Source organism: Ascaphus truei, chromosome 23, assembly GCF_040206685.1.
Source record: "Ascaphus truei isolate aAscTru1 chromosome 23, aAscTru1.hap1, whole genome shotgun sequence".
NCBI lineage: Eukaryota > Metazoa > Chordata > Amphibia > Anura > Ascaphidae > Ascaphus > Ascaphus truei.
In genome coordinates, this window is record NC_134505.1 from 5,493,049 (window position 1) to 5,565,137 (window position 72,089).

At 49.6% G+C, this 72,089-nt stretch overlaps 2 protein-coding genes and 1 non-coding gene across 3 annotated transcripts in view; 1 reads left to right on the forward strand and 2 right to left on the reverse strand.

The window, feature by feature from the left end:
• Window positions 1–4,809: 4,809 nt before the first annotated feature.
• B4GALNT2 (beta-1,4-N-acetyl-galactosaminyltransferase 2 (SID blood group)) lies at window positions 4,810–39,106 on the reverse strand. The gene is made up of 10 exons (XM_075580333.1): window positions 38,838–39,106; window positions 23,002–23,139; window positions 21,294–21,394; window positions 18,025–18,059; window positions 15,020–15,206; window positions 12,665–12,751; window positions 10,673–10,860; window positions 8,788–8,928; window positions 7,866–8,088; window positions 4,810–5,454 (listed from the first exon to the last, which is right to left on the reverse strand). The coding sequence occupies exons 2-10, from the start codon at window positions 23,136–23,138 to the stop codon at window positions 5,243–5,245; spliced, it is 1,311 nt and encodes a 436-aa protein (XP_075436448.1). The 5' UTR covers window position 23,139; window positions 38,838–39,106; the 3' UTR covers window positions 4,810–5,242.
• Window positions 39,107–64,518: 25,412 nt separating this feature from the next.
• On the forward strand, window positions 64,519–64,590 carry TRNAQ-UUG (transfer RNA glutamine (anticodon UUG)). Its single transcript has one exon. It is a non-coding gene; the product is annotated as a tRNA-Gln (tRNA).
• A 4,391-nt stretch (window positions 64,591–68,981) lies between these two features.
• GNGT2 (G protein subunit gamma transducin 2) overlaps window positions 68,982–72,089 on the reverse strand; it is a 4,819-nt gene continuing 1,711 nt past the window's right edge. The window contains exon 2 of the mRNA XM_075580334.1: window positions 68,982–72,089. This exon is cut by the window's right edge and continues 475 nt beyond it. The gene's annotated coding sequence lies outside the window, so the exon portion shown is untranslated.

Consider the following 72,089-nt stretch of genomic DNA (forward strand, 5'->3'; position numbering starts at 1 on the left):
CTTCACAAAGACCAGCATCGCACTGATTGGCTGGTTGGGAAACTTCCCACGCCCGGATTGGCTGCGGGATTTTTGTGAATGAAACTCAGAAGTATTATAAACCTCTGAGCCCAATGAGATTTGTAGATTCTAAGTAAGATTCTGGGCACCCAGGAAACTCTAGTTTCACCCCCAGACCCCAGTAAGTGTGTCTTTATGTAATTTGTGTAACATTGTGTGTCTGCCTCAAGCTTGTGACTACTACTACAGAGGGAGACGTGGAGGACGAGATTCGCAGAAATCAGCGATTAAGGCATCCTCCCAATCGGAGAAGCCTATGATTCATTAGGGGCACCCCACTACGGATCTCAGCAGTGGTCTCGGAGTAAGATACGGTCTGTGATTGTTATGTTCACCGAGTTGTGTAATCTGGTTTAAAGTCAATTACCCATGTTAAGTTGTATATGTAACACTGTATTTTTCACGATATAACTTGTTTGTGGGTTAATTGTCATTCCCAAGTGGGGACGTTGGTTCTTTCACCAGGGGGAGAGTATAGCTTTGCCCCCCCGGGTCCCCTTGGCTTCCCCCTTACCTCACGGTGGTTGCCACAGGCAAGGCGTGCAGACGACGGTGTTGCAGGGAGCTGCGGGGAGGGGGTAGCAGGGGCGGGTAGGTCGCCGGAGGTCATTACGTGGCCATTACGTGGAACCCCGCAGGGGAACTACAATCCCCACCAGCCCCAGGGGCTGTTAGGTCACATGGCGCGAAACAGCCAATAGGGCTGCAGCCTTCTCCCTGCACTAACGTTGATACATTTGGCGCGCTAGAAGCCACGCCAGTCGGAGGCTGGGACAGAGAAGGGTGAGGGTGTGCTCAGGGTGTCAGTGGCCCCTGAGCTAGGCCAGAGGCCCCAGCAAGGCCCCGACTCCCCCATAAGTTTGTGGGTGCAACAGGGACAGGCCCATCAGATAGGGGACACTGGCCCTGTAGTTGTATAGTGTCAGGGACAGAACAAGACGCCGCGCAGTAATTGCGGCCTGTGCACCACCGCAAGAGAAAGAGACTATCTTCACTCCAGCGGGAGAACCCCCCCCCCGTAGAGGTGGACGCCATCGCTGACGTCGACGGCGAGTGGGACCGGACTGACCCGTTTCATCAGTTGGTGGTACCGGGGTGCTGGAGCACCTGGCAGGTATCCCATCACAACAAGTGCACCAAGGATAACACACCTACGGTGGGAAGTGCTGTCACACACACTTGGGGGTGGGAGTGGACAATTGCGGGCTGTAGACTGGGGACACCGGTGCCCCCTTCACCCCAGTACTGTGGAGATACTCCGTGGGCTTATGTACATATGTGTATGGTGTGGTTGTGTTACATTCTCTGTGTTACAAGTACGTGCTCAGTAAATATTGTTGTACCATACCCTGGTGTGTATTACTGGGTATATTGTCTTGGGGCGACCCCACTTTGTGAGGATCCTTTCCAGGTGGAGGCACTGTTAGCATACACATTGCATACAGTACTCCCTACAGCGGAGGATCAGGCCTCCTGTGTGCCATCAGGGTAAAGCGCCACACGTAGTCACCCTAGACACGGGGGGGGGGGAAGGGGTTCTACACATAGGGTGGCCAGGTGGCTTCTCCAAAAATACTGGGACCCAACGGTGAAAGGTGCGTCAGGTCACTGTGTCCAGGGAGGAAAATACCGGACACATACATGTCCAGTGTTACAGCACCTCTCATCTTTTACTGGACAGAGTGTCCAAATACAGGACAGTCCATTTCAACACCGGACACCTGGCCACCCTAGCTACACATGCAACTGCCGCCTATGGCTTCCTGTTCTTGTTCTGTCCCTCCACATTAAACCATTAGGGCCTCGATCATACCTACAACCCAGACTGCCTGCGGTTTGCATTTTGCCTCATATTGTTTATCCGGCTCCGTTTTGGGTTTTCTCTTGTTTGCTACAATATTCCAAGTTGTTTGGTTGCTCATTTGCGCCTTTATTTACTCTTTGTGTGGGGGGGGGGTTGTTTTAGTCTTTTGTTGGGACCTGACGCTGTTGTTGTGGGTCTGGGGGGGGACAGGGAAGTACCCCTCTATTCCATTGGAGAGAGGGGAGAACGGGCCTGGCGAAGGGGTGTTCCCCGAAACGTCTGCCCCCCCTGCTACTTCCCCATTATTGTACCCACCTGTGTGTTATCTTGTCCCTTACGGTATACCTGTGCACCTACCCCATTATCCACGCCCCTCCCTATTTGATTTTTTTCTATTTTGCCTATTTTTATTGATTGCTTATTGCTGTATACCAATTTTTGATGTAGGGTGTGTAGTTCTAGTATTGGTAGTTTGTGTTACACATTAAATCACACTTTTTTGGCTTTATCCCGTTGATTTGTTCTATTTGCTACAGACGGCGAGCGCCGGGGCTATTTTTGTGATTATACCTACAACCCTGCGAAACTGTCATGCGCAACTCCAGGGAGACATCGCCAGATGTGATTGGCTAAGGCTGCGGGTCCCAGTGCGTTCTACAGCGCACAACCCCCCCCCCCCCCCCCCCAATCAGACCGGGCCCAGTACCTGCGTCGGCGCTCCTTTTAGACGGTTCAGCCAATGAGGGCTTACCAGCCCGCGTGAGGTCATGGCCACGTCCCCCACAAAACCCCCGCCACGCCCCTCCCGTCGCAATCCCTCCCTCTCTCCCAAGACTGCGGTGAGAGCGCTGTGCACACGCCGCCCCCCCCCCTCCCCCCCGCCTGGCGCGCGTGCTACAGTGCTGACTGGGGCCGCAGCCTAAGAATTTGGGGCCTGTGATTGGTTTGATAGGGGATGCACTGTGATTGGCCGTTCAAATCACATGACACGGCCGTCGCTGGGGAAAAACGTTTTCTCGCGTCTCCTGAGGAGTCTGCAGCTGTGCGAGTGCGTCGTCGTGTGCGGCAGAATTGGTATGTGTGTTTACATTCGGTGTTTGATGCGTTTGTTTTTTTCCGGTCTCGCAGCGTCGCGCTGCCTCGCAGCGTCACGTTACGCTGTAGCAGCAGGCGATTTGGGGTATAATCACAGCCTTAAAAAGTATTTGACATTCTCACCAAAACCTGTTCCAAGAACTATGGTCTGTTGGGCACCATCTAGTGGTTACATCGCACATTGCAGTGTGAAGATGTCTAATCTATCTATATATTTCTCAAACCATTGTATGTATATCTCCCTGTCTGTACTGTGTTCCCTGTCCCTAGGGGGCAATCACATTGGACCTTTGGCCCGTCACTCTGCCTCAGGCCCAATGAGATGGCTCCCTTGGCCCGCCCGCCCTAACCTCTCATTGGCCTGAGGCGGAGAGTGACGGGGTCAAAGGACCAACACACGGTCCAACACACACACACAACCCCCCTCCCCTCCCCCCTCCCGCTCCCGTAGGTAAGTCACACCACTGCGCGTCCCACCTCAACTTATGGCACCAGTAACTCATATATATATATATACACATACACACACACACACACAAACAGATCAAGTGAGCATCCACTACAATCGAGATGAGCATGCCCCTGAGGAAGCGGAGTGATCCGTGAAACGCGTAGGGCGGAGCTTACACATCCCAAGACCAGTGCGCACGAACGTGCAGATACATGCACTTTATCCCCCGAGAGATCCCTGCCAGCAGACCCAGACCAAGCCTCTGAGTTACATCTCTCGCGGTAACGCGAGTACGAGCTGCTTCCGGGTCAGCAGGGCGCTGTGACGTCAGTAGGAGGAGGAGGAGAGCCGAGCGGACATTTCGGCAATCGGAGGATCACACGCGCGCAAACGTCAGCCCGGTCTGAGTGGGATCGCAGATGAGACTCGGAACACAGCCTGCCGGATAACTGCCCATTGCCATCCCCAGTGAAGAGACACCATCACGGGATTATATTCCTACCTAACCCTCGGAAGTAGGATTCCGAGTCTTCGCCCGGCCAGAGGAGGGGTTTGTTGTGAAAATGCAGGGAGCTCAGGGCCCATGGAATATGCAAAAAAAATGAAACACAAATACATAGTGCAATACTGTGTGATAAAATGATGGGATAAATGAATGAAAACACTAATGAGTTGACAATGGTTAGTAGGCAGTGTACCCTTCCGGGGTAATCTCGGAGTGCTGGCAGAAGACTTGACGATGATGTCCTCAGTCCTAATCATGTGTCCAGCTCCCAGGTAACATGCATATGTATACACAAGAAGAGGCAGGCGAAGTGTAGGGAGTATAACAGTTTAGTGGGTGCATTCAAACATTAAAATGGCCACTCGCATTTTACCCCCATACGCAGTTCGTTGTACGAAGCCCGCCCTTGTGGATACCGGTGGTCTGAAGCTTCTCGAGTGGACGCTGCGCACTTCAGCAGCTGGTGCGCACGCAGCTGCCAGTGGGAGCTCTCTGCTCACGCGCCCTTCGTTTGGTGGTGTCGGCGCTTCGAGAGAGACGTCACAGGATGTGACGTCACTGACCGGGCCCGTCTGGGCTGGGGGGGTGTACTGCAACTCCTACGCGTTTCGCAAAAGGGTTTTGCTTCCTCAGGAGTGGAGTGTTTTACCATCATGCCACATGTTTTTCATTTTATTAAATGTACTTTTTTTCCCCACCTACCTTTTCCGATTGTTGTCCTACCTTTGCTAGTCACCAATTCGTTCCAAACAGGTTGTTTATTGAATTATCCAACAGTATTACACTATGTTGTTGAATTCTTTTTTTTTCTCTTTCCACATATGCTGAGCTTCTTCTGGACCAAGCTTCCCTCACATTGGACATGGATTACAAGGACATTTTTGCACGGTCAATTTTTCCTTGATATTTTTATTATTTGTGTTAGAATAAGTACAATTATTGTTAGTCGCCGCACAGTTCTGTTTTGTCACATGTTCATATCCAACCCGGGGGTGGTTGGATTCACTGATTGGCTGCCACTGAAGAGCACTATAATATTTTATTTAAGTGTTAGCACACATTGAAGTCACCTACATACTGTGAATAGCGCATCACAATTTTCCGTTCGTTGTTAGAGTTCATTGTATCAGCATCGTGACCTTCCACGTGCTCCATTATGTCCTTGATACAAAGACTCCATGTACCTGAATGTCACAGCCCCCCCCCCCCAAAAAAAACCCAATATATTGAAAACTCATTGTTGTGGGGGGACTTCTCTGGCCATCCTTTGTTGGCGAGGGTCTCCAAGGAGGCACTCGCAGGTCACCCCATCTTGTGACGGGTGAATTCAGCGCTTCGTAAAACAGCTCAACCGATTCTTGAAGTAGTGAAGCCCCAGCTTATACTTCACTTGCTCCTGAGTATTGGCTCGAAATGAATCATACTTTCTGTTCACTTGAGCCATTGCTTCGTCCGTCGGTGGCTTCTTGTCTTGATGGCCAATGGACACATGGCTACAAGACCCAACTCGCAGGCGTCCCAACCCGTCAACAAAAAACTCTGCGAGGAAAGAAGGTCGGAAGTTAGACTGGTCATAGAAACATGGACAGCAGGTAAGTAGACGTGACCTATTCCTCTAGCCGTTGTGAAACCTTGGATCGTTTTTTGATCTGTGACTTTCTTTCATATGTAGGATTTAGCCTTATCCCAAACATGTACGAATTCCCTTATTGCAGCTCAGCCCCGTTATAGCGCGATCCGTTACAACGCGGATCCGCTTATATCGCGATGTACGCGTGGCTCCCAATTTATCGTAATTATGAATACTTTACAACACGGTTATTGGCGTCTTAAATACTTTATTGTACAATGCACACAATGGTACATTATTTCTAACGCGATCCGCTTATAACGTGATGTTTTTCATTGGACCCCAAGCACAGCGTTATAAGGGGGTTGAGCTGTATATTAGCCCATACCCCCTCTGTTGGGAGATTATTCCATGAATAAACCTTTTTCTGTGAAGGACTTCCTAACCTCTCTCATGATCCTCCCCACCTCTCCAGCACATGTTATTTTAACACTACTGTCTCCGAAATATCCTTCCATCCTACACCTTGTTGTCCATTAAAATGTGTCATTAAGAAGGGGTATTTTTAGGTTTGACTTGAAGGCGGCAGGGAGAGCAGGTGCTCGGAGCATACCGATAACAAGAGGTAGGGGGCAGTGAAGGAGAGGTAATAAGTGTGAGAGAGAGCAGTAGTAGAGGTGGAAGGGATGGATAGGAGACAGTCCTGAGCAGAGCGCAGCAGGACCATAGCGAGACATTAAAAGCGCAGACGTGTGGAGGAGAAGAGGAGGGTCGGGCCTTGGAAGTGGGAGGAGAACGTTGAAGGCGATTGTAAGAATTCCAGTTGAGTTACATTATATTGGAATTAGGTTTGAATCCGGAGTTTAAAAATAGGATGTAATGCACGATATACCGATTTATAACAATTATTTTCTAATACATATTGTAGTGGTGAATTGGTATTCTCTGTAGATTTAGGAGAAGGATTAGAAGTTATAATAGGATTGCAGCTGTGTTTGGGTTATGTGACCAAGGGGGGCCCCTGCAGGTGACATTTGAGTTACAATTGACAAGACAGTTACTATTGATTACTGATATGCTGAAGTAATCAAAACTGATCATACACACGTGTTCCCTTGTATGGAGGGAGGGCAGCTCCTTATCAGACAGGATATCCGTTTTAAGCTGAAGGACACATATAGATACCTTATCTGGTAATAGAATTAGTAGTAGCAAGGGCTGACTTAGGCTCGGTCCCCACTGGCAGCTACAGCGCCCGCCACGGAGACTTGAGCCGCCCCTCATTGGGGCCGGGCCCAGCATACGGGGCGGCCGCCGCACGGCGAGTTTTTCTTGCAGGCCCGAAAATCGTGATTAGCACTGGCGTTGGAGAGCTAGGCCACGCCCCCCCCCGGCCGTTCAGCCAATGAGGGCGAAACCTGCTGGGTGATGTCATGGCCACGCCCCATCACGTCCCCTCCCTGTATTCCCCCCCCCCCCCTGCAGACCGGGGGAATTCAGCTGCCCGCGCCCGCCAGCTTGGCAGACGCGCGGGCAGCGGGGCGGTAGCCTAAGAGGGTTTTCTCTGGGTAAATACCGATACATGGAGATAGAAGGATTACACCGAGGAGGAGGGAAGGGTTAACACCAGGAGAGAAAAAGGAGGAACCAGGTTTAACATCACAACACCAAAGATCAAACAGCAGGATCCCACTCAGGAACAGAACAATTATACAACCGTCTCTGAAGATATTATTATTATCATTTATTTGACGTCACCGCCATTTTTGTGAGTATTTACCTTCAGAATAAAACATTTCTTTGTATGTGCTAAAACCAGGAGGCCGCGTTCCGTTATTTCGGCGTGAGAATAAGAGACGCACAGGACGTTTTACATCGATAGGGAACGTTTTTTTCTAAAAATGTAGCGCAGGAAGTCTCAATGTCGCGTACGGGACAGGATGTCACAGCGTTGTTGACGTACGGTACAGCGAGTTCTAGGTGTCGGACATCGATGTCGACGCAGGACACTGAACATGGCGGCACACAGAGGGAAACCCGTGACCTCCATCACGAGGATTTAGTGGGTTTATCTTATTGGACATTAGACCTTTTTTTTGACATAAAATCAAACCTAAAACATTTATTACCCAATATAAAAAACGTTCAGATTTTTTAAAAAAACGTCTTCGTTATGGTGTAGCCTGACCTTAACGAGGACATGAGCAGACACTGTGAAATGTTTCTAATCCGTTATCTCTGATAATATACACACACACACACAACCACACACACACAACCACACACACACACACACACACAACCACACACAACCACACACAACCACACACAACCACACACAACCACACACAACCACAAAATACAATATGTAGGCGTTTACCAGTATGGGCCACTCTCTGAAGCTTCGGGTCAAACCCGACACTCAGGACTCGGTCAGTGCGAGCTAGAAAGAAGTTGACCACTCCTCCAGTCAACACACAGTCGGGGAAGCCTTTGATCTTCTGGTAGCTCCCTGCTCTCCAGTGCAAACAGTCCCCTTCCTCCCCGCCTTCCTCCAAGAGAAGCTTGAAGCAGAAATGGTTGCCCGCCACGCTGCCTCCAACCTGAGACAAGGAAAGTCCTATTATTCCTGCGGTCATTTATTCGGAAGCGGTCGACATATTCCTGCAGCACTATACAAGGGGCAACGCGACAACAACACCACATAAAAGGTTTAACACTAACACTGTCTGTGCAACAGTAACACGAGATCTTACTACCCAAGGGCGATGTGGCAAAACGTACAGAGACAGTAGGGAAACGAGTAAGTGCAGTGGCTGGCCTTGATGGTGGGTAGGACGAGAAGTGGTCAGGATCCCGGGCTATTGAAATGCTCAAATTTAGAAGATGTGTTTTTAGGTTCGACTTGAAGGTTGGGGCAGGGAAGCGGCATAGTGGATACCGAGGCTAAGCGGGAGAGAACAGCGAGCGGGAAACGTGCATTCAGATTGGTCTGGATGAGGGAGTGAGGAAGAGTGAGGAAGAGTGAGGAAGACCAGGTAAGAGAAGATTACAGTAGTTGAGTCAGAATATACAGTACACACACAAACACACATATACTGAGGGATCCCACAATTGTAGTGTACGGGAGAGGTTAACATCCAGGCAGTAGGACAACTTGGTGGTCCTGGAATACCTCCAGGTTTGGAACCCAGCGATGGTCAACACACCAAGGTGGAAGAAGCAGAAAGCGGTACGCTGGCCATGACGGGTTTCCGCTTGAGGGCCCCAGGACCCAAGTCGAAGACCATTATCCCCTTTACCAGATCTAAATCCGTTTCCTCCAACACGTCCAGCAGCTTTTCGATCTTGGTGTCACCCGTGAATACAAAATCGTCATCCACCCACAGGAAGTATTTCGTCGTCACCTGGGAAACGGCGAGATTTCTGCCAGCGAACCAACCCTGAAATGCAGGACAGCTGTTAACCCAGCGGATCCTAATCTTTTTTAACTGGGGCCCCCCCCTGGGAAACTATGTTTCCCCCATTCTGTGTTGCGTGCACCAAGGGACATGCTCAAGATTTGCAAGTAGGGAACTAGTTAAACAAGTTTCTCCATCAGTGTGTGTGTCCCCACACACACCAAAACACTATATATGGCCGACCGCACATACACGCGTGTGGCATGGTGGAATTAACGCAGCGGGAGTCCCATTCAGAAGCAAGGACCCCCCACTTTGTTAATCCCGATGTGAAGCTCTCCCCCCTGGTCTGCACTTGGCTGGAATCGGGCCGCACTTGGGTCAAGGTTCACTCGCGCCAAGTTCAGGACGGAGATTAATCTGGCCTCATCTGTATATGGCAGATCCTAAACACGCACAGCCCTATATATGGCAGACCCTACACATACATCCCTATAAAAGGCAGATCCTAAAACATGCATCCCTATATACGCAGGTCCTACACGCACAGCGCTATATATGGCAGATCCTAAACGCACAGCTCTATACATGGCAGACCCCACACACACAGTCCTATATATGGCAGACCCCACACACAGCCCTATATATGACAGACCCCCCACACACAGCCCTATATATGGCAGATCCTTAACACACAGCCCTATATATGGCAGACCCCACACGCACAGCCCTATATATGGCATACCCCCCACACACAGCCCTATATATGGCAGACCCCCCACACACACAGCCCTATATATGGCAGACCCCCCACGCACAGCCCTATATATGGCAGATCCCACACACACAGCCCTATATATGGCATACCCCCCACACACAGCCCTATATATGGCATACCCCCCACACACAGCCCTATATATGGCAGACCCCCCACACACACAGCCCTATATATGGCATACCCCCCACACACAGCCCTATATATGGAAGACCCCCACATACAGCCCTATATATGGCAGACCCCCCACACACAGCCCTATATATGGCAGACCCCACACACAGCCCTATATATGGCAGATCCTAAACGCACAGCTCTATACATAGCAGACCCCCCACGCACAGCCCTATATATGGCAGACCCCCCACACACAGCCCTATATATGGCAGACCCCCCACACACAGCCCTATATATGGCAGCCCCCCCACACACAGCCCTATATATGGCAGATCCTTAACACACAGCTCTATACATAGCAGACCCCCCACGTACAGCCCTATATATGGCAGACCCAACACACACAGCCCTATATATGGCAGACTCCCCACACACAGCCCTATATATGGCAGACCCCCCACACACAGCCCTATATATGGCAGACCCCCCACACGCACAGCCCTATATATGGCAGACCCCACACATGCACAGCCCTATATATGGCAGACCCCACACACACAGCCCTATATATGGCAGACCCCCAACACACACAGCCCTATATATGGCAGACCCCACACACACAGCCCTATATATGGCAGACCCCCCACACGCACAGCCCTATATATGGCAGACCCCACACATGCACAGCCCTATATATGGCAGACCCCCCACACACACAGCCCTATATATGGCAGACCCCACACGCACAGCCCTATATAAGGCAGACCCCCCACACACAGCCCTATATATGGCAGACCCCCCCACACGCACAGCCCTATATATGGCAGACCCCCCACACACAGCGCCCTATATAAGGCAGAACCCACACGCCCGGCCCTATGTGACGGAACGGACCTTGGCAAACGGCATGATGTACTGTTCCACGTTGTCACCCTGAATCTTCTGCGTGACTTCGTTATCATCGGCCACAATTACCCGGATATCGGGGTAGTACTGCCGTATACTCCTCAGCAATTCCCGCAACTTGTCATAGCGTAAAAAGGTCTTGGTGGTGATTGTGACCAAGGAACCGATCTTCCGACCTATAAAAAAAAAAGGAAGAAAAATAAAAAAAGGTTTAAATGACCAGGATTGTTGGATTATTCATGGATCTTGCGCATGCGTGCGTCTACTTCAAGTCCCCAAACTTCATCCATTCACCCCGCTATCACCTGTCGTGTTAGGTTGTAGAAAGGGATTCTGGGTAGTGTTCAGTGTAGCCCGTATTGATATTTAAATACATAATTAGATATATACATACATACAGCTCAACCCCGTTATAGCGCGATCCGTTACAACGCGAATCCGCTTATAACGCGGTGCAAGCGTGGCTCCCAATTTATCGTATGTATGAATACTTTACAACACGGTTATTGGCGTCTTAAATACTTTGTTGTACAATGCATACATTATTTCTAACGCGACCCGCTTATAGCGCGATGTGATTCTTTGGACCCCAAGCCCAGCGTTATAAGGGGGTTGAGCTGTATATACATACATACATACTAGCTGTACCCGCATATCTAAAGGGTATTCATTAAATATTACTTTGTTTTCACCCCTCCCTGTAATGCTTCGCTGTCTCTTGTCCCTTCTTCCCCACCTTACTCTCTCCTCCATCATGCCCTGCTCTCTTTGCACTCTATCCTCCCCTCTGTTTGCACTCCCTGCATTACTGTCTGGTTCTCTCTGTGCACACTCCCGCCTCCTCATCTGTCTCCTTCTGTCCTTGCTGTCTCTCTGTTTCCTCCTCCTACTCACCCTGCTGTCTCTCCTTCCCCCCCAGCCCAATGTGCACACTGCTCTCCATTCCCTCCTCGTCACCCTCTCCATCTCCTCACCTCCGTGCCTCTGTCTCTCTTCCTTGCTGTCTCTCCTCACCTGCTTGCAGTCTCTCCTCCCCGGTGGATAGAACGGATATAGGACAAAGTATTTGTCGTCTAAATTTAGCATAGGTTGGACTTGATGGCCGTACGTCTTTTTTAAACCTCATCTACTATGTAACCCCTCTTTATTTTAGCTCAGATTACATGGCCTATCACTGAGGTGGGAGCCTGAGTCCTATGGGTTACTGTTTAATTCTTATAGTGCGTGGTACATGTTGTGTGAGGCTGTAGTGACTAGGCACAACACAGTGGTAATCAATTATAGCAAGCTGTATATACTCATGTAGCTATAATTGGTGGTGTTACATATCTCATATGAATCAGTACGGTGACTCTTAATCTTAGAATCACTCCATGCACATATATACTTAAACAAACTATACCAGCAGTGCGAACGCTGCACAAACCAATAATAACTCTTATCTCTGTCCCGCCTCCCAATCATGGGGTAGTGGCCTGTAGATCCTGGTGTGCTAGCGCAATCCTTGGAGCTCATACACTGTGTGTGTGTGTTGCAGGCCTGGTGCTTCACAAAGACCAAACTGTGATGGTGATATAACTGCAGGTTATATACTTTGTGGGTTAGCTCACCCACTCCAACCTGGTGTAATTCCTGCACAGCTGGGCTCCCTAATCTCTCCCTGTAGTAGCCTCTGCATGCCTGCTTCCCTCTGCACTGTCGGGTCCTGGTCTCTGCTGCATGCACTGGTCCAGTGAGGCAACTCTCTCTCTCTCTCTGCCGTTCCCTCTCTCTTCATGGTCCTACATGGACTCCCTGTGCAGGATGGGCCTGCACACCCTCAGCTCCCTTTCCAACTGTCACTCCACTGGCTAAGCGCAGTCACATGGTCCAGTGGAATGTAATTCTTAAAGGGGCCATGTCCTGTGTTGATAGCAGACACAGGGGGGGGGGGGGGTTATATACAGTAACTATTACGTAAATATGTAACTATATACACACCTGCTCCGGGGTCATATAGCCGGACCATTGCTGGCTGTCGGATTGAAATCGGAACCTGTGCCACGTGCTGGCCCATCGTAAATATAACTACAATAAAAGCCAAGATGAGTCAGTTATAAGCTGCACGGGAGAGAGAGAGAGCAGGCCCGGGGTAAGTAACACACACACTTATAGGGTTGCCAGGGGGGCTTCTCCAAAAATACTGGACACAACGATGGAAGGTGTGATGTGCTCGAGACACGCACACACACCTCTCTCTGCTCCATGCCGATTCCTCTTCTCCTTGGCCCCACCCCCCAGGCTCCTGATTTACTGCAATTACCCAGCAGCCACCACTCAGGGTGGAGGAAGCTGCCCAGCCCCATTAGCAGCGGCCCTGCTCAGGGAAATCCCCGCGGCCCCCTGAAGCCGGTCAGGACACGTTGTCCACAGAAGTAATCGCGGACACATACTTTCGCGGCCGAGTTTATTCGAGCATTTGCCCGGTCTCGGCCGCGACAGTAACCGGGCGCGCGCCGGGATGTCCCGGGCGCGCGCCGAAGCCTCGGAGGAGCGGTCCTCCGATCGGGGCTTCCCCTTCCCCTCTCCGGGTCCGCCGGGTCCCCCGGAACCCCCCACCGCCGTCCCCCACATTGCGGGACACCAGGGCTCCCTCGGGGAGCCCTGTGCACGCGTGCAGGGGGCGCAGGCACCCGATGACGCGTGACCGCGCATCGCTGATGCGCGGCACGCCGAGGGGCTGCGGCTCGCAAGCCGGGACATATTCCGGCTTGCGGAACGAGCCGCAGTCAAATAAAGTGTGCCGCCTCTGTACATGTCTAGTAAGTTCTTTTTACTGGACAGTGTGTTAATATACAGGACAGTCCAGTTCAATACTGGACACCTGGCAACCCTACGGACACACACAGGAGAGAGCAGGCCTGGGCTCAGTAACACACACACACACAGGAGAGAGTAGGCCCAGGGGGGAGAGAAGTCACACTATACTCTACTGCTACGTTTATAGGAAGGAGTTATAGGGGGTAGATATATGGGGCAATAGGTGGATGTTACACCCCTCCCCCCCTAAAAGTGTTAGTAGTATGGTTAGCGTGTACCAGGCCCCACCCTGTGTTGCCATGGGATCATGATATCACAGAGATTATATAAGGTTAGTGAAAAGTTCAAGAAGGTTAGGTTCCAGGAGGACAAGAGTAGAGGAGCCTCGGGGAGAGTGAATAAGTAATAGCTCAGACCAGGTCCCCCTCTTTGTTATGTTGTAGATAAGGAAAGTACCCTTGGTCAGGATCCCTGAAGAAGATTAATGGAGTCCGATATAAGCATTGAGGTATGCAAGCACAGAGGGCCTCAGTAACGAGGACTACCGGGTGCCGGGGGAAACGGCTATAACCGTGGATCTGCATTAACCGTCCTCTCCTACGGTAGGGAAGTGGCAGCTCCCGCACCGACACAAGGTATTAGGGTCACTTGTACAGGACCCGATGGGTCTAGCATTACTGGGATAATACAGAGGGGTATCATGAACAGGAGATAAAGGGGGGGGGGGCTGGGTCTCAGAACAGCCACAAAGAGATATACCTCCCTCTGGGGGTGAATAGTGGGCACTCACGGAAGCGCATAAAGCTTCGATAACAAGAAAGAGAGACGGTTGTATAAAGTGCGGTCTCCGTGCCAGGGGCCCTGAATAAATTACTGTGGTAGGACAAAAAGTTCCCATTATTCCACAACATTGTTACCTCATCGCCCACCCGTCTGAACCCAGCCCCTGAGTCAAGGTAACCCATGCAGAACAGCCATATACAGCACCCCAATGTAATCTAGGTAGAAGACTGGCAGGGGAGGGTTACAGGGAGTTGTAGGGGGCAGTTATATGGGGTAATAGGGAGAAGTTATATGGGGGAATAGGAGAAGTTATAAGGAACAGTTATAGAAGACTGGCAGGGGAGGGTTACAGGGAGTTGTAGGGGGCAGTTATATGGGGTAATAGGGAGAAGTTATAGGGAGAGGAAATTTGGGGTAATAGGAGGAGTTATAGGGAGAGGTTATATGGGGTAACAGGAGGAGTTATAGGGAGGGGGTATATGGGGTAATAAGAGGAGTTATAGGGAGCGGTTATATGGGGTAATAGGAGGAGTTATATGGGGCAATAGGAGGAGCTATAGGGAGCGGTTATATGGGGCAATAGGAGCAGTTATAGGGAGCGGCTATATGGGGCAATAGGAGGAGTTATAGGGAGCGGTTATATGGGGTAATAGGAGGAGTTATAGGGAGGGGTTATATGGAGTAATAGGAGGTGTTATAGGGAGGGATGAAAGAATGAAGCATGATAAGGAATTACAATAATTAAATACTCACTAATATCTAGAGCATCGATGCTGTACTCAATACTAGTGTACGTAGCGCGTTGCAGGATTTGGTTTAACAAATCCCGATGTGCAGATATAGTGAGCAGCTTCTCTCCTCTCCCGGAAACCCGACATCCCTCAATTCCAGAGACATCGGTCAGGGTGTCAAGTGTGCCGAGAGATGCTTGCAGTGTCACCTACAAGGAAAGGGCAATGTCACAAAATTACGTGTTTAATGGGTTAAAGGGTCAGTCCCACGTAGGGGCAAAGTGACCTAATGACAGGGGCATGTTTAATGGGTTAAAGGGTCAGTCCCACGTAGGGGCAAAGTGACCTAATGACAGGGACGTGTTTAATGGGTTAAAGGGTCAGTCCCACGTAGGGGCAAAGTGACCTAATGACAGGGACGTGTTTAATGGGTTAAAGGGACAGTCCCACGTAGGGGCAAAGTGACCTAATGACAGGGACATGTTTAATGGGTTAAAGGGTCAGTCCCACGTAGGGGCAAAGTGACCTAATGTCAGGGACGTGTTTAATGGGTTAAAGGGACAGTCCCACGTAGGGGCAAAGTGACCTAATGACAGGGACGTGTTTAATGGGTTAAAGGGTCAGTCCCACGTAGGGGCAAAGTGACCTAGTGACAGGGACGTGTTTAATGGGTTAAAGGGTCAGTCCCACGTAGGGGCAAAGTGACCTAATGACAGGGACGTGTTTAATGGGTTAAAGGGTCAGTCGCACGTAGGGCCAAAGTGACCTAATGACTGGGACGTGGTTAATGGGTCAGTCCCACGAAGGGGCAAAGTGACCTAATGACAGGGATGTGTTTAATGGGTTAAAGGGTCAGTCGCACGTAGGGGCAAAGTGACCTAATGACAGGGACGTGTTTTATGGATAAAAGGGTCAATCCCACATAGGGGCAAAGTGACCTAATAACAGGGACGTGTTTAATGGGTTCAAGGGTCAGTCCCACGTAGGGGCAAAGTGACCTAATGACAGGGATGTGTTTAATGGGTTAAAGGGTCAGTCCCACGTAGGGGCAAAGTGACCTAATGACAGGGACGTGTTTAATGGGTTAAAGGGTCAGTCCCACGTAGGGGCAAAGTGACCTAATGACAGGGACGTGTTTAATGGGTTAAAGGGTCAGTCGCACGTAGGGCCAAAGTGACCTAATGACTGGGACGTGGTTAATGGGTCAGTCCCACGAAGGGGCAAAGTGACCTAATGACAGAGATGTGTTTAATGGGTTAAAGGGTCAGTCGCACGTAGGGCCAAAGTGACCTAATGACTGGGACATGTTTTATGGATTAAAGGGTCAATCCCACATAGGGGCAAAGTGACCTAATAACAGGGACGTGTTTAATGGGTTCAAGGGTCAGTCCCACGTAGGGGCAAAGTGACCTAATGACAGGGACGTGTTTTATGGATTAAAGGGTCAATCCCACATAGGGGCAAAGTGACCTAATAACAGGGACGTGTTTAATGGGTTCAAGGGTCAGTCCCACGTAGGGGCAAAGTGACCTAATGACAGGGACGTGTTTAATGGGTTAAAGGGTCAGTCCCACGTAGGGGCAAAGTGACCTAATGACTGGGACATGTTTTATGGATTAAAGGGTCAATCCCACATAGGGGCAAAGTGACCTAATAACAGGGACGTGTTTAATGGGTTCAAGGGTCAGTCCCACGTAGGGGCAAAGTGACCTAATGACAGGGACGTGTTTAATGGGTTAAAGGGTCAGTCTCACGTAGGAGCAAAGTGACCTAATGACAGGGACGTGTTTAATGGGTTAAAGGGTCAGTCCCACGTAGGGGCAAAGTGACCTAATGACAGGGACGTGTTTAATGGGTTAAAGGGTCAGTCTCACGTAGGAGCAAAGTGACCTAATGACAGGGACGTGTTTAATGGGTTAAAGGGTCAGTCTCAAGTAGGAGCAAAGTGACCTGACCATGCTAATTATGATAAAATCCTTAAAGATGTCTAAATTAGTAGGTGGTATGATACCTTTTATTTTTGCCAGTAGTTTAACTTTTTAGAAAGGAAAGGCGTACAGGGATATACCAAATAAGTAAACATGGGAAGGAGGTTGATCCTTCTTGGAGTCAAGAGGGAATTAATTTTTCCCCATTATGAGATATCATTAGATGATATATCACTGGGGTTTTCTGTTTGCCTTCCTCTGGATCAATATACTGCAAGTACAAATATAGGAGAAAGTACAGCTCAACCCCCTTATAACGCTGCGCTTGGGGTGCAAAGAATCACACCGCGTTATAAGCGGATCGCGTTAGAAATAATGTACCGTTGTGTGCGTTGTACAATAAAGTATTTGAGACGCCAATAACCGTGTTGTAAAGTATTCGTAAATACGATAAATTGGGAGCCACGTGCACATCGCGCTATAAGCGGATCCGCGCTGTAACGGATCGCGCTACAACGGGGTTGAGCTGTATCTGTTGTCTAAATTTAGCATAGGTTGAACTTGATGGACGTACGTCTTTTTTCAACCTCATCTGCTATGTAACTGGGTAACATGTTGAACCAATAAAAGGTGTCGCACCTCCTACTCCCTCTAATCTCCTGTGTCACTCATGGAAGAAAGGACCATCACGGTGAGCCACCCTTCTTTGCTGATTCTTCTTAGAAAGGGTCCATCACCCAGGTTTAACCCTTTCAACACATCCCTGCCACTGGGTACGTTTGATCCTCCGATGGATCGACCCTTTAACATTATACAGCTCAACCCCGTTATAGCGCGGTCCGCTACAACGCGAATCCGCTTATAGCGCGGTGCTCCCAATTTATCGTAATTATGAATACTTTACAGCACGGTTGTTGGTGTCTTAAATACTTTGTTGTACAATGCATACAATTGTACATTATTTCTAACGCCATCCGCTTATAACGCGATGTGATTCTTTGGACCCCAAGCACAGCGTTATAACAGGGTTGAGCTGTATAACAATATGCATATTTAATATGTCCCTTGTAATGTCGGCCCCTGGATTTTTATACTGTACCAGATATTTGCCAGGATCCAAATGTACTTCCAACCCTAGAAAAAATTAAATAAAAAGAATAGTTATTTTTAAATTCTTATTTCAAGGGATTGTATGTACATTAAAATTAGTAACCGTAGAACCAAAAAAAAAAAAAACCCAGCAGTGTTCCTGTGCCGGGACACGGAAAATCTTTTGATTGGAATGTCACGGTGAGTCCGGACTTGAGAATCCTTAAATTTTGGCAATAAATTTAGATCTGGATTTAAATCTAAACTCAACCCCCTACTGCTGTTGTCAAAGTTGGTGGCAACTCATCCAATCCTATTCCAAATCAGCAACAGTACCTGGCAAGGTTGTCCCTTATCTCCTCTAATATTTATCCCCCCATTATAGAGTCTTTAGCCAATTATATGAGGCTAAGCCAAAATACTTCAAGTGTAATGGTGGGTAAGGCAGAATATAAAATAGCACTCTTTGCTGATGATGTTGTATTGAGCTCGACTAAAAAAAAAAAGTTTGGGACGGTAGAGGTGTCATGTATTTAAAATTTGTGGCAAATGATCAAATCTAAAATTCCAAATCTGTAACTAGGTACTTAAAGTTTCATTTTCACACCTTGAAATTCTTAAAGATCGACGTTGAATGGTTCGCAGGAGTCTTCTGGTTCCTTGCAAATCATCTTACAATACTTTATAATAATATAACTATCCAGACCTATTTTTTTTTTTTAATTCCTAAAGAGCTTTGAGGTGTTTTAGAGAAGATATGAGAACTATATACAAATACAGTATATTCGGGGTCAATACAGGGGAATCTTTCAAATATACTATTCCCCCTAAGGGCAGTGCAAATGACACATGGTCATTTAACAAAGGAAAGGGTTCTTTACAGTGAGGGCAGTTTCAGTGTGAGATTCATTACACATGGAGACTGTGATGGCAGATACAATAGATATTGTTAAAAAAAATATTGGACCTCTTTTTAGAAAGGAAAGGTATACAGGGATATACCAAATAAGTAAACATGGGAAGGATGTTGATCCAGGGAGTAATCTGATTGCCAATATTTGGAGTCAGGAAGGAATTTATTTTTCCCCTTATGAGATATCATTGGGTGATATGTCACTGTGGTTTTTTGTTTTCCTTCCTCTGGATCAACATACTGTAAGTACAAATATACTGTAGGATAAGGTATCTGTCATCTAAATGTTATCATAGGTTGAGATCGATGGACCAGCGAAGGAGTGCGGCAGGGAGACACCGTGTCACCAGGATCAGCGAGGGAGCGCGCCAGGGAGACACCGTATCACCAGGATCAGCGAGGGAGTGCGGCAGGGAGACACGTGTCACCAGGATCAGCGAGGGAGCGTGGCAGGGAGATACCGTGTCACCAGGATCAGCGAGGGAGTGCGGCAGGGAGACACCGTGTCACCAGGATCAGCGCGGGAGCGCGGCAGAGAGAAACCGTGTCACCAGGATCAGCGAGGGAGCGTGGCAGGGAGATACCGTGTCACCAGGATCAGCGAGGGAGTGCAGCAGGGAGACACCATGTCACCAGGATCAGCGAGAAAGTGTGGCAGGGAGACACCGTGTCACCAGGATCAGTATGGGAGTGTGGCTGGGAGACACCATGTCACCAGGATCAGAGAGGGAGTGCGGCAGGGAGACACTGTGTCACCAGGATCAGCGAGGGAGTGCGGCATCAGCAAGGGAGTGCGGCAGGGAGACACCGTGCCACCAAAACTTTTCATTGCAAGACGAATAATTCTTCAGGATGTTGAATTGGGAAGAAAAAGCAACAAGTCAGAGAACTTGCAAGTAGAAAGGTGGGTATTCACCTGAAGATCAGCAAGACCTGTTCAACAAAGATTGAAAGAAATGGGATAGAAATAGCAGTGGAAGACCATGTCTACCTCGTCCGGCGAGTAACAATAGGTGGGAGCCTTTGTAATGAAATGAATAGGAGAATGGAGATGGGGTGGAGGCGTTGGGAAGAAACAAGACGGGGAGCCTTCCACTGTCTCAAGAGGGATGTTTCCGACCCGTGTGTCCTGGTTGATGCTCACGTATGGACAGGACATGTTAGCGTGAACAGAAAGTGCCAAGATGACGCAAATAAAAGTATGGAGAGATGCATGCTGGGTATTACCCAAAGACGTAGGGAGAGATGCATGCAGGGTATTAGCCAAAGACGTGTGGAGAGATGCATGCTGGGTATTAGCCAAAGACGTATGGAGAGATGCATGCTGGGTATTACCCAAAGACGTATGGAGAGATGCACGCTGGGTATTACCCAAAGACGTATGGAGAGATGCACGCTGGGTATTACCCAAAGACGTATGAAGAGATGCATGCTGGGTATTACCCAAAAACGTAGGGAGAGATGCACGCTGGGTATTACCCAAAGACGTATGGAGAGATGCACGCTGGGTATTACCCAAAGACGTATGGAGAGATGCACGCTGGGTATTACCCAAAGACGTGTGGAGAGATGCACGCTGGGTATTACCCAAAAACGTATGGAGAGATGCATGCTGGGTATTACCCAAAGACGTATGGAGAGATGCACGCTGGGTAGTACCCAAAGACGTATGGAGAGATGCACGCTGGGTAGTACCCAAAGACGTATGAAGAGATGCATGCTGGGTATTACCCAAAAACGTATGGAGAGATGCATGCTGGGTATTACCCAAAGACGTATGGAGAGATGCATGCTGGGTATTACCCAAAGACGTATGAAGAGATGCATGCTGGGTATTACCCAAAGACGTATGAAGAGATGCATGCTGGATATTACCCGAAGAGGCAGGAAAAAGAATGAATGTTTTCGAATCCAAACACAAGTCTGTGACATAACACGGGGAAAGAAATATAAAATGGCGGCGGGACAGACATATCAATTGTAAAACGATTTTTAAAAAGTCTCAAAGCAAAGGGTTAGCCTGTCAACTCCTGCTCTGTAGTCTCGCCTGGCCCACCGCACCAGGAAGCACAGAGCTGTTTCGCATGTAAACTACAAAGGGTCTCATCAGCGAAGCTGTCTCATCTTAATGGGGTTGTTTGAAGTCTATGTCACCGAGAGGGCCAAACAGGACCTGTGTGTTGCACAGTACGAGGATTGCCTACAGAGGGGGACACAGACCCGGTGGATAGTACAGTAACAGGCGGGGGGAACTGCCCCAATTACCCCCAAAAAAATGACAATAAAACATTAAAGAACATATTGTTTTTAAATCAGAGGGTGTATACACCCCTGTACATCTTCTATGCTGGGGTTTAGGCACTCACCTGGGAGTATGAGGGTGTGCAGGGGCCACACCTGCAACCCGTGGATAGGGTAACGTAACGGCGAGTGCGGAGGGGCGAGGATTACACTCTGCTTCAGCTGCCTGCAGACAGACGAGATACTCAGCACCATGTATCTGTGCGCCGGGGAGAGTGTCAAGGGGCGAGGGGAGAGAACAGGGAGCGGGAGGGGGGGGGCGAGGGGACAGAACAGGGAGCGGGGGGGGGCGAGGGGGGAGAACAGGGAGCGGGGGGGTGGGGCGAGGGGAGAGAACAGGAAGCGGGGGGGTGGGGCGTGGGGAGAGAACAGAGAGCGGGGGGGCGAAGGGAGAGAACAGAGAGTGGGGGAGTGAGGCGAGGGGAGAGAACAGAGAGCGGGGGGGTGGAGCGAGGGGAGAGAACAGAGAGCGGGGGGGTGGGGCGAGGGGAGAGAACAGAGAGCGGGGGGGTGGGGCGAGGGGAGAGAACAGAGAGCGGGGGGGGTGGGGCGAGGGGAGAGAACAGAGAGCGGGGGGGGGCGAGGGGGGAGAACAGGGAGCGGGGGGGTGGGGCGAGGGGAGAGAACAGGAAGCGGGGGGGTGGGGCGTGGGGAGAGAACAGAGAGCGGGGGGGCGAAGGGAGAGAACAGAGAGTGGGGGAGTGAGGCGAGGGGAGAGAACAGAGAGCGGGGGGGTGGAGCGAGGGGAGAGAACAGAGAGCGGGGGGGTGGGGCGAGGGGAGAGAACAGAGAGCGGGGGGGTGGGGCGAGGGGAGAGAACAGAGAGCGGGGGGGGTGGGGCGAGGGGAGAGAACAGAGAGCGGGGGGTGGGGCGAGGGGAGAGAGAGGGGGGGGGTGGGGCGAGGGGAGAGAACAGAGAGCGGGGGGGTGGGGCGAGGGGAGAGAACAGAGAGCGGGGGGGTGGGGCGAGGGGAGAGAACAGAGAGCGGGGGGGTGGGGCGAGGGGAGGGAACAGAGAGCCGGGGGGGTGGGGCGAGGGGGGAGAACAGAGAGCGGGGGGGTGGGGCGAGGGGAGAGAACAGAGAGCGGGGAGGGGTGGGGCGAGGGGAGAGAACAGAGCGGGAGAATGGGAGAGGGGGGAGAGGGGGCGGGGGTAGAGAACAGATAGCGGGGGGAGAGAGAACAGGGGGGGAGAGAGAACGGGGGGAGAGAGAGAACAGGGGGGAGAGAGAGAACAGGGGGGGGAGAGAGAGAACAGGGGGGGAGAGAGAACGGGGGGGAGAGAGAACGGGGGGAAAGAAAACGGGGGGGAAAGAAAACGGGGGGAAGAAAACGGGGGGGAAAGAGAACGGGTGGGGAAAGAGAACGGGGGGGAAAGAGAACGGGGGGGAAGAGAACGGGGGGGGAGAAGAGAACGGGGGGGAAAGGGAACGGGGGGAAAGAGAACGGGGGGGAAAGAGAACGGGGGGAAAGAGAACGGGGGGGAAAGAGAACGGGGGGGAAAGAGAACGGGGGGGGAAAGAGAATGGGGGGAAAGAGAACGGGGGGGAGAGAGAAAAGGAGGGGAGAGAGAGAAGGAGGGGAGAGAGAGAAGGAGGGGAGAGAGAGAAGGAGGGGAGATAGAACGGGGGGAGAGAGGGAACGTGGGGGAGAGAGGGAACGGGGGCGTGAACGGGCGGGGGGGAGAGAACATGTACTCAGCAGTATGTCCCGTGGACATTGGGGGGCCGCAGACCAGCTCCGGGACACCCCGCTCACACGGTTTTGTTTCACCTCTTCTGGAAACGCTGGTACTCCCGTCTCCTTCTTTCTGCCGCGGCGGGGGCGTCGGCCGGGGCCAAATAATCCTTTAACCGATACACCTGCAGCCCCTCCCGCGCGTCACAGCGGCAGCCATTCCCCTGTGACATGCTGCGGGGGGGATAAAAGCGCGGTTATTAAACGCACAGCGCCGAGTGCACGAGGGGAGGGGTATTGAATATTGCAGCAGTACAGCGCCTGCTGTGCGTGAGTCTCTGTGTGCGCGCCTGAGTGTGCGTGTGTGCCTGAGTGCACGTGTCTCTGTGTGAGTGTGCGTGCGCCTGTGAAAGTGTGTATATACTGTATCTCAAGTGAAAATATTACTGTATGCTCACCCGCATGTCTTAGGGCCGTTCTATAGCGCCGGGCGCACGGAATTTTAGTTGGCTGACGTTAGTGCGCCTTTCTATAATGGCGCAGCGCGCGCGCATGGCGGGGAGCCGACAGACAGCGGGGAAGACGGGCAAAAAAATCTTTTCGCGCCGCTAACGGCGCTGAAATGTATGTATGTGTGTGTTTGTATGTATATGTGTATGTGTGTGTGTATGTGTGTTTGTATGTATATGTGTGTGTGTATGTATGTGTGTGTATGAATCTGTGTATGTATGTATGTGTGTGTGTGTGTGTGTATGCATGTATGTGTATGTATATGTGTATGTATCTGTGTATGTATGTGTGTGTTTGTATGTATATATGTGTGTGTTTGTATGTATATATGTGTGTGTTTGTATGTATATATGTGTATGTGTGTCTGCACGAAGTTAATAAATATTTTATTTTTACGAAAGTGTTTTTTTTATTTAATAAATTACACATTACACACACACACATTACACACACACACACATCACACACACACACACACACACACACACACACACACACACACACACACACACACACACACACACACACACACACACACACACACACACACACATTACGCACACACACACATACACACACACGCACGCACACACACACACACACACGCACGCACACACACATACATTACACACACACACAGCATACACACGAAAAGCATGCGGCACGTGCACTCGCGTTTGCACATGCACGGCCGCAACCTGTATAGAACAGCCCTTAGACAGGTCTGCACCCCCGCCTTTCACTATTATCACCCAGCACACAGCGCTTCCACTGCAGCAAGGGATTCTGGGAAATGACATGCAGCCTTTCACCATTATCACCCAGCACACAGCGCTTCCACTGCAGCAAGGGATTCTGGGAAATGACATGCAGCCTTTCACCATTATCACCCAGCACACAGTGCTTCCACTGCAGCAAGGGATTCTGGGAAATGACATGCAGCCTTTCACCAGTATCACCCAGCACACAGTGCTTCAACTGCAGCAAGGGATTCTGGGAAATGACATGCAGCCTTTCACCAGTATCACCCAGCACACAGTGCTTCCACTGCAGCAAGGGATTCTGGGAAATGACATGCAGCCTTTCACCATTATCACCCAGCATACAGTGCTTCCACTGCAGCAAGGGATTCTGGGAAATGACATGCAGCCTTTCACTATTATCACCCAGCACACAGCGCTTCCACTGCAGCAAGGGATTCTGGGAAATGACATGCAGCCTTTCACCATTATCACCCAGCACACAGCGCTTCCACTGCAGCAAGGGATTCTGGGAAATGACATGCAGCCTTTCACCATTATCACCCAGCACACAGTGCTTCCACTGCAGCAAGGGATTCTGGGAAATGACATGCAGCCTTTCACCAGTATCACCCAGCACACAGTGCTTCAACTGCAGCAAGGGATTCTGGGAAATGACATGCAGCCTTTCACCAGTATCACCCAGCACACAGTGCTTCCACTGCAGCAAGGGATTCTGGGAAATGACATGCAGCCTTTCACCATTATCACCCAGCATTCAGTGCTGCTTCCACTGCAGCAAGGGATTCTGGGAAATGACATGCAGCCTTTCACCATTATCACCCAGCACACAGTGCTTCCACTGCAGCAAGGGATTCTGGGAAATGACATGCAGCCTTTCACCAGTATCACCCAGCACACAGTGCTTCAACTGCAGCAAGGGATTCTGGGAAATGACATGCAGCCTTTCACCATTATCACCCAGCACACAGTGCTTCCACTGCAGCAAGGGATTCTGGGAAATGACATGCAGCCTTTCACCATTATCACCCAGCATACAGTGCTGCTTCCACTGCAGCAAGGGATTCTGGGAAGTGACATGCAGCCTTTCACCATTATCCCCCAGCACACAGTGCTGCTTCCACTGCAGCAAGGGATTATACTGATGAGACCCATTAAGGTCGAAACAGCTGTCTGTGGGTGGGTTTGCAGGCTGTGCATCTTAACCCTGGCTGTGCTCAAAGCTGTGACCATGCAGCAAGCTTAAGCCTATAGAGAACCATGTTAAAAATTGTTTTTGTAGCAAAAAGTGGCACTGTGTGCTCATTTGCATGTCTTTTCCCAGAATCTCTTGCTGCAGTGGAAGTGCTGTGTGATAATGGTGAAAGGCAGGGTTGCAGACCTGCCTAAGACATGCAGATGAGCATACAGTTGTTTTTACATTTGTATATATATATATATATATATATATATATATATACTGCTCTGAAAGAGAGGACATCCTTGTCCCCTGTAAGCAGCTGTCCTGGGTGTGTAGGACTGCAGGAACCCTTATAGCCAATACCCCAGCTTACACAGAACACGCAGCAAAGGTTCTAATGTCGTAAGGATCGGGGCAAGCAATGCGGAGTCTTTTTAGGAAATTCCCCAAGGTGGCCATCTTTATTAATCCCAGTGACAACATTTATACATCGATATCTCCCAAAGTAGCAGAAAAGAATGGAAGGATTTCACAGAGGGCTGGGGGGAAAAATGTGTGACCCTACAGTGTTGGTCTATGCTATGGGGTAGCTTGTGTGTGTAAGCGTGTGATCCTATTACAGTCTACGGGGACAGCTGAAGTGTGTAGGTGGGTAATCCTGTTAGTCTATAGGGTAACTATGCTTGTGTGTAAGAGAGTGATTTTAAAGTGTGTAGGGTAACTGATGTGTACAAGGAGCGTGATCCCATTAATGTGTATAGGATAATTGAGGTGTATTAGGGGTAATCCCTTTGCTAGCAGTAGGGCCAGCAGCGCTTTGCAGAGAATGACCCTGTTACAGTTTATTATAGGGGCAGCGTCATTATATACAACAGAGCAACTGTGATTGGCTGCAAATATCCCTGTCTTATTTTTTGGGGGGGAGAATTAAAATTTTGGTTCCTGTTTCAGGGATGAATGAGAAACCCCAATATAGGGATTATAAAAAGGTATGGGGTGTATATGGGGAGGGATAAATAAATAAAGGTATACATACATACTGGGAGAGAGATACCCATGTGTCTACCATTTATTATTTTATTGTAGTTCAGATTTAATTCATTTCTCTTTGCTTCGGGTTCCTTGCGACGTTCCCCCGTCGTAATCCCCCCTACAAACCCTCCCCAACACTCACTGGACTCTGTCGTGTCTCCGCAGGGCTTGGGGTGTCTCTCCCGATAACACCGCTGGCGCCGGACGATGGGGGGATGTTACCGGAGAGAACATCTTCACTAATCCCACAAATATACCGCACATCCCCATCATCAACCACAACAATAGCCCTTTCCTCCCCAGCGCATAACGGGGAGAGGGCATTAACGGGGTGTCTCTTAGGGTGAGGAAAAACCCCCTCAATGTTAGAGGCTTCATGAGATCGGACCCTACAGACAGGTGGTTTAGGGGCAGGGTCTTACAGACAGGTGGGTTGGGAAAAGACCCTACATACAGGTGATTTAGGGGCAGGGTCTTACAGACAGGTGGGTTGGGAAAAGACCCTGCAGACAGGTGATTTAGGGGCAGGGTCTTACAGACAGGTGGGTTGGGAAAAGACCCTGCAGACAGGTGATTTAGGGGCAGGGTCTTACAGACAGGTGGGTTGGGAAAAGACCCTGCAGACAGGTGATTTAGGGGCAGGGTCTTACAGTCAGGTGGGTTGGGAAAAGACCCTGCAGACAGGTGATTTAGGGGCAGGGTCTTACAGACAGGTGGGTTGGGAAAAGACCCTGCAGACAGGTGATTTAGGGGCAGGGTCTTACAGACAGGTGGGTTGGGAAAAGACCCTGCAGACAGGTGATTTAGGGGCAGGGTCTTACAGACAGGTGGGTTGGGAAAAGACCCTGCAGACAGGTGATTTAGGGGCAGGGTCTTACAGACAGGTGGGTTGGGAAAAGACCCTGCAGACAGGTGATTTAGGGGCAGGGTCTTACAGACAGGTGGGTTGGGAAAAGACCCTGCAGACAGGTGATTTAGGGGCAGGGTCTTACAGTCAGGTGGGTTGGGAAAAGACCCTGCAGACAGGTGATTTAGGGGCAGGGTCTTACAGACAGGCGGGTTGGGAAAAGACCCTGCAGACAGGTGATTTAGGGGCAGGGTCTTACAGACAGGTGGGTTGGGAAAAGACCCTGCAGACAGGTGATTTAGGGGCAGGGTCTTACAGACAGGTGGGTTGGGAAAAGACCCTGCAGACAGGTGATTTAGGGGCAGGGTCTTACAGACAGGTGGGTTGGGAAAAGACCCTGCAGACAGGTGATTTAGGGGCAGGGTCTTACAGACAGGTGGGTTGGGAAAAGACCCTGCAGACAGGTGATTTAGGGGCAGGGTCTTACAGACAGGTGGGTTGGGAAAAGACCCTGCAGACAGGTGATTTAGGGGCAGGGTCTTACAGACAGGTGGGTTGGGAAAAGACCCTGCAGACAGGTGATTTAGGGGCAGGGTCTTACAGACAGGTGGGTTGGGAAAAGACCCTGCAGACAGGTGGGTTAATGATTTAATTAGAGATCTTTCTGTTCACTTGAGACACTTCTTATTAAAGGTGACCCCACCCAAAATCCCCATTATAGCTTCAGTCCCCCCATTGAACATGAAAAAAAAATACCCTATTACAGTATATGAATCCTTATCTGTTAAAGGCCAGCCGTGTACACAGCACTGTACAGCAGGAGGAGGGATATTTTAGTAGGAATATTTTCATTATTAGCCCTAATAGAAAAATTAACGAGTTTATTATCAGATTCTGCATCTCTGTGAGTGTGCGCATCTTTGTGAGTTTGTGAGCCTGTCTCTCTGTGTATGTGGTATGTCTGTGTGTGAGTGAGTGTCTGTCTCTGTGAGTAAGCATCTTTGTGAGTTTGTGAGCCTATCTCTCTGTGTATGTGGTGTCTGTGTGTGAGTGTCTGTCTCTGTGGGTGAGCATGTTTGTGAGCCTGTCTCTCTGTGTATGTGGTGTGTCTCTGTGAGTGAGTGTCTGTCTCTGTGAGTGTCTGTCTCTGTGAGTAAGCATCTTTGTGAGTTTGTGAGCCTGTCTCTCTATGTATGTGGTGTGTCTGTCTCTGTGAGTGAGTGTCTCTGTGTGTGTGCGCATATTTGTGAGTTTGTGAGCCTGTCTCTCTGTGTATGTAGTGTGTCTCAGTGAGTGAGTGTCTGTCTCTGTGAGTATCTCTCTGAGTAAGCATCTTTGTGAGTTTGTGAGCCTGTCTCTCTGTGTATGTGGTGTGTGCGTGTGTCTCTGTGAGTATTTGTCTGTGTGTGTGCACGTGTCTCTGTGAGTGAGTGTCTGTCTCTGTGTGTGAGTCTCTGTGAGTGTGTTTGGTTCTGTGTATGTGGTGTGAGTGTCTGTGTGCGCGCAAGTGTCTGTGAATGAGTGTGTGTTTGTCTGTCTCTCTATGTATGTGGTGTGTGTCTCTATGAGTGAGTGTCTGTGTGTGTGAGTCTGTCTGTCTCTGCCTGTCTCTCTGTGTATGTGGTGTGCATGTCTCTGTCAGTTTGTGAGTCTCTGGTAGCGTGTGTGTAAGCGAGTCTGTGAGTCTTTGTGAGTGAGTGTCTCTGTGTGTGTAAATCTGTCTCTCGGTGTGTATGTGTCTCTGTGAATGAGTGTCTGTCTGTTTCTGCCTGTCTCTCTGTCTCTGTGTGTGTGTGTGTGTGTGTGTGTGTCTCTGTGCGAGTCTCTGTGTGTATGTGTCTCTGTGAGTGAGTGTCTGTCTGTTTTCTGCCTGTGTGTGCGTGTGTCTCTGAGAGTGAGTGTCTGTATCTGTCTCTCTCTCTGTGTAGGTGGGGTGTGTGTATGCGAGTCTGTGAGTGAGTGTCTGTGTGTGTAAATCTTCCTGTCTCTGCCTGTTTCTCTGTGTGTATGTGTCTCTGTGAGTGAGTCTCAATCTCTCTGTGTATGTGGTGTGCATGTCTTTGTGAGTTTGTGAGTCTGGTAGTGCGTGTGTGTGTACGCGAGTCTGTGAGTGAGTGTCTGTGTGTGTGTAAATCTATCTGTCTCTGCCTGTCTCTGTGTGTGTATGTGTCTCTGTGAGTGAGTGTCTGTGTGTGTAAATATATCTGTCTCTGTGTGTGTGTGTCTCTGTGAGTGTCTGTTTCTGCCTGTGTGTGCGCGCGCGTGTGTATCTGGAAGTGAGTGTCTGTATCTGTCTCTCTCTGTTTGTGTAGGTGGGGTGTGTGTGTCTCTCTGTGTGTGTCTCTCTCTCTTTGAGTGAGAGTCCCTGTGTGAGAAAGTGTCACGGTTAGGGGGGAAGGTGTTACGGTTAGGGGGGAGAGAATGTCACGGTAAGGGGGGAGAAGGTGTCACGGTTAGGGGGGAGAGGGTGTCACGGTTGGGGGGTGAGTGTCACGGTTGGGGAGGAGAGAGTGTCACGGTTGGGGAGGAGAGAGTGTCACGGTTAGGGGGGGAGAGAGTGGCATGATTAGGGGGGAGGGTGTCACCGTTAGGGGGGATAGCGTGTCATGGTTAGGGGGGAGAAGGTGTCACGGTTAGGGGGGAGAGGGTGTCACGGTTAGGGGGGAGAGGGTGTCACAGTTAGGGGGGGAGAGAGTGTCACGGTTAGGGGGGAGAGAATGTCACGGTTAGGGGGGGAGAGAGTGTCACGGTTAGGGGGGAGAGAGTATCACGGTTAGGGGGGAGAGAGTGTCACGGTTAGGGGGGAGAAGGTGTCACGGTTAGGGGGGAGAGGGTGTCACGGTTAGGGGGGAGAGGGTGTCACAGTTAGGGGGGGAGAGTGTCACGGTTAGGGGGGGAGAGAGTGTCACGGTTAGGGGGGGAGAGAGTGTCACAGTTGGGGGGTGAGAGTGTCATAGTTGGGGGGTGAGAGTGTCACGGTTGGGGGGGGTGAGTGTCACGGTTGAGGGGTGAGTGTCACGGTTGAGGGGTGAGTGTCACGGTTAGGGGAGGAGAGAGTGTCACGGTTAGGGGGGGAGAGAGTGTCACGGTTGGGGAGGAGAGAGTGTCACGGTTAGGGGGGGAGAGAGTGTCACGGTTAGGGGGGATAGAGTGGCATGGTCAGGGAGGAGAGAGTGTCATGGTTAGGGGGGGGAGGGTGTCACCGCTAGGGGGGATAGCGTGTCACCATCAGGGGGGAGAGAGTGTCACGGTTAGGGGGGAGAGAATGTCACGGTTAGGGGGGAGAGAATGTCACGGTTAAGGGGGGAGAGGATGTCACGGTTAGGGGGGGAGAGTGTGTCACGGTTAGGGGGGGAGAGAGTGTCACAGTTGGGGGGTGAGAGTGTCACGGTTATGGGGTGAGTGTCACGGTTGGGGGGTGAGAGTGTCACGTTTGGGGGGAGAGAGTGTCATGGTTAGGGGGGGAGGGTGTCACCGTTAGGGGGGATAGCGTGTCACGGTTAGGGGGGAGAGAGTTTCACAGTCAGGGGGGATAGAGTGGCATGGTTAGGGGGGGAGGGTGTCACAGTCAGGGGGGAGAGAGTGTCACGGTTAGAGGGGAGAGAGTGTCACAGTCAGGGGGGAGAAAGTGTCATGGATAGGGGGGAGAGAGTGTCACGGTTAGGGGTGAGAGAGTGTCACGGTTAAGGGGGAGAGAGTGTCACGGTTAGGGGGGGAGAGAGTGTCACGGTTAGGGGGGAGAGAGTGTCACGGTTAGGGGGGAGAGAGTGTCACGGTTAGGGGGGGAGAGAGTGTCACGGTTAGGGGGGAGAGAGTGTCACGGTTAGGGGGGGAGAGAGTGTCACGGTTAGGGGGGAGAGAGTGTCACGGTTAGGGGGAGAGAGGCTATGGGAGAAAATAAAAACCCCACAGACTTGCCCAGAGAGTCCTGGGATGTCCTTTCTCTCCAGACAAACTCCAACAACCCGATCTCTCATATTATGACGATGGCGAAGTTTCCACCGCGGCCTCCTGGCTGAATGCGGAGATACCTGCCCTACCCCAGATCAAATAAAGAATTTGATACCCCCCCTCCAAATGGAGAAATTAACGGCTATCCTCAGAAACACGTGCCCCAAATTCCAGAACATCCGGCCAACCCTGGCAGGTATACGACAGCCTCCATTCGACGGGGGGCATCCCCCACCTTACAGTACATGGGTCTCCATTTTGGTTTAGCGACCTGCCTGTGCGTCAACCGGACTCACGCTGCCGTCAAGTCTCTCTGTTGGGATATTGTCTTCCGTTGTTTGACTAAATACCCTGTGAACTCGGTTGAAGTCAAACGTATTGATTGTCAGAAGTTTCCAGACGCTGTATATTTATGTGGAAGATTTTTTTGCTGTAGGACCCCTCCACCCGCATTCCCCTCATTCTCTTTATTTTGTACGGAGGTTTTAATAACTGAATCATTTCAGGGATTGACCATGCCTCCCCGTTCCCACTGGTGGAAGGCATGAACTCGATCTTCTTAACAGACGTGAGTTCTATTGGATTCTCACACTTGGTACCCTAACTCCCTCCCGGAAATAACATGGACTGGGAATTACAGCATTTCCTATAAACAGACTGTGGGGGGGGACTGTACTCAGACGAGACGAGTATATTTCGAGTATTTCGAGACGAGTATATATACTGTATGAGTATATTTGACTATTTTTCCTTATTCTTGCTATCAGTGATGGGTTCTACGTGTACTATACATACGTATTATTGAAGCAAGTTTGACGAATGTTGAGTTGGGGGTCCACTTGTGGTAGAATAATTATTTTCCAAGAATATATATGGTTTTTGGTGGCTCAGACTCATTAGGGTTGGTTTGTGTCTTTTCATTATACTAGAGTAGTAGGATTATACCTCTAGAATGCCCCATATGATGAGGATAATATTCTCTGTCCTAGTACTGACATCTGTTTTTGTATTTCTCAGGTTGATTTGCCTATATCTGTGGACAAGTACAGCTCAACCCCGTTATAGCGCGATCCGTTACAGCGCGAATCCGCTTATAGCGCGATGCACGCGTGGCTCCCGATTTTCTTATTTACGAATACTTTACAACACGGTTATTGGTATCTTACATACTTTATTGTACAACGCACACAACGGTACATTATTTCTAACGCCATCCGCTTATAGCGCGGTGTGATTCTTTGGACCCCAAACACAGCGTTATAAGGGGGCTGAGCAGTATGTATGCAAAAATTCCCATACAGTATATAAACAGATTATTACAATTTATTGAACTGTGTTTGATATACATAATTCAACAACATTCAATATATGGTTATAGTGCTTGTGTACTATTCCCAATATTCTCGTGTTGGCTGTGTGTGTTCACACACACGATGGGATTATGGGTACATGTATCTGTTAATGTATGTAAATGCGCCCACTCCCTTGCCAGGCTCCTAGGGCATTTCCGTCAAATGTCTCTGAACTTGGCACGCTCGACGTTGATGATCATTATCAGGATGCTGGGTCCGTGCTGGTGGGCATTGTTAATGCAACGACGGGAACTTTTGTTAAGACAGGCAGCATATGTATTTCATCACCATCAATAAGGCAAGGACCTCCAAGGTAGTATTTTCCTGAAATACTACCAGTGCCATGCGCTTCCGCAAGGAGACAGGCGGAGATTAGGGAGGTTAATGCACAGCTAAGAAAGTGGTGCAGGAAGGAGGGTTTTTTTTTTTAGAGCACTGGGACTCCTTTTCTGAGAGGTGCCATCTTTATGGTAAGGCAGGATTGCACCTCAATGAAAAGGGATCTTCTGTGCTACGGGGGAGAATGTTAAAATGTTTAAAAAAAAAAGGTTGGAGGAGATTTTTAACTAGGATGGATTGGGGAGGGGGATGAAACAGATAACGAACTACAGCTCAACCCCCCTTATAACGCTGTGCTTGGTGTCCAAAGAATCACACCTCGTTATAAGCGGATGGCGTTAGAAATAATGTACATTTGTATGCATTGTACAATAAAGTATGTAAGACACCAATAACCGTGTTGTAAAGTATTAATAAATACGATAGATTGGGAGCCACGCGTGCATAGCGATACAAGCGGATCCGCGTTGTAGCGGAACGCGCTATTGCGGGGGTTGAGCTGCAAATAGAATAGATGGGGAAGGGGCCCGTGGACGGGAGAATGGAAGGAAGTGGGATGTTTGGCAAGCAGCGAGACATCCATATTATATACAGATAATACTAGAAAACTTCTAAAGACTAAACCAAGTGGGCGTGGAAAGGCAGAAGCAGATAAGATAATAGCACAGACTGAAAAAATAAACTTAAATGCACGCTTGCTAATGCAAACAGCCGGTGCAAACAATAAGGTGAGTGAAAAAAATAGGTGCTCCCACACCACCAATGTGATCAGTGTAGTGATTCAAGTGACAAAATATAATTTATGACTTTATATACTACACGGTGAACTAAGTGTAGATGTATTAAATGTGTGAGTTACAAGACGTCTTGGCTCCTATGTGATGCCTGCTCACCGTGTGGCAGGCTGGTATGGGCACATCAAAATCTTTGGTAATCTGATCTTTTGGGTTCTCTCTCCCTCCTTTCTCTCTCATATCCCCCTCTCCCTCCTTTCTCTCTCATATCCCCCTCTCCCTCCTTTCTCTCTCACATCCCCTCTCCCTCCTTTCTCTCTCATATCCCCCTCTCCCTCCTTTCTCTCTCACATCCCCATCTCCCTCCTTTCTCTCTCACATGCCCCTCTCCCAACTTTCTATCTCACATATCCCCCTCTCCCTCCTCTCTCTCTCTCATAGGGTTGCCAGGTGGCTTGTCCAAAAATACTGGACACCCACGCCCCCCAAATATATATAAAAAATACCCCCACGCCCCCCAAATATATATAAAAAATACCCCCACGCCCCCCAAATATATATAAAAAATACCCCCACGCCCCCCAAATATATATAAAAAATACCCCCACGCCCCCCCAAATATATAAAAAAAATACCCCCACGCCCCCCAAATATATATAAAAAATACCCCCATGCCCCCCAAATATATATTAAAATTACCCCCACGCCCCCCAAATATATATAAAAAATACCCCCACGCCCCCCGAATACATATAAAAAATACCCCCACGCCCCCCGAATACATATAAAAATTACCCCCATGCCCCGAATACATATAAAAATTACCCCACGCCCCCCGAATACATATAAAAATTACCCCCATGCCCCGAATACATATAAAAATACCCCCACGCCCCCGAATACATATAAAAAATACCCCCACGCCCCCCGAATACATATAAAAATTACCCCCATGCCCCCGAATACATATAAAAAATACCCCCACGCCCCACGAATACATATAAAAAATACCCCCACGCCCTCCGAATACTACATATAAAAAATACCCCCACACCTCCGAATACATATAAAAATTACCCCCATGCCCCCGAATACATATAAAAATTACCCCCACGCCCCCCGAATACATATAAAAAATACCCCCACACCCCCGAATACATATAAAAAATACCCCCACGCCCCCCGAATACATATAAAAATTACCCCCACGCCCCCGAATACATATAAAAAATACCCCCACGCCCCGAATACATATAAAAAATACCCCCACGCCCCCCGAATACATATAAAAAATACCCCCACGCCCCCCCGAATACATATAAAAAATACCCCCCACGCCCCCCCGAATACATATAAAAAATACCCCCACGCCACTCGAATACATTGAAAAAATACCCCCCACCTCCCCAATGCATTTTAAAAATACCCCCCACCTCCCCAATACATATAAAATATACCCCCACCTCCCCCCCATCATCATCACCAAAGCTCATCCTGGCCCCCCATCATCATCATCACCACAGCTCATCCTGGCCCCCCATCATCATCACCACAGCTCATCCTGGCCCCCCATCATCATCACCACAGCTCATCCTGGCCCCCCATCATCATCACCACAGCTCATCCTGGCCCCCCATCATCATCACCACAGCTCATCCTGGCCCCCCATCATCATCTCCACAGCTCATCCTGGCCCCCCATCATCATCATCACCACAGCTCATCCTGGCCCCCCTCATCATCATCACCACAGCTCATCCTGGCCCCCCATCATCATCTCCACAGCTCACCCTGCCCCCCCATCATCATCACCACAGCTCATCCTGGCCCCCCATCATCATCTCCACAGCCCATCCTGGCCCCCCATCATCATCTCCACAGCTCATCCTGACCCCCCATCATCATCACCACAGCTCATCCTGGCCCCCCATCATCATCATCACCACAGCTCATCCTGGCCCCCCATCATCATCTCCACAGCTAATCCTGGCCCCCCATCATCATCATCACCACAACTCATACTGGCCCCCCATCATCATCACCACAGCTCATCCTGGCCCCCCCATCATCATCTCCACAGCTCATCCTGGCCCCCCATCATCATCTCCACAGCTCATCCTGGCCCCCATCATCATCTCCACAGCTAATCCTGGCCCCCCATCATCATCATCACCACAACTCATACTGGCCCCCCCATCATCATCACCACAGCTCATCCTGGCCCCCCATCATCATCACCACAGCTCATCCTGACCCCCATCATCATCTCCACAGCCCATCCTAGCCCCCCATCATCACCACAGCTCATCCCGGGCCCCCCATCATCATCACCACAACTCATCCTGGGCCCCCCATCATCATCATCACCACAACTCATCCTGGCCCCCCCCATCATCATCTCCACAGCTCATCCTGGCCCCCCATCATCATCATCTCCACAGCCCATCCTGGGCCCCCATCATCATCACCACAGCTCATCCTGGCCCCCCATCATCACCATCATCACCACAGCTTCATATCCTGGCCCCCCATCATCATCACCACAGCTCATCCCGGGCCCCCATCATCATCACCACAGCTCATCCTGGCCCCCCATCATCATCATCACCACAGCTCATCCTGGCCCCCCATCATCATCACCACAGCTCATCCTGGCCCCCCATCATCATCACCACAGCTCATCCGCGGCCCCCATCATCATCACCACAGCTCATCCTGGCCCCCCATCATCATCATCTCCACAGCCCATCCTGGCCCCCCATCATCATCACCACAGCTCATCCCCGGGCCCCCATCATCATCACCACAGCTCATCCTGGCCCCCCATCATCATCATCACCACAGCTCATCCTGGCCCCCCATCATCATCATCACCACAGCTCATCCTGGCCCCCCCATCATCATCTCCACAGCTCATCCCGGGCCCCCATCATCATCACCACAGCTCATCCTGGCCCCCCCATCATCATCATCACCACAGCTCATCCTGGCCCCCCATCATCATCATCACCACAGCTCATCCTGGCCCCCCATCATCATCTCCACAGCTCATCCTGGCCCCCCATCATCATCACCACAGCTCATCCTGGCCCCCCATCATCATCTCCACAGCTCATCCTGGCTCCCCATCATCATCTCCACATCCCATCCTGGCCCCCCATCATCATCATCACAGCTCATCCTGGGCCCCCCATCATCATCACCACAGCTCATTCTGGCCCCCCATCATCATCTCCACAGCTCACCCTGGCCCCCCATCATCATCTCCACAGCTCATTCTGGCCCCCCCATCATCACCACAGCTCACCCTGGCCCCCCATCATCATTTCCACAGCTCATCCTGCCCCCCCATCATCATCTCCACATCCCATCCTGGTCCCCCATCATCATCTCCACATCCCATCCTGGCCCCCCCATCATCATCATCACAGCTCATCCTGGCCCCCCATCATCATCACCACAGCTCATCCTGGCCCCCCATCATCATCACCACAGCTCATCCTGGCCCCCCATCATCATCTCCACAGCCCATCCTGGCCCCCCATCATCATCTCCACAGCTCATCCTGGCCCCCATCATCATCTCCACAGCTCATCCTGGCCCCCCATCATCATCTCCACAGCTCATCCTGGCTCCCCATCATCATCTCCACAGCTCATCCTGGCCCCCCATCATCATCACCACAGCTCATCCTGGCCCCCCATCATCATCTCCACAGCCCATCCTGGCCCCCATCATCATCTCCACAGCTCATCCTGGCCCCCCCATCATCATCACCACAGCTCATCCTGGCCCCCATCATCATCTCCACAGCTCATCCTGGCCCCCCATCATCATCACCACAGCTCATCCTGGCCCCCCATCATCATCATCACCACAGCTCATCCTGGCCCCCCATCATCATCACCACAGCTCATCCTGGCCCCCCATCATCATCTCCACAGCTCATCCTGGCCCCCCCATCATCATCACCACAGCTCATCCTGGCCCCCCATCATCTCCACAGCTCATCCTGGCCCCCCATCATCATCATCATCATCATCATCATCATCATCATCATCATCATCATCATCATCATCATCATCACCACAGCTCATCCTGGCCCCCCCATCATCTCCACATCCCATCCTGGTCCCCCATCATCATCTCCACAGCTCATCCTGGCCCCCCATCATCATCACCACAGCTCATCCTGGCCCCCCCATCATCATCTCCACAGCTCATCCTGGCCCCCCATCATCATCACCACAGCTCATCCTGGCAGGCCCCCCATCATCATCATCATCTCCACAGCTCACCCTGTCCCCCCATCATCATCTCCACAGCTCATCCTGGGCCCCCATCATCATCTCCACAGCTCATCCTGGCCCCCCATCATCATCATCATCATCATCACCACAGCTTATTCTGGCCCCCCATCATCATCACCACAGCTCACCCTGGCCCCCCATTATCATCACCACAGCTCATCCTGGCCCCCCATCATCATCATCACCACAGCTCATCCTAGCTCCCCATCATCATCACACAGCTCATCCTCCCCCCCCCATCATTCAAGCCCCCTCTCCCTCCTTTCTTTCTCACATCCTCTCTCCCACCTCTCACTCACCCCTTCTCCCTGCTGCCTCTCTCTCACATCCCCTCTCTCCCTCACATCCCCCTCTCCCTCCCTTCTCTCACCCCCCTCCTTTCTCTCACACACCCCTCTACCTTTTCTCTCACACCTCCCCACCTTCCTTCCCTCTCCAATCCTTCTCTCTCCCATCCTTCTCTCTCACTTTCTCTCTCCAATTCCCCTTTCTCACACACACCCCATCCCTTCTCTCTCACACTTCCCTCTCTCCCTCTTCTCTCATACACCCATCGCCTTTCTCTGACACCCCTCTCCCTTTTCTCTCACACAACCAGCCTCCCTTCTCTCACCCCAATTCTCTCTCACATCCCTCTTTCCCTCAAATCTCTCTCATCCTCCTATCTCTCTTGCAACCCCCTCTCTCTCCTTTCTCACCCCCCTTCATTTTTCATCTCCCCCTTTCCTCATATCGCTCACCAAAAATCCCCTTTATACTGCATGCACATACATGTGTGAGTTTAACAACACGCAGAGTGATATAACAACACGCAGGGTGATATAACAGGGAGAGCAATGATACGTAAGAATACTTATTTCTTAAAATAAAATTATTATATTCACCCCCCCCCCCCCCCATCCCCTGCTGACACTTACTTGATGCCATCATATGTAAATTTGGATTTTAATTTATCTTCAGATAAGATTTGTTTTCCAGGTGAAGCGAGGAGTTTTATGTCCGAAACCCCCTTTTAAGTAGTATCCCAGACAGGCAGACAGGACAATGACAAGTCCCCACCGTAGTGCCCTTGACCCACAGACATTCCTGGTGGCAAAGAGTGCATTTCTGGTGGTGGAGAGCAGCGTCTGACCATGATAATGTCTTGTGATGGAGGAGTGTGAGATACACTGGGCACAAGGTCTGTCTGAACTCTTTCTCCTAACTACACCACCTACCAGAGTCAGGTGAACTCTCAGCCAACTAACCACACCTCAACCCCTGAGTCAAGCATTTGTATTTGCCAAGTTTAGCAATAGTGCCCAAAGCCAGGCAGTAGCTGCAAAGTTCAACAAGGTCATATCTTGTATTAAACGGGCATTGGATGGAAGGGAAGTAAACATAATTATGCCCATTTACAAAGCATTAGTAAGACCGCACCTCGAATATGGAATATAGTTTTGGGCACCACTCCTTAGGGAAAGGGGAAGGGATAGGGAGTGATCACAAAATCATACTAATTTAATTGATAGTTGAATGAATTAATAAATGTAAATTGCTAATCATAAAATGGGTGCAAACTGTGAACTGAAAAGTGAATCAGCAAAATTAAGGAGTACAAAGTGATTGGACTCCAAAGAAAATTCACTTAATTGCACACCACTAATTAAAATATAACTTTTAATGAATTACTTAAAACATATATTACCAAGTGTGTGTATAACGCAAATAAAAAGAGATTAAATCAAAATTCACTAGCACCAGAGTCACCTTATAAATTAAGATGGAAAACCTCCTACCAAATATTAATAGTGGGGTGAAGGGGACTGATGGTACAAACAGTCAGGGTAAGAACCCCACTGGATCAGCTTGTAGAGCAGATGGTAAATAAATCCATCAAGTTCAACCTAAGCTAAATTTAGACAACAGATACTTTATTCTATATCTATACTTACTTATTGATCCAGAGGAAGGCAAACAAAAATCCCCATTAAGGGGAAAAATTAATTCCTTCCTGACTCCAAGAATTGGCAGTCGGATTAATTCCTGGATCAACATCCTTCCATGTATACTTATTTGGTATATCCCTGTATACCTTTCCCATCTAAAAAGATGGCCAACCTTTTTTTGAACAAATCTATTGTATCTGCCATCACAGTCTCCATGGGTAATGAATTCCACATTTTAACTGCCCTTACTGTAAAGAACCCTTTCCTTTGTTGCTGGTGAAATCTCCTTTCCTCCTTATGGGATGGCCCGAGTCCTTTGTACTGCCCGTGGGATGAATAGTCCTTTTGAAAGCTCCTTGTACTGTCCCCGAATATATTTGTATATAGTTATCATATCCCCTCTGAGACGCCTCTTTTCTAATGTAAATAAATCTAATTTAGCTAGCCTCTCCTCATAAGTTAGATTGTCCATCCCCTTTATTCATTTGGTGGCTCTTCTCTGCACTCTCTCTAGTTCCATAATGTCTTTTCTAAGGAGTGGTGCCCAAATTGTACTCCATATTCAAGGTGTGGTCTTACTAAGGCCTCGGACATAGTGCACTGAGCGTCGCTGAGCAGTGCTCTCGCTTGCTGACGCTCGCGCTACCAGGAGCTTTTTGCTGTCCTGACAGAGGAGACAGCAAGCGCGCTTGGGAGGCGGGTATCACTGTGTGTGTGTGTGTCACTTGGTAGCTGTCAGTGTGTGTGTGTGTCACTTTGAAGTGTTCTGTGTGTTTGTGTGTCACTGGGGAACGTGTGTGTGTGTGTGTATATTATATAATACTAGCTGAGAGACCCGGCGTTGCCCGGGCGTGGAAAGGCAGGGGGCATGGAGTGGAAGGGTGGGGGGGGAGGGGCGTGGAAGGGCGGGGGGGCCAAGGGGCGTGGAAGGGCGGGGAGGGCAAAGGGCAGGAGGGCAAAGGGCAGGGAGGGGCAAAGGGCAGGGAGGGGCAGGGGGGCAAAGGGCAGCTTTGCCAGGGAGGGGCAGGGGGGGCAAAGGGCAGGGAGGGGCCGGGGGGGCAAAGGGCAGGGAGGGGTGGGCAAGGCAGGGCAGGGGGGGCAAAGGGCAGGGAGGGGCGGGGGGGCAAAGGGCAGGGAGGGGCGGGGGGGCAAAGGGCAGGGAGATGCGGGGGGGGCAAAGGACAGGGAGGGGCGGGGGGGGCAAAGGGCTTGGAGGGGTGGGGGGGGCAAAGGGCAAGGGGGGGGCAAAGGGCGGGGGGGCAAAGGGCGGGGGGGGCAAATGGCAGCTTTGCCAGGGAGGGGCAGGGGGGGCAAAGGGCAGGGAGGGGTGGGCAAAGGGCAGGGTGGGGGGGCAAATGGCAGGGAGGGGCGGGGGGGCAAAGGGCAGGGAGATGCGGGGGGGGCAAAGGACAGGGAGGGGTGGGGGGGCAAAGGGCAGGGAGTGGTGGGGTGGGGCAATGGGCAGGGAGGGGTGGGGCAAAGGGCAGGGAGGGGCGAGGCAGGGGCAAAGGACAGGGAGGGGTGGGGGCAAAGGGCAAGGAGGGGCAGGGGCAAGGGGCGGGGGGGGCAAAGGGCAGGGAGGGGCAGGGGCGGCAAAGGGCAGGGAGGGGCGGGGTGGGCAAAGGGAGGGGCGGGGGGGCAAAGGGCAGGGAGGGGCGGGGGCAAAGGGCAGGGGGGGGCAAAGGGCAGGGGGGGCAAAGGGCAGGGAGGGGTGGGGGGGCAAAGGGCAGGGAGGGGCAAAGGGCGGGGGGGGGGGGCATATGGCAGCTTTGCCAGGGAGGGGCGGGGGGGGCAAAGGGCAGGGAGGGGTGGGCAAAGGGCAGGGCAGGGGGGGCAAAGGGCAGGGAGGGGCGGGGGGGCAAAGGGCAGGGAGGGGCGGGGGGGCAAAGGGCAGGGAGATGCGGGGGGGGCAAAGGACAGGGAGGGGCGGGGGGGGCAAAGGGCTTGGAGGGGTGGGGGGGGCAAAGGGCAGGGGGGGGGCAAAGGGCGGGGGGGCAAAGGGCGGGGGGGGCAAATGGCAGCTTTGCCAGGGAGGGGCGGGGGGGGCAAAGGGCAGGGAGGGGTGGGCAAAGGGCAGGGTGGGGGGGCAAATGGCAGGGAGGGGCGGGGGGGCAAAGGGCAGGGAGATGCGGGGGGGGCAAAGGACAGGGAGGGGTGGGGGGGCAAAGGGCAGGGAGTGGTGGGGTGGGGCAATGGGCAGGGAGGGTGGGGCAAAGGGCAGGGAGGGGCGAGGCAGGGGCAAAGGACAGGAGGGGTGGGGGCAAAGGGCAAGGAGGGGCAGGGGCAAGGGGCGGGGGGGGCAAAGGGCAGGGAGGGGCAGGGGCGGCAAAGGGCAGGGAGGGGCGGGGTGGGCAAAGGGAGGGGCGGGGGGGGCAAAGGGCAGGGAGGGGCGGGGGGCAAAGGGCAGGGGGGGCAAAGGGCAGGGGGGGGCAAAGGGCAGGGAGGGGTGGGGGGGGCAAAGGGCAGGGAGGGGCAGAGGGGGCAAAGGGCAGCGAGGGGCGGGGGGGCAAAAGGCAGCGAGGGGCGGGGGGCAAAGGGCAGGGAGGGGCAGGGGGGGCAAAGGGTAGGGAGGGGTGGGGGGGGCAAAGGGCAGGGAGGGGTGGGGGGGCAAAGGGCAGGGAGGGGCGGGGGGGCCAAAGGGCAGGGAGGGGCGGGGGGGCCAAAGGGCAGGGAGGGCAGGGGGACCAAAGGGCAGGGAGGGCAGGGGCCAAAGGGCAGGGAGGGTCAAGAGGGCAGAGGGGCAAGAGGGCAGGGAGGGAGGGTGGCAAAGGGCAGGGGGGCAAGAGGGCAGGGGGGCAAGAGGGCAGGGAGGGAGGGGGGCAAAGGGCAGGGGGGGAAAGAGGTCAGGGAGGGAGGGGGGCAAGAGGGCAGGGAAGGAGGGGGAAAGAGGGCAGGGAGGGAGGGGGGCAAAGGGCAGGGGGGGCAAGAGGGCAGGGAGGGAGGGGGGCAAGAGGGTAAGGAGGGAGGGGGCAAGAGGGTAGGGAGGGAGGGGGGCAAAGGGCAGGGGGGCAAGAGGGCAGGGGGGGCAAGAGGGCAGGGAGGGAGGGGGCAAAGGGCAGGGGGGGAAAGAGGGCAGGGAGGGAGGGGGGGCAAGAGGGCAGGGAGGGAGGGGGCAAGTGGGCAGGGTGGGAGGGGGGCAAAGGGCAGGGGGGGCAAGAGGGCAGGTAGGGAGGGGGCAAGAGGGCAGGGAGGGAGGGGGCAAGAGGGCAGGGAGGGAGGGGGGCAAGAGGGCAGGGAGGGAGGGGGCAAGTGGCAGGGTGGGAGGGGGGCAAAGGGCAGGGGGGGCAAGAGGGCAGGTAGGGAGGGGGCAAGAGGGCAGGGAGGGAGGGGGCAAGAGGGCAGGGAGGAGGGGGGCAAAGGGCAGGGGGGGCAAGAGGGCAGGGAGGGAGGGGGGCAAGAGGGCAGGGAGGGGGGCAAGAGGGCAGGGAGGGAGGGGGCAAGAGGCCAAAGGGCAGGGGGGCAAAGGGCAGGGGGGGGAGGGCAGGGGGGGAAAGGGCAGGGGGAGGGAGGGCAGGGGGGGAAAAGGGCAGGGGGAGGGAGGGCAGGGGGGGCAAAGGGCATTGGGAGGGTGGGCAGGGGGGGCAAAGGGCAGAGGGAGGGGCAGGGGGGGCAAAGGGCAGGGGGGCAAAGGGCAGGGGGCAGGGCAGGGGGCAGGGGGGAAAAGGGCAGGGGGAGGGAGGGCAGGGGGGGCAAAGGGCAGGGGGAGTCAGGGACGCAGTAAATAACCCATTCCCCTGCGTGTACTCACCTTGCACACGGCCGCGCGGGTCCCGGCCGCCCCCCTCCTCCTCGGGCTCCTCCGCGGCGAGGCTGAGACGCTCCGGTGAGGAGGTGCTGCGCCTCTCGCGGGGAGAGGCGGAGACAGCCGGAGGAGAGGCCGCGGGGACGGGGAGCGGCCTGTGTGAGGGGAGAGCCGCAGAGCGTGCTCTGTGTGTGTGTGTGGGGGGGGGGATGAGGGAGAGCCGCGTGCTCTGTGTGTGTGTGTGGGGGGGGGGGTGAGGGAGAGCCGCGTGCTCTGTGTGTGTGTGTGGGGGGGGGGGGATGAGGGAGAGCCGCGTGCTCTGTGTGTTTGTGTGGGGGGGGGATGAGGGAGAGCCGCGTGCCTGTGTGTGTGTGTGGGGGGGGGGTGTAGGGGAGAGCCGCGTGCTCTGTGTGTGTGTGGGGGGGGGGGGGATGAGGGAGAGCCGCGTGCTCTGTGTGTTTGTGTGTGGGAGGGAGGGGTGAGCGGGGGGGGTGAGGGAGAGCCGCGTGCTCTGTGTGTTTGTGTGTGGGAGGGGGGGGTGAGCGGGGGGGGTGAGGGAGAGCCGCGTGCTCTGTGTGTTTGTGTGTGGGAGGGAGGGGTGAGCGGGGGGGGGGATGAGGGCGAGCCGCGTGCTCTGTGTGTTTGTGTGTGGGAGGGGGGGGTGAGCGGTGGGGGTGAGGGAGAGCCGCATGCTCTGTGTGTTTGTGTGTGGGAGGGAGGGGTGAGCGGGGGGGTGAGGGAGAGCCGCGTGCTCTGTGGGGGGGTGAAGGAGTGGCTGTGTGTGTGTGTGTGTGTGTGTGTGTGTGTGTGTGTGTGTGTGTGTGTGTGTGTGTGTGTGTGTGTGTGTGTGTGTGTGTGTGTGTGTGTGTGTGTGTGTGTCCGCCTCAGGCCAATGAGAAGTGTGCGGGGGCGGGCAAGGGACCAATCTCATTGGCCTGGCCCAAGGTCCAATGAGATTGCCGCTAGGGACACGGGGAGGGGCACAGGGAGACACATACAGACACGGACACATAGGACACTTTAACAAATATATAGTAGATTTTAAAAATTAAAAAAAAAAGACATGTGGTGAGAATAAATTATTTATTAACATTGTGCAACTTTGATAAATATATTCACGCACGCACGCAAACACACACATACACATACACACATGCATACACATTATATATATATATACACACACACAATGCACACACACACATTATATATACACACACATATATATATATATATATATATATATATATATATATAATCAAAAAAATAAATAGATGATACCGTTCTGTGGCTAACGAAATGCTTTTATTTGTGCGAGCTTTCGAGATACACTGATCTCTTCTTCCGGCGATGTTACAATGAATGAAGCAAGCAAAAGGTAAACTTAAAAACAGTGTCTCTTGGAATGTTATCTGTGCTGTTCCTTCCCCTGGTGTGGATGTGTTTTATGGCTAGAGGTGTTAAAAGGTTACTGTGAAAGCAAGTTAAGAAAGAGTGCGTATGTGTATCAGTGTGAATAAAAATGAATGGAGAGACCACAGTATATACAGTGCTTTATTCATTCTCCATTCATTTTTATTCGACGCTGAGTGCTCTATGGCCCGGGCCTAATGCTTTGAAAAGGGGCATAATTATGTTTACTTCCCTTCCATCCATTGCCCGTTTGATTCAAGATAAGATCTTGTTTGCCTTTAGTACAAGTAACTGGGTGGGGGCGCCATAGGTGCAGCCACAATTGACTAACCCTTGTGGTGCAGCAAATGTCACCATGTAGTATATTCACAGCACAAATGCTGCAGGAAGCACTAAGTGGAATAAATGACTAAGTGGAAAGCTTATATATAACCTCACTGCCTAGCAGACACTATAACACATAGCATAGTGACATATAGAATCTACAAGCTAAAGCCAATGACTGAAAGCACTGTATTAAAACAGCTCCAAGTAGGAGACTCACAACGACATTGCGTGCCCAACGCGCGTTTCCCTCCAGCTCTGGAGCTTCGTCAGGGACAAATTTGGCAAGGAAGGGTAAGCGGAGCGTATTTATACCTTCCCGTCTCCATAGTAACGTAATTGACGCGAGACGCCATTGCGCATGCGCAAGACATGCGCATGCGAAGCCAAATAGGAACGTCAAATTGTACAAATGGTAGGCGCCCATGAAGTTAACAGTGTGGGTACCTTAGAAAGCGGCCAGGAGAGACTCACAGATCGAGATATATTGGCTAATAACAGTCAAAACGACTCGTGTCAAATGAAGTGATGGTGCCATGGTTATAGCTGCCATTGTCACTTCACACATTAATACTAGGTGGTGCTTTAATTTCATTTATCAATTTTTTACTTCACTCCTATCGTCACTGCTAACACTATTTATTTACCATCTGCTCTACAAGCTGATCCAGTGGGGTTCTTACCCTGACTGTTTGCACCATCAGTCCACTTCACCCCACTATTAATATTTGGTAGGAGGTTTTCCATCTTAATTTATAAGGTGACTCTGGTGCTAGTGAATTTTGATTTCATCTCTTTTTATTTGCGTTATACACACACTTGGTAATATATGTTTTAAGTAATTCATTAAAAGTTATGTTTTAATTAGTGGTGTGCAATTAAGTGAATTTTCTTTGGAGTCCAATCACTTTGTGCACCACTCCTTAGAAAAGATATTATGGAACTAGGGAAAGTGCAGAGAAGAGCCACCAAATGAATAAATGGGCATGGATAGGGGGGCGCATGCGTGCGTTGCAGGAGGTGGCCGGTGCAGTGAAAACGCTCCGTGCAGGACGGGGGCAATTACATTTTTAAAAAGCTGCCCACACTGACCAGAATCCTCTGAAACTGGCATCAAACGGCACCAGATAATCTCGACCACCCAGCCATACCTGTTAGGCTACGTCCATAGAGGGGGGAGCCGTGCTGAGCCACGCTGACGCTCTGCTATGAGCCCCGTCATCCTAAATGAGGATGTCTTTAGAAGGGGCTCCCGCGAGCGTCCGCAGGCGTGCTGAGGCGCTAGGATTTTCAGCCAACACCAGAGCCTGTTTCTCAGCGCGCTGTGGGCTGAAGAAACCCAATCAGCACGAAGTAGCGTCATGACGTCGACGCCGTGATGTTGACGTCGGCTTTAGGTCCGGCGACGTCACTGCCTCGCCCCACCCCCTCCCCCCACCTCACCCCCCGATCGCGTACGCTGGCTCGCCTGCCAGTCCATGGAATCGCTCCTGACCGAGCAGGCGAGCCTCAGCGTCAACGCTTCTCAGCGCAGCTCCCCCCCCCCCCCTCTATGGACGTAGCCTTACATCCAAAAAGCCCCTGTCTCAAGAAGCCTCACAATTCTTCCAGAGGAGGTCCGAGAGACCTGGGGAAGATGGCAGCTCCCCCAACAAGAGATAGGAGCTCTGACAGGGAGTCAGCATTGGAGGGTGAGTCTCCAAAAGAGACATGGAAGGCTATAAAAAGGAACTTAAAGCAGCAATGCTCCGGTCAAGGAGAGATCTACAGCAGGAGTTGATCCCAGGAGCAGGCAAGGATCGTCATATGACCCTATATCTTTCTTTTTCTCTCTCCCTCTCCCTTCAAAGGGCAGCGCACCTTTTGAAGGGAGAGGGTGAGAGAAAAAGAAAGATAGAGGGTCGTGTAACCGGATAGTCTGGTTTTACTTTGCTTACACTTTCTCTGGTGTACTCCGTACTTGATTTGCTTGTTTTTTTGAGCTTTCTATTGACATTGTATTGGTCTTTGAGTGCTGCTCCGGTTATTGGGGTGTCAGGGTGAAGGGGAAGTACCTCATGGTCTTTTAAGACCTGAGGGAACGGGCCTGAGGAAGGGGTGTCCGCCCCGAAATGTTGCCCCCCCCCCTGATTACCCTACCCCCTTGTGTTTTGTCCCCACTTTCTGTGCCTTTGTGTTGTCACACGCCCTTATCCCTATACTGTTCACCCCAATCACCCCTGGATTGTCTTTGTTTTATACATTAGCGCCGCATTACTCCCTATATTATCTCGTGCTTATATTAAATTATTTTTTATTGTGGCATAATCCATAGAATCACGTTTTCTTGGAGTCAGTGAGTGGTGGTACTTTAGACTGTGACTATTAGTTGTGGGGGAATTTGGGTTCTCCTGGTTCCGTTGGCACCCTGCATTTTCATCACTTTGCTCTTGGTGAGTGCTGTCTACTCAATTGATATAGGTTTACCATTACACATAGATTGCACTGGGACTAGTTAAAGGGGCCTACTCCATACAGGGCCTCACTCTACATACAGGCCGTCCACTCTTGTTTAGCTGTTGTTACAGGGCGTTTATTTTACCCTTGCTTTCATTCCTAGCCTAGTTCCTATAACCAGCGGTTGACAAATCACCCAAAAATCTACTCACCGAACCCAAAAAAAATCTACTCCCCACCTAGTCCCGCTCCCAATCCCGCCCTGCTTGGTGTCGGCCATGAGGAGGTCGCCACGGGGTCAAATCCAGTTGCCACGGGCCTGTATTTTAATGGATTTGTCGAACACTGCCTATAACACAGGTTTTAGATCTAAGTCCTTCCCTGATTATTAATGTGTGGCATGAAGGTAAACTTGTGTAGTTTAGAATAGAAAAAAAAACAGGCTTCGGGGCACTCCTAAGCCAAACAGGATCCCAACTCGATAAATAAATAAGCGCTGGTCTCAAAAAATTGAATAAAGTGAAAAAAAGAATTTATTGCAACATAGGTAAACAATTGTATTTTTCTTTCTGCAGCTCTAGCCCCGAGCTTATCTCTGCTTCTATCTAGTCAGCTGCTCTTTGCCCATCATTTAGTCTTAAGGAGAACAGCAGAGGGTGTTTTCAAGTGGGATTAGAGGACTTTAATTGTTTCTCTTCCCCACCCCACCTCCTTGGTCTGGTTATTCAGTGCTTACTTCCTCCATTTGAGTCCCTTTCCAATTGTGGGACACACACGTTATACATATATATTTTTCCTATACCCTGGAGCGCATGGTAGTTTCCCTTTTCAACTTGTGTAGTTTGCCAACCCATTAGGGTGTTGTAAGAGATGTGTGCGGAGGTACACTAATGGAGACCGACTTGGGTGAAATTAAAACTGGGCTTTATTGAGCCTGTTCCTTTAAACTCTGTACAGCGTACACAACAACAAAATAAACAAACACCTACTCCACTTTGGAGAATAACTAAACAGTATATGCCCTAACTATGTGTGACTAGCTAGGTAGGCCAGTTCCCAGTTCCAAAAACATATCATATATTTATCAGGGAGCAATATATCAGAATGTTTTATCTGACTGTCCTGGTCAGGGGTCTCCAGATGCAGGTGTTTCAGTCCTGCTGCTCCCAAGAAGTCTGTTGTCAGCACACAGCCCTGGTGTGTGCTTCAAGGCTCTCTCCTCAGCCTTTGCTCTCGTTTTTCAGCACGGGTGTTTGCTAAGGAGTCTTTGTGTAGGCTTCTCTGCTCTCCTGCGTCAGCACCCTGCGTCAGCACCCTCCTGCGTCTCTGTCCTGTGTCAACACAGTTGTGTGCTAAGTTATCTCTCTCTGCAGTTTTCCCCAGGAGGATTTTTTACAGCTCTGATTAGCCAGGTGGAGACTGGTTAATTGAGTGGCTGCAATTAACCAGCTCCCAGATGGGTTCAGAGCTCTGAGGCAGCTTTATTTAAACAGGGATAAGTCCCTGTTACATGTGTGTTACAATTGTGGCTGTGTCCCCGTTAAGCTAGTACTTGGCAAAATTGGGGTTATTAACCCGTGGGCTATTAACTATTAGAGCTTGTTGGACCTGAAACCCCCCTGGACTTTACCCTCAGAAGATTCTGGGTAAGAAGAGAGACTGTGTTTGTTCATAAGAAGAAACACTGTTTAAGACTTGGCCAGTGGGATCCAGCAAATAACGAGTTAATGTCTCAGAGACAAGGCACTAAAAGAAAAAGCCAACCTTGGAATTCCTGACACAGGACAGTGAGACTGACACCATGCGTCCCGCACAGCTAGGCCCAGCAACAGATAACATGAGACTTACACCATGCGTCCCACACAGCTAGGCCCAGCAACAGATAACACTAAGACATACACCATGCTTCCCACACAGCTAGGCCCAGCAACAGATAACATGAGACTTACACCATGCGTCCCACACAGCTAGGCCCAGCAACAGATAACACTAAGACTTACACCATGCTTCCCACACAGCTAGGCCCAGCAACAGATAACACGAGACTTACACAGCTAGGCCCAGCAACAGATAACACTAAGACTTACACCATGCTTCCCACACAGCTAGGCCCAGCAACAGATAACATGAGACTTACACCATGCGTCCCACACAGCTAGGCCCAGCAACAGATAACACTAAGACTTACACCATGCTTCCCACACAGCTAGGCCCAGCAACAGATAACACGAGACTTACACAGCTAGGCCCAGCAACAGATAACACTAAGACTTACACCATGCTTCCCACACAGCTAGGCCCAGCAACAGATAACATGAGACTTACACCATGCATCCCACACAGCTAGGCCCAGCAACAGATAACACTAAGACTTACACCATGCTTCCCACACAGCTAGGCCCAGCAACAGATAACACGAGACTTACACAGCTAGGCCCAGCAACAGATAACACGAGACTTACACCATGCATCCCACACAGCTAGGCCCAGCAACAGATAACACTAAGACTTACACCATGCTTCCCACACAGCTAGGCCCAGCAACAGATAACACGAGACTTACACAGCTAGGCCCAGCAACAGATAACACGAGACTTAAACCATGCGTCCCGCACAGCTAGGCCCAGCAACAGATAACACAAGACTTATACCCTGCATCCCACACAGCTAGGCCCAGCAACAGATAACACGAGACTTACACAGCTAGGCCCAGCAACAGATAGCACGAGACTTAAACCATGCATCCCACACAGCTAGGCCCAGCAACAGATAACACGAGACTTACACCATGCATCCCACACAGCTAGGCCCAGCAACAGATAACACGAGACTTACACAGCTAGGCCCAGCAACAGATAACACGAGACTTACACCATGCATCCCGCACAGCTAGGCCCAGCAACAGATAACACGAGACTTAAACCATGCGTCCCGCACAGCTAGGCCCAGCAACAGATAACATGAGACTTACACCATGCGTCCCGCACAGCTAGGCCCAGCAACAGATAACACGAGACTTACACAGCTAGGCCCAGCAACAGATAACACGAGACTTAAACCATGCGTCCCGCACAGCTAGGCCCAGCAACAGATAACACGAGACTTATACACTGCATCCCACACAGCTAGGCCCAGCAACAGATAACACGAGACTTACACAGCTAGGCCCAGCAACAGATAACACGAGACTTAAACCATGCATCCCACACAGCTAGGCCCAGCAACAGATAACACGAGACTTAAACCATGCATCCCACACAGCTAGGCCCAGCAACAGATAACACGAGACTTACACAGCTAGGTCCAGCAACAGATAACACGAGACTTACACCATGCATCCCACACAGCTAGGCCCAGCAACAGATAACACGAGACTTACACCATGCATCCCGCACAGCTAGGCCCAGCAACAGATAACACGAGACTTACACCATGCGTCCCACACAGCTAGGCCCAGCAACAGATAACACGAGACTTACACCATGCATCCCACACAGCTAGGCCCAGCAACAGATAACACGAGACTTACACCATGCATCCCACACAGCTAGGCCCAGCAACAGATAACATGAGACTTACACCATGCATCCCACACAGCTAGGCCCAGCAACAGATAACACTAAGACTTACACCATGCTTCCCACACAGCTAGGCCCAGCAACAGATAACACGAGACTTACACAGCTAGGCCCAGCAACAGATAACACGAGACTTAAACCATGCGTCCCGCACAGCTAGGCCCAGCAACAGATAACACAAGACTTATACCCTGCATCCCACACAGCTAGGCCCAGCAACAGATAACACGAGACTTACACAGCTAGGCCCTGCAACAGATAGCACGAGACTTAAACCATGCGTCCCGCACAGCTAAGCCCAGCAACAGATAACACGAGACTTACACCATGCATCCCACACAGCTAGGCCCAGCAACAGATAACACGAGACTTACACCATGCATCCCACACAGCTAGGCCCAGCAACAGATAACACGAGACTTACACCATGCGTCCCACACAGCCAGGCCCAGCAACAGATAACACGAGACTTACACCATGCATCCCGCACAGCTAGGCCCAGCAACAGATAACACGAGACTTACACAGCTAGGCCCAGCAACAGATAACACGAGACTTAAACCATGCGTCCCGCACAGCTAGGCCCAGCAACAGATAACACGAGACTTATACCCTGCATCCCACACAGCTAGGCCCAGCAACAGATAACACGAGACTTACACAGCTAGGCCCAGCAACAGATAACACGAGACTTAAACCATGCATCCCACACAGCTAGGCCCAGCAACAGATAACATGAGACTTACACCATGCATCCCACACAGCTAGGCCCAGCAACAGATAACACGAGACTTACACAGCTAGGTCCAGCAACAGATAACACGAGACTTACACCATGCATCCCACACAGCTAGGTCCAGCAACAGATAACACGAGACTTACACCATGCATCCCACACAGCTAGGCCCAGCAACAGATAACACGAGACTTACACCCTGCATCCCACACAGCTAGGCCCAGCAACAGATAACACGAGACTTACACCATGCATCCCACACAGCTAGGCCCAGCAACAGATAACACGAGACTTAAACCATGCATCCCACACAGCTAGGCCCAGCAACAGATAACACGAGACTTAAACAATGCATCCCACACAGCTAGGCCCAGCAACAGATAACACGAGACTTACACCATGCATCCCACACAGCTAGGCCCAGCAACAGATAACACGAGACTTACACAGCTAGGCCCAGCAACAGATAACACGAGACTTAAACCATGCGTCCCGCACAGCTAGGCCCAGCAACAGATAACACGAGACTTATACACTGCATCCCACACAGCTAGGCCCAGCAACAGATAACACGAGACTTACACAGCTAGGCCCAGCAACAGATAACACGAGACTTAAACCATGCATCCCACACAGCTAGGCCCAGCAACAGATAACATGAGACTTACACCATGCATCCCACACAGCTAGGCCCAGCAACAGATAACACGAGACTTACACCATGCATCCCACACAGCTAGGCCCAGCAACAGATAACACGAGACTTACACCATGCATCCCGCACAGCTAGGCCCAGCAACAGATAACACGAGACTTACACAGCTAGGCCCAGCAACAGATAACACGAGACTTAAACCATGCGTCCCGCACAGCTAGGCCCAGCAACAGATAACACGAGACTTATACCCTGCATCCCACACAGCTAGGCCCAGCAACAGATAACACGAGACTTACACAGCTAGGCCCAGCAACAGATAACACGAGACTTAAACCATGCATCCCACACAGCTAGGCCCAGCAACAGATAACATGAGACTTACACCATGCATCCCACACAGCTAGGCCCAGCAACAGATAACACGAGACTTACACCATGCATCCCGCACAGCTAGGCCCAGCAACAGATAACACGAGACTTACACCATGCATCCCGCACAGCTAGGCCCAGCAACAGATAACACGAGACTTAAACCATGCATCCCACACAGCTAGGCCCAGCAACAGATAACACGAGACTTACACCATGCATCCCACACAGCTAGGCCCAGCAACAGATAACACGAGACTTAAACCATGCATCCCACACAGCTAGGCCCAGCAACAGATAACACGAGACTTACACCATGCATCCCACACAGCTAGGCCCAGCAACAGATAACACGAGACTTACACCATGTATCCCACACAGCGAGGCCCAGCAACAGATAACACGAGACTTACACCATGCATCCCGCACAGCTAGGCCCAGCAACAGATAACATGAGACTTACACAGCTAGGCCCAGCAACAGATAACACGAGACTTAAACCATGCGTCCCGCACAGCTAGGCCCAGCAACAGATAACACGAGACTTATACCCTGCATCCCACACAGCTAGGCCCAGCAACAGATAACACGAGACTTACACAGCTAGGCCCAGCAACAGATAACACGAGACTTAAACCATGCATCCCACACAGCTAGGCCCAGCAACAGATAACATGAGACTTACACCATGCATCCCACACAGCTAGGCCCAGCAGCAGATAACACGAGACTTACACAGCTAGGCCCAGCAACAGATAACACGAGACTTAAACCATGCATCCCACACAGCTAGGCCCAGCAACAGATAACACGAGACTTACACCATGCATCCCGCACAGCTAGGCCCAGCAACAGATAACACGAGACTTACACAGCTAGGCCCAGCAACAGATAACACGAGACTTAAACCATGCATCCCACACAGCTAGGCCCAGCAACAGATAACACGAGACTTAAACCATGCATCCCACACAGCTAGGCCAAGCAACAGATAACACGAGACTTACACCATGCATCCCGCACAGCTAGGCCAAGCAACAGATAACACGAGACTTACACCATGCATCCCACACAGCTAGGCCCAGCAACAGATAACACGAGACTTACACCATGCATCCCGCACAGCTAGGCCCAGCAACAGATAACACGAGACTTACACCATGCGTCCCACACAGCTAGGCCCAGCAACAGATAACACGAGACTTACACCATGCATCCCACACAGCTAGGCCAAGCAACAGATAACACGAGACTTACACCATGCATCCCACACAGCTAGGCCCAGCAACAGATAACACGAGACTTAAACCATGCATCCCACACAGCTAGGCCCAGCAACAGATAGCACGAGACTTACACCATGCATCCCGCACAGCTAGGCCCAGCAACAGATAACACGAGACTTAAACCATGCATCCCACACAGCTAGGCCCAGCAACAGATAACACGAGACTTACACCATGCATCCCACACAGCTAGGCCCAGCAACAGATAACACGAGACTTACACCATGTATCCCACACAGCGAGGCCCAGCAACAGATAACACGAGACTTACACCATGCATCCCGCACAGCTAGGCCCAGCAACAGATAACACGAGACTTACACAGCTAGGCCCAGCAACAGATAACACGAGACTTAAACCATGCATCCCGCACAGCTAGGCCCAGCAACAGATAACACGAGACTTACACCCTGCATCCCACACAGCTAGGCCCAGCAACAGATAACACGAGACTTACACCATGCATCCCACACAGCTAGGCCCAGCAACAGATAACACGAGACTTACACCATGCATCCCGCACAGCTAGGCCCAGCAACAGATAACACGAGACTTACACCATGCGTCCCACACAGCTAGGCCCAGCAACAGATAACACGAGACTTACACCATGTTTCCCGCACAGCTAGGCCCAGCAACAGATAACACAAAGCAAAGAACATCCAATGGAGAGGGGTATTAAAGGATTAAGGACAAAGATAATTCTACAGGTCTTAGTGACAGAACAAAGAGTTTCTTCTATGTCACAGTAAATATTGCTAACTGAAGGAAACAGTGTCCTAAGATTGATAAGTAGCCAAGGGTATTTGGAGCAGGCGCAGAGAGAATGCCAGTAGTAAGACTGGTTAGTGTGACAGCTTTTCTAAGATATAAGTATAAGCCCTGAATAAGATTCCTTTGTCCTGATCAGAGAAGAGTGCTCTTGACTGCTTTGTCCTGCACACAAAGGACAGATCGGGCTATATTACTCGTATTGATGCTGAGCTTATAATAAACCATTTCTGCTCTTTGAACAGACCTCTTTGTCAGCCTCACCTTTGTACAAAGCTCCATAAACCTGTTTATTTCTTAACCGGTCACTATACAAACATCCTGTTCCTTCCTGGGGTTTGTTTTGTTTGTTTGTTTTTAACACAAATGTGTTTTTTTTTTATTTATTTTAACAAAGATATACAGAAAAAAGAACATTCAAAATTCAGTATTAGGGGAGGGCGAGGGGTACATTAAAAAAAGGGAAGTTAGGGGGAGGGGGAACAACATCATGGTGAGTCAACAATACAGGCATACCCCGCATTAACGTACGCAATGGGACCGGAGCATGTATGTAAAGCGGAAATGTACTTAAAGTGAAGCACAACCTTTTTCCCCACTTATCGATGCATGTACTGTACTGCAATCATCATATACGTACATAAGTGATGTAAATAACGCATTTGTTATGTGGAATCCAGGGGGAGCATAAGGGAGGAAAACAGAAGCAGAAATCTAAGTGCAGTGTGAATGAGCAATGAGCAATGAGCTTCCAAAATCTTGGCTCCTGTAGAGTGTCTGCTTACAAGATGTAAGAATTAAAACAGCAGTACAGGCAATCAATCGGTGGTGGGTGTCACTTGGGAGTCATCAAGGTGGCTCTGGTACTCAGGAGCGTGTATCCCAGGTGTGAGGAGAGAGAGGAAAAAACTTGCACAGCGCAGATCAACCGAGATATAACAAAATGTAATCTAAGTTAAAAAAAATGCACTCACAATGTTACAAATAAAATAGGGCATGTCACACTATAATAGTGTAGGGAGAGACCATCAGCCAGCCTGCTCACCGTCCCGCGGCTTCCGGTCCAACACTGTCTCTGCCCCTGCTCCGTCCCGTCACCGCGCAGCTGGGGCGTCTGACGTCAGATCCGGTTTGCTCTCCGGCGGTGGCTGAGCTTTCTGTAGTCCCTCTCCAGACTGCTCCGTATGAAAGAAGACCCCCCCTCTACGCGTTTCGCTTTCTTAATCACGTCGGCTTCGTCAGGAGTGTGAAGTCCAATGTTACACTGAGTCTATAAACAGCTTGGGTACTAATGGATTCATACAGAACACATGTTTCATACTACGCTATGGGGGTTAATATTAATATAATAATATAATAATATTAATTGCTGGATGTACACCCTGCATCATAAGGGGATAGCATTGGTTGCTCGAATATAAGTCAAGATATAGAGGACATGGTGCTTATACATTTCAATAGTAAGAGATGTTGAACATATTTATATTCAAATGAACTGAGAGATCTCAGAGAATAATAATAATTATACACATATAAATAAAACCCTAATACAATACGCTCTAATTCAGAAGGATCAGAACTTCTAATAAGAAACAAATAGAACATATATTTTACACGCTTTCTACATATTATTCATAAAATACATGGTTTAAACGTATCATTGACAGAATTATAATACAGAAGCTTTTATGATGAATATAAAACTGATATAGTGGTAATATAGAATATATAACATATATGAATTGTTAATGGAAGGGGGTGAAATATAAACTCAAAGTGAGTAAATATCCTATAGTTCATCAAAAATGGACTCAACACATGAGTTAATCAGAAGACATTCAATTCCTAAAGCTAAACACAATAAAAGCAATATAAACGGTCTAAATGATGGAGATAGAGGCCTGGAGGGGAGACACAGAACCGCAGTTAGAACATATCATTTGAGAAAGAGGACTATGTCTAGCCCCATGTTGAGTCCTCTGGGTGCAAGACTACCCAATCTATGGATCCAAAATGATTCCCTCTTCAATAATTCTAGCTCTCTGTCTCCCCCTCTCCAATGTTGTTGAACTTGTTCAATGACTGTATATGTTAGACCTGTTGGGTCTCCGTTATGGAGAAGTGAGAAGTGGTTGGATACACTGTGAGTAATTCATTGTCTTTTAATACCACTTCAATGTTCAACAATTCTTATTCTAATGGGTCTTAGGGTTTTGCCCACATACTGCAGTTTGCATGGGCATTCAAGTAGATATATAACGTGGTCTCTTCTACAGGTGAGACAGGTTGTGATATTAAAACTCTCACCTGTGACATTAGAGTTAAAACTCGTAGTAATAGGAGACTTGAATTGGCATGCCCTACAAGTCTTGCACCCAAAGAATCCTTTACTGTGATTCAGCCAGTTCTTTTGGCTGGGTCCTTTTTGTCTGAGTGCCCTTGGTGCCAATTTATTTTTCAAATGACTTGCTTTCCTGAACAACACACCGCGTCTCTCTGGAATTTCTTTCCCTAATATGGGGTCGTTCTTTAAAAAATGTCCCAATGTTTGTTCAAGATTTGAGTCATTTTTTTTCGATTCTTTGTTGAAACCCGTAAGAAAAGCAAAATCCAATTTATTCATTTTCTTTTGCTCTTGGTTTCAATAAATCACTCCTATTTCTAGAATCCGCTGTCAACAGTGCGTTATCCAACATCTCCTCACCATAATCTTTCTCCAAAAATCTATTCTTAATAAAATCTGCTTGCTGTAAGAATTGGTCTCTGTCTGTGCAATTCCTTTTTAATCTATTAAATTGCTCTAATGGTACATTGTCCATCCACCTGGGTAGGTGACTGCTTGACCTTAAGATATAATTATTTTTGTCAATTTCTTTGAAAAATGTCTTGGTCTTAATTTCGTTTCCTTCTATGTAAACTACTAAATCCAAAAAAATTGATCTTTTCCCTACTGTTTAGACTCGTGAATTTCAAATTACATGTGTTGGTGTTAATGTCATTAAAAAAATTTTTTCTAGATCCTCTTCACTCCCCCTCCATATTAAAAACACGTCGTCAATGAAACGGCGCCAGAGTACCAGGTCTGCCCCGAGCCCCCCTCCAGGCTAGATGGACTCCTCCTCCCAAACCGCCATGAAGAGGTTGGCATAGCTGGGGGCGAACCTGGTAAACATCGCCGTTCAACAATTCTGTAGATAAAAATCTCCACTATACCAGAAATAATTATGATTTAAAATAAAATATATACTTTCTATAATAAAACTCTATTTAAAACCAGACACAGAACATAAAACACAGACAAAGCTCAGTTTTAGCACATCCAGTGAGACTCATACACGGTACAGTGCCTAAATATATATGTATAAATATCTAATAAGTAAATGGTCTTTTAGTTTGACATTTTTGGCCAAAATTGTTGTAAGCCCCTGAGCCAACGGCACGGCAGACCACATATCAGGGGTCCCTAATGCTAATATAAATTCTTAATAACCTGTGTAATAACAGGAAGAATGATTTATAGTAAATCTGTCAATATTAGTTGCAAAGTTCTAAGTCTGACTGAAGCTTTTATTAACCTGTACATTACCAGGAAAAGCACTCTGTATTAGAGATGTCACAGCCAAACTGCAAGCAGGCAAGTTCCCCTGAGTGGAAGATGCTATGGAGTGAGCCCATAACCATTTAAATGTGGGAGGGGGTGAGCTTCAAGCTGCCTGCTTGCAGTTTGGCTGTGACATCTCTAATACAGAGTGCTTTTCCTGGTAATGTACAGGTTAATAAAAGCTTCAGTCAGACTTAGAACTTTGCAACTAATATTGACAGATTTACTATAAATCATTCTTCCTGTTATTACACAGGTTATTAAGAATTTATATTAGCATTAGGGACCCCTGATATGTGGTCTGCCGTGCCGTTGGCTCAGGGGCTTACAACAATTTTGGCCAAAAATGTCAAACTAAAAGACCATTTACTTATTAGATATTTATACATATATATTTAGGCACTGTACCGTGTATGAGTCTCACTGGATGTGCTAAAACTGAGCTTTGTCTGTGTTTTATGTTCTGTGTCTGGATTTAAATATATATTGCCATGCTCAGTAGCACTCCTCTGTGACACTCATATGCTTATATATATGTTGTGGTTATTTTGGGGGTTTAATAGGAGCTTGTTAGGTGTCCAGTATGTTTTACAATTCTTGTCCAGCTAGTCATGGCTGATTGGAGGTTGGCAACCTCCTTCCTAATTGAAGCTCACCCCCTCCCACATTTAAATGGTTATGGGCTCACTCCATAGCATCTTCCACTCAGGGGAACTTGCCTGCTTGCAGTTTGGCTGTGACATCTCTAATACAGAGTGCTTTTCCTGGTAATGTACAGGTTAATAAAAGCTTCAGTCAGACTTAGAACTTTGCAACTAATATTGACAGATTTACTATAAATCATTCTTCCTGTTATTACACAGGTTATTAAGAATTTATATTAGCATTAGGGACCCCTGATATGTGGTCTGCCGTGCCGTTGGCTCAGGGGCTTACAACAATTTTGCCCAAAAATGTCAAACTAAAAGACCATTTACTTATTAGATATTTATACATATATATTTAGGCACTGTACCGTGTATGAGTCTCACTGGATGTGCTAAAACTGAGCTTTGTCTGTGTTTTATGTTCTGTGTCTGGTTTTAAATATATATTGCCATGCTCAGTAGCACTCCTCTGTGACACTCATATGCTTATATATATGTTGTGGTTATTTTGGGGGTTTAATAGGAGCTTGTTAGGTGTCCAGTATGTTTTATAATAAAACTCTGCCTGACGTTCTGGTAATTCACTATCTTGTCTTAATATACGTCTAATAGCGGAACACCCTTTCTAATGATGTATGGACGTATAGAGCGATGTTACATCACACGTTGCCATTATATAGTGGTCTTCCCATTTCAAATCATTTAGTGTATTCAAAATGCCCATTGTGTCTCTTAGATATGATTTTTGTTTGGTCACATATTTTTGAAGGAACCTGTCTATATACATAGACAGATTCGCTGTAGGTGAGCCAATCCCCGAGACAATAGGTCTGCCCGGGAGATTGACTACACTTTAGTGAACCTTAGGAAGGTGATAAAAAATATTGGCATTTTTGCCTTGCCTTCATATAAGAAGTTATATTATTTATCATTAAGGGTGCCTAATTCTTTTCCTTTATCTAAGAGACATTTTAATTGTTCTGTATATTCTTTTAATGGGTTAGACCTAAGTTTCGTGCAAGTAGTTCTATCCTGAGGAGGCATAGGGATTCCTTATCGTAATCCCCCCTGTCCATAAGGACGACGACCCCCCCCCCCTTATCTGCCTGGACACCTTCCAATATTTGTTCCTATTAGTTCCACCCATGGATGGGATTAAATTAATGTTTGTTCAGCTGCCTTGGACAGTTTTGTTGAGCATACAAAAACATATGCATATTTCCCTCGGAAATGAAAACTTCACCAGACCTGTTCTAGTCATACAGCGTTCTGTATTCTGAACAGTTTCATTTGGCTGGATTTAAAGAGCCAGACCCATGGTCAGTAGGAGCAAAGTGACCTAATGACAGGGACGTGTTTAATGGGTTAAAGGGTCAGTCCCACGTAGGAGCAAAGTGACCTAATGGCAGGGACGTGTTTAATGGGTTAAAGGGTCAGTGCCACATAGGGGCAAAGTGACCTAATGACAGGGACGTGTTTAATGGGTTAAAGGGTCAGTGCCACGTAGGGGCAAAGTGACCTAATGACAGGGACGTGTTTAATGGGTTAAAGGGTCAGTCCCACGTAGGGGCAAAGTGACCTAATGACAGGGACGTGTGTAATGGCTTAAAGGGACAGTTCCACGTAGGGGCAAAGTGACCTAATGACAGGGACATGTTTAATGGGTTAAAGGGTCAGCCCCACATAGGATCAAAGTGACCTAATGACAGGGACATGTTAAATGGGTTAAAGGGTCAATCCCACTTTAACAGGGCCTTAACCCCTGTCTACAAGGGCTTCAATAGAAAGCCTGTATTGGTCTGAGTAATCCAGCAGGGAGCTGGTTAATTGCAGCTACAGACAATCAACCAGTCTCCACCAGGCTCAGACAGATAGAAAAATCCCCCTGCTTGAACTGCAGGGAATCTCTTATTCCCGGGCACAATGACCCCTGGAACCCATTAGAGGGTGGACACCAACCCAGAGACTGACATAAAGGACCCCCTGCTTACAGGTGCCTCTTTGGACTTTGGGGTCTTTACAGTAGGTTGGAAAGAGGTTTAGCTTCCCAGCCCTGCAGAGAGGGACTGGGGAAGTGGGTCAACCGTTACACAGGGATAGGCTGTTTATTTCTTTTGTTGGTTATCTTCCTTTTTTCGGAAGATCACATAGTAGAGGAGGTGGAGTATGTTTATATGTTAAACCGGATCTAAAACCTATTATAAGGGAGGATGTTATGAAGGGAATTAGGCAAATGTAGAGACCTTGTGGATAGAAATTAGCAGTGGAGGTAAAAGTATAAAGAAAATGTTTGTAGGGAATATGCTATAAAGCACCAAATATCTGTGAGATTGAGGAAGCCAAAATAGTTTTGCAAGTGGGGAAGGCATCAAAACTGGGTCATGTTTGCAGAATGGGTGATTTTAATTATCCAGACATAGAACGGAGCAGTGAGGTTAGCATTACAACGAAAACTAACAGTTTTTTAGGGGGTGACGATTACATGACCCAAATTATTGAGGAACCAACCAGGAGGAGGGGCAATACTGGATTTGGTCATATCAAACCATGTAGAAGTAATAACACATACTCACGGAGTTTTGAATAAACTGAGGGATAATCTACAAGGAATAAATTGGGATGATGTTTTTGCAGGGAAAAATGTAGACGATAAATGGGCAGTCTTTAAACATTGTTAGAAAAGCACACTCATCAGTGTATACCCTGGAATAATAAATATAAAAGATGCATGTGTTAGCAGGGAGTTACCCCTGTTGAAGAAACTCTCTCTAAAATCCTGCAGAGATCTGGTTAAGTGCAGGAGGGCAATTAACCAGACTCCACCTGGCCAATTAAGCCTGTAAAGAAAATCTTCCTGTTTCCAAAGAAGCTGAACCGACAACTGCATTGAGTGGGGGGGGGGGGGGGAAAGTGCAGAAGGACAGCTTCAAGAGCTTAAAACTCAAATAGCTATTCTTGAATGCTCTTCAAGTGATACCATGAAAAGGCACGAGTCTAGGATAGTAGAAATAGATTCCGGACATCAGACAGAATTTAAAAGTAGGCTGGCAGAGGCTTTGCAAGACCTGAGCAAGGGTTACACGGAATGGACATTTAGGGCTAAATTGGAGTCCATGGAAAAGATGGCGAGAGAAAGCTATTTACGGAAATGCTCTGCAACTGGCGCCATACAGTCTGCCTACAAAAAAGAGGATCGCCTTGACGCAAGGGAAATCTCATGACCACGCGGTCAGAAGAAAGACTGTACTTGGAAAAAGTCCTCCTCGAGCAGCTGAGGAGTGCTGATCTCAAGCACCTTCAGGAGGAGACACGAATAACCTGGAGAAAGGGATCCAATCTCTGTGAGACGGAGGGTTCTCTTCCTCCATCCACTCTCCTTCGAGCCGCAGAGATATCTCGCGTGAGAGTGGAAGGATGGGCTTCGGGCCGTGGTAAGCCCGAGCTTCCCACAAACAGGGGAGGTATGTAACAGGGGACTTATCCCTGTTGAAGAAACTCTCTCTAAAAATCCAGCAGGGATCCGGTTAAGTGCAGCAGGCAATTAACCAGATGCCACCTGGCCAATAAAGCCTGTAAAGAAAAGCCTCCTGTTTTCCAACAGGAGAGTGATTTTCCGCAGTACACAAGGGTGCTGACAAGAGGAAAGGGGTCTTGAGCAGAAAGTATGTGCTGAGATCAAGACACCCAGAGACCTATATTCCTGGACACAGGGGACCCAGGAACCTGCCAGAGACTGACATGGAGGGACACCTGCTTTAAGGTATCTCTTGAGACTTTGGGGAATAGGCTGGTAATGGGGTTTAATAAAGTGGTGCCGCCCCCCCAGAGAGCTCCTGGAAAACACCCTGTGTGTGTATGTATGTATGTATGTATGTATGTATGTATGTATGTATGTGTGTATATATATATATATATATATATATATATATATATATATATATATATATATATATAGGGAACCATGTTAAAAATGGTTATTGAGGCAAAAAGTGACACTGTGTGCTCATTTGCATGTCATTTCCCAGAATCCCTTGCTGCAGTGGAAGTGCTGTATGCTGGGTAACAATGGGGAAAGGCGGGGTTGCAGACCTGCCTAAGACATGCAGATGAGCATACAGCTATATTTGCATATATATATATATATATATATATATATATATATATATATCTCATGCTGCACAGACCATCTCACTAGCATTCAGTGTAATTTTGCTCCCTATGAATCAGCTGTTTATGTTCTCTGTTCAGATTCTCATTGGTCAACGCTAATTGATTTGTGTATTTAAACCCTAACCGAACGTCATTTTATTAAGCCCCTTGAAGAAGCGTCGGGCTTGACTTTGTGTGTACTCCCCTTGGATCCCTGTCATCGGCTGTGAACTCTTGCTGCAGTAATGACACAACATTTCTTGCCTTTCTTACAATCCTAGGACTCCATACAAGGACATTATACTCATTATTTTGTGCAAGTATATGTAATGATTCCTTAATTTTATAAGTGGTGAATTTTTGTCATTTATTTGTTTCTTTGGTGACCTAGGTGGTACTGTTTTTGGCAACTATTACTAGTAGCAGTTAATAGTTCACAGCACACAGCTGTTGTAATAATATTATTTTGAGCGGCTATTTTCACAGCTGTTGAGACCCTCTGGGGATTGTTCACACACACACACACACACACACACACACACACACACACACACACACACACACACACACACACACACACACACACACACACACACACACACACACACACACACACACACACACACACACACACACACACACACACACACACACACACACACACACACACACACACACACACACACACACACACACACACACACACACATTTTGAATAGAAATATTTGATGTGTGTTTTGAATGATTTTTTTTTACACAGCTTCTAGTCATAACCTACATGCATTTATTTATATATTTCTGCATGGATCCGTTGCATTGAATCTTTCCTGTGGGGTATATATAGCATGCACTATTTCCCATATATAGAAGCAATCAAATGAAGTTGTGCCAGTATGAGCCACGTGGTGGCAGTATGGAGTGCTGGATAAGAGACCTTCTGACGCCTTGCAGCCGGTAGCCGGTCCCATGGTGTAATGGTTAGCACTCTGGACTTTGAATCCAGCGATCCGAGTTCAAATCTCGGTGGGACCTCATTATTTTTTTTAATCCCCATATTATTTATTTTTTTATTTTTATTATACCTATGACACGTTATGTGCACCTCACATATAATGATAGTAATAAATCATTCTGCGGGTGTTTTGCTGGTGTTAAGCGCAGCCTCCAAGCCGTGCAGATTGGTTGGGGGGTGGGGGGGAAGCTGATAGGAGGAGGGAGGTGTCAATTGTTTTTTTGCTGCGCAGTGATTGGCTGGGGGGAGGGGATAAACGGCTGCTGAGCAACAATCACGTGAGGGGGAGGAGCCACAAGGTTGACGTCACAGGGACCCTGTAACTGGGGAGAGGGGCGTGTCAGAGAGAGACCCTGTAACTGGGAGAGAGTGCCAGAGAGACACCCTGTAACTAGGGAGAGAGTGTCAGAGAGACTCCCTGTAACTAGGGAGAGAGTGTCACAGAGACACCCTGTAACTGGGGAGAGAGTGTCAGAGAGAGACCCTGTAACTAGGGAGAGAGTGTCAGAGAGACTCCCTGTAACTGGGGAGAGAGTGTCAGAGAGACACCCTGTAACTGGGGAGAGAGTGTCAGAGAGACTCCCTGTAACTGGGGAGAGAGTGTCAGAGAGACTCCCTGTAACTAGGGAGAGAGTGTCACAGAGACACCCTGTAACTGGGGAGAGAGTGTCAGAGAGAGACCCTGTAACTAGGGAGAGAGTGTCAGAGAGACATCCTGTAACTGGGGAGAGAGTGTCAGAGAGACACCCTGTAACTGGGGAGAGAGTGTCAGAGAGAGACCCTGTAACTAGGGAGAGAGTGTCAGAGACACCCTGTAACTGGGGAGAGAGTGTCAGAGAGAGACCCTGTAACTGGGGAGAGAGTGTCAGAGAGAGACCCTGTAACTAGGGAGAGAGTGTCAGAGACACCCTGTAACTGGGGGGAGAGTGTCAGAGAGACACCCTGTAACTGGGGAGAGAGTGTCAGAGAGAGACCCTGTAACTGGGGATAGAGTGTCAGAGAGAGACCCTGTAACTAGGGAGAGAGTGTCAGAGAGACACCCTGTAACTAGGGAGAGAGTGTCAGAGAGAGACCCTGTAACTAGGGAGAGAGTGTCAGAGAGAGACCCTGTAACTAGGGAGAGAGTGTCAGAGAAAGACCCTGTAACTAGGGAGAGAGTGTCAGAGACACCCTGTAACTGGGGAGAGAGTGTCAGAGAGACACCCTGTAACTAGGGAGAGAGTGTCAGAGAGACACCCTGTAACTGGGGAGAGAGTGTCAGAAAGACACCCTATAACTGGGGATAGAGTGTCAGAGAGACACCCTGTAACTGGGGAGAGAGTGTCAGAGAGACACCCTGTAACTGGGGAGAGAGTGTCAGAGAGACACCCTGTAACTGGGGAGAGAGTGTCAGATAGAGACACCCTGTAACTGGGGAGAGAGTGTCAGAGAGACACCCTGTAACTGGGGAGAGAGTGTCAGAGAGACACCCTGTAACTGGGAGAGAGTGTCAGAGAGACACCCTGTAACTGGGGTGAGTGTCAGAGAGACACTGTAACTGGGGAGAGAGTGTCAGAGAGACACCCTGTAACTGGGGAGAGAGTGTCAGAGAGACTCCCTGTAACTGGGGAGAGAGTGTCAGAGAGACTCCCTGTAACTGGGGAGAGAGTGTCAGAGAGACACCCTGTAACTGGGGAGAGAGTGTCAGAGAGACACCCTGTAACTGGGGAGAGAGTGTCAGAGAGACACTGTAACTGGGGAGAGAGTGTCAGAGAGACACCCTGTAACTGAGGAGAGAGTGTCAGAGAGACACCCTGTAACTGGGGAGAGAGTGTATTATGAATTATTTATTTTGTAGTATGAATACTTTACAACACGGTTATTGGTACCTTAAATACTTTATTGTACAACGCATACAATGGTACATTATTTCTAACGCGATCCGCTTATAGCGCGATGTGATTCTTTGGATCCCCAAGCGCAGCGTTATAAGGGGGTTGAGCTGTACTTATATTTAATTGCGGGTCTCAAACTGACTGTAACGTTTTGCGATTCCTCTATAAGTGGAGGCCTGTTTGTACTTTAAAATAAATAAATGCTGATGACGGTGACCCTTTGACCTATTACACGTGTCCCCCGGTCATTGTGGGACGGGCTGTGGCACCGGTGAATCCCCCCCCGGTCTGGGACACGTGATTTCGGAATCGGAGACCCGGATTACCAAGGGCTTGCCGTTTAATATTTGGGGATCAGGATTTAGCCCGAAACGGCCGCCTAAAAGATGTGATTAGCCAGAGCCATGCTGAAATCCGCGAGGCGCTGGCGAGTGTAGAAAGGAGCCTCTCTAATCTGTCCTCCCGTGTGAGCTGTCCGTGTATTACACTCCTCTTATATACAGCACTTTTCTCATGATGTATTTTTATATACTCTGTGTTTTTTCCTCTACACATTTCCATGTGGTTTCCCCTTGTTTTAAAACCCAAACTGTAAGGTTTCTGTGCCACATTTGTGTTCGCCCCAAAGAAAGGTAAATCACATATTTAAATGCAATTTTCATATAAGGGAATAAAAATCCTCTCCTCACTCCAGTCCTGATCAATACTCTGCTTGTGTTCTATCCTGATCAATACTCTGCTTGTGTTCTATCCTGATCAATACTCTGCTTGTGTTCTATTCTGATCAATACACTGCCAATGTTCTATTCTGATCAATACCCTGCCAATGTTCTATTCTGATCAATACCCTGCCCATGTTCCATCCTGATCAATACATTGCCAATGTTCCATCCTGATCAATACTCTCCCTGTATTATATTCTGATCCATATCCTCCCTGTGTTATATCCTGACCACACATCACTGCAAAATACTCAAAGAACTAGATTGGTCATCACTTGAGTCGAGGCGCAAAGTTCACCTTTCCTGTCTTGCCTTCAAATACTTTCTGGGCAAGCTACCCGCCTACGTGAACAAGCTCCTCACCCCTACCACACGCAGCACCTATCACCTGAGATCTGACTCCAAAAGACTGTTCATGGTCCCAAGGTTCAGCAAAGTATCCGGCCGCTCCTCCTTCTCTTATCGTGCTCCCCAAAACTGGAACAGTCTGCCGGAGACTCTCACAGCCGCCACCAGTCTAAGTTCTTTCATAACTAAAGCTGTCTCACATTTGTATCTGGTCTGTCCCCCCCCTCCTCCCCTCCGCTCTCCCCCCCCTCCTCCCCTCTGCTCTCCCCCCCCCTCCTCCCCTCCGCTCTCCCCCCCTCCTCCCCTCCGCTCTCCCCCCCCCCCTCCTCCCCTCCGCCCCCTCCTCCCCTCTGCTCTCTCCCCCCTCCTCCCCTCCGCCCTCCCCCCGCTCCTCCCCCCTCCGCTCTCCCCCCGCCCTCCCCTCCGCCCTCCCCCCCGCCCTCCCCTCCGCTCTCCTCCCGTCCGCCCTCCCGTCCGCTCTCCCCCTCCTCCTAGCGGGAAATTTAACTCACGGGCAACGCCGGGTCTCTCAGCTAGTAATATATATTATCTGTAACTGTTACATACGCCTATAATATATATTATCTGTAACTGTTACATACGCCTATAACATATATTATCTGTAACTGTTACATACGCCTATAACATATATTATCTGTAACTGTTACATACGCCTATAATATATATTATCTGTAACTGTTACATACACCTATAATATATATTATCTGTAACTGTTACATACGCCTATAACATATATTATCTGTAACTGTGCATGCAATGTCTTGTATATAATGTATACCCTGCTCACTTAATGTAACTGTATTTGTAACCATGTATTTGTCATCATAACTCTGTGCCCAGGACATACGTGAAAACGAGAGGTAACTCTCAATGTATTACTTCCTGGTAACACATTTTATTAATACATACCCTCCCTGTGTTCTATCCTGATCCATACCCTGCCCATGTTATAGTCTGATGTATGCACATGGTCATCCCTGAAGGTTGGAGGAAAGGAGATTTCACCAGCAACAAAGGAAAGGGTTCTTTACAGTAAGGGCAGTTACCATGTGCGATTCATTACCCATGGAGACCGTGATGGCAGATACAATAGATCTGCTCAAAGAAAAGGTTGGACATCTTTTTAGAAAGGAAAGGTATACAGGGATATACCAAATAAGTATACATGGGAAGGACGTTGATCCAGGGATTAATCCGATTGCCAATTCTTGGAGTCAGGAAGGAGTTTATTTGCCCCCTTATGAGATATCATTGGATGATATAACACTGGGGGTTTTTTGCGTTTGCCTTCCTGTCGGTCAGTGGTCTCCAAGCTTTTCAGTACGAGGGACACATCGTATATATTCTACACATTTTCCGCGGGCCAACGAAATAAAAAAATCTTTTTATCATTGTTGTACATTTTATAGATGAATGAATACGTTTTATTTGGATCTTTTTTTGGGGGGTGGGGGGGGGGGGGTAATCGGCATGATATGATTCAGAACAGAAAGAGAAATGGGACAATTACACAGAAAGGAGGCCGTGCTTACACTGGGAAATGATATATAACGAGCAAAAATATATATACAGGCATACCCCGCATTAACGTACGCAATAGGACCGGAGCATGTATGTAAAGCGAAAATGTACTTAAAGTGAAGCACTCCCTTTTCCCCACTTATCGATGCATGTACTGTACTGCAATCGTCATCTACGTGCATAACTGATGTAAATAACGCATCTGTAACAGGCTCTATAGTCTCTGCGCTTGCGCACAGCTTCGGTACAGGCAAGGAGCCGGTATTGCTGTTCAGGACGTGCTGACAGGCGCATGCGCGAACTGCCGTTTGCCTATTGAGTGAGATGTACTTACTCGCGAGTGTACTTAAAGTGAGTGTCCTTAAACCGGGGTATGCCTGTACTTCAAGTGGCTGCGGACCGGATAAAATCTTGTTGGGGGGGCCGGAGGTGTCCCCCCCGGGGTCGTAGTTCGGAGACCCCTTGCTCTGGATCAATATACTGTAAGTACGGATATAGTATAAATCAGGGGGGGGCACAAAGTTTCTGAGCTGCGCCCCCCTTGCCTGGCAGCCCCAGCGCTCGCGCCCCCCCCCCCCCCAAGTCCTAGAGGACATGTGACGTCACGTGACGCCGCAGTGTCATTTGACGCACGTTGCTTCGGTGACGCGTCACCGAAGAGCCGGCTGAGAGCAGGTAAGAGAAGTTACAGGGGCCTCTCCCGCGGCATTTAATTGAAATGCCTTGGGGAAGAGTGCGGGGGTCTCTGTAACCGCCGCCCCCCCCCCCCCCCTAGAAAATCTTGCCCATGGTATAAAGTGTCTGTCGTCTAAATTTAGCATAGGGTTGAACCTGATGGACGTGCGTCTTTCTTCACCCTCACCTACTATGTAACTATGAATGGATAACTTTATTTATATAGTGCATTTATGTACATAGCGCGTCACAGCGGTAAAACACGGGGCACGGTGATATAACACATAGTGGGGTTGAACGCTTCGGACATGACAGTAACATTAGGGAAGGGGAGACTCTGCCCTAAAGAGCTTACACTCTTAGTGGTAAAACACTTTACCACAAAGGTTTGGGAGCAGTTAGTTAGGGGAGGAGTTATAGGGAGCGGTTATAGGAGCAGTTAGGGGAGGAGTTATAGGGAGGGGTTATAGGAGCAGTTAGGGGAGGAGTTATAGGGAGAGGTTATAGGAGCAGTTAGGGGAGTAGTTATAGGGAGGGGTTATAGGAGCAGTTAGGGGAGGAGTTATAGGGAGCAGTTAGGGGAGGAGTTATAGGGAGTGGTTATAGGAGCAGTTAGGGGAGGAGTTATAGGGAGGGGTTATAGGAGCAGTTAGGGGAGGAGTTATAGGGAGCGGTTATATGAGCAGTTAGGGGAGTAGTTATAGGGAGGGGTTATAGGAGCAGTTAGGGGAGGAGTTATAGGGAGGGGTTATAGGAGCAGTTAGGGGAGGAGTTATAGGGAGCGGTTATAGGAGCAGTTAGGGGAGGAGTTATAGGGAGGGGTTATAGGAGCAGTTAGGGGAGGAGTTATAGGGAGAGGTTATAGGAGCAGTTAGGGGAGTAGTTATAGGGAGGGGTTATAGGAGCAGTTAGGGGAGGAGTTATAGGGAGCAGTTAGGGGAGGAGTTATAGGGAGTGGTTATAGGAGCAGTTAGGGGAGGAGTTATAGGGAGGGGTTATAGGAGCAGTTAGGGGAGGAGTTATAGGGAGCGGTTATATGAGCAGTTAGGGGAGTAGTTATAGGGAGGGGTTATAGGAGCAGTTAGGGGAGGAGTTATAGGGAGGGGTTATAGGAGCAGTTAGGGGAGGAGTTATAGGGAGCGGTTATATGAGCAGTTAGGGGAGTAGTTATAGGGAGCGGTTATAGGAGCAGTTAGGGGAGGAGTTATAGGGAGCGGTTATAGGAGCAGTTAGGGGAGGAGTTATAGGGAGAGGTTATAGGAGCAGTTAGGGGAGGAGTTATAGGGAGCGTTTATAGGAGCAGTTAGGGGAGGAGTTATAGGGAGCGGTTATATGAGCAGTTAGGGGAGTAGTTATAGGGAACAGTTAGGGGAGGAGTTATAGGGAGAGGTTATAGGAGCAGTTAGGGGAGGAGTTATAGGGAGCGTTTATAGGAGCAGTTAGGGGAGGAGTTAGGGGAGGAGTTATAGGGAGCAGTTAGGGGAGGAGTTATAGGGAGTGGTTATAGGAGCAGTTAGGGGAGGAGTTATAGGGAGCGGTTATAGGAGCAGTTAGGGGAGGAGTTATAGGGAGCAGTTAGGGGAGGAGTTATAGGGAGAGGTTATAGGAGCAGTTAGGGGAGGAGTTATAGGGAGCAGTTAGGGGAGGAGTTATAGGGAGGGGTTATAGGAGCAGTTAGGGGAGGAGTTATAGGGAGGGGTTATAGGAGCAGTTAGGGGAGGAGTTATAGGGAGCGGTTATAGGAGCAGTTAGGGGAGGAGTTATAGGAGCAGTATAGGGGAGGAGTTATAGGGAGCGGTTATAGGAGCAGTTAGGGGAGGAGTTATAGGAGCAGTTAGGGGAGGAGTTATAGGAGCAGTTAGGGGAGGAAGATTTGAAGACACTTGTTTACATTTGATATATTATTGCTCACATTATAGCAGGAGGGATCCGTGTGATCTAGCTTCCTTTTCTTTCTAGCTATTTCCGCGGCGATGTGTGTAGACAATAGATTTTAGAACGTATTCACGGTCAATTAACCATTGTAGGACTGAGTGCAATATTAGGTGGGGGATTTCTGTGTATACCGTCTTAGGGGGTCATCTTTTGTATACTCACAAAATGAGTCAGGTTGAGCAATACATTACTTTCTGGTTGTATCATAGTCCAGAATATCTGACCCTATACATCCTAGTACAGAATATTTGACCCTATACATCGTAGTAATGAATATCTGACCCTATACATCACAGTACAGAATATCTGACCCTATACATCGTAGTAATGAATATCTGACCCTATACATCACAGTACAGAATATCTGACCCTATACATCGTAGTAATGAATATCTGACCCTATACATCACAGTACAGAATATC

Excerpts from the sequence above, each read along its gene's own strand:
- B4GALNT2 (XM_075580333.1), bottom strand. The coding sequence starts at position 23,138 with ATGTCACAGGGGAATGGCTGCCGCTGTGACGCGCGGGAGGGGCTGCAG. Across the intron at positions 21,395-23,001 it reads TACCAGCGTTTCCAGAAGAG|GCAGCTGAAGCAGAGTGTAA; the intron begins GTGAAACAAAAC and ends GTCTGTCTGCAG. Across the intron at positions 18,060-21,293 it reads GCACACCCTCATACTCCCAG|GGTTGGAAGTACATTTGGAT; the intron begins GTGAGTGCCTAA and ends AATTTTTTCTAG.